We start from the raw sequence: 72089 nt of genomic DNA, 5'->3' as shown, positions 1-72089 counted from the left end.
GAAAATCTTTGGGTAACAATTTTTGTCTGCTAAGCTTTTCAGTTATATTACATTTTGTCTAACTATTCTCAGTAGGATGAGTTAATCTTTAGTATGCTTCCCCTAGCTAACCCCTGGTCTTGAGCATGAAGCATCATGTATCTCTTTCTATATAACCTAATGCAAGATGTTAGAGCCAAATCCTTTAAGTTAATGTTAATGGCAAATTTACCTTTGTTTGTTTAATTTTGAACTTGAATATAATGTAACTGAATAGAGATAATGATAGATTCAGTTTAACCCCCTATAAATTATAGAAAATGTAATGTTTGTAATGTTAACTCTGTGTGACAGTAGAATAGCACCAATTTGAAGTTTGACAGCTAGAAATAAACATGAACTGTTAGACAGATAGGCATTAAGGGCATATAGTATATACGTTTTCACACACGGGAGGCATGGGAGGCAGCTAAAGGGCTTGAGTGAAGGCAGTTCTGAGGCATGCCGGGATGTGGCAGAGTGCACTGACTCTTTTTCTCTAATTCCTGTAGACCATTCCCAGGAGATTCCATCTGGTTCTATTGACGTCACTTGCGGGACCGAGCCAATGGAAGGAGACCTTACCGGATCCGGCCCCTCTAACATCACGTCCGGGCTCGAACCAATGGCTAACGAACATGGGCCTGATCCTTATGACCTCACTTCCTGTCTTCCCCTTTAAAACCCTGCCCTTTTTCCCAATTCCTCAGCCTTGTTTTGGACTCAGTTGTATGCACATCAGTGCTGTTTATTTGCTAAAAAAAATGACTTTGCAGCCAGGATACCATATTATACAGGTGGCTGCCCCAAACCTTCATCTGAGTATGTCTCGTTTTTGTGACAACGTATATTTACAGTATGTTCATTATGTACATAGAAGTGGTTAATGAGATAACTTGTAGAAAAATTAAGAAATTTAACCTAGATACTTAATCCTCAAGCAGAACGCTATACGTTTTCCTTTTCCATCTTTTTTTCCTTATTTTTAATGTGAATTATTTGTTTGAATTTCACTAAAATCTTTAAAAAGAAGACAGGAGATTTTTATGTATAATGAGTCATACTATCACTGGAATACTTGTGTGGTAGCTGCATTTGAACTATTTGGAAACCTTCGACAAATGCAGATACAACATCGAATGATCCAATGTCCCATATATTGACCTGTTTGGAATAGATTAACATGCTATCAGCTATAGTCTAAATATTCTCTTATACTTTCTATTCACACTCTACAAAGCCTTTGTCTAACAAACGATTGTTAGCACAACCCAATTTGTAATACAAGAGTAACCTTGTATTGATGTGCTTCAAAGATATCTTTGTTTAAAAAAATTTCTTGTACTTATATATTGCTGATGTCTGAAAAAAGTTTCATGTATGATGATCCTGGGTCAAGAGATTTTTCCTGTCAACATCCAAAAGTTTTACATTAAGAAGCTGTTAAAGTAATAATAATAATAATGTCTTATTTATGTAGCACTTTTCCCATTAAATTCACCATGTAATTAAATCTTTGATTTAGGTGAATGAAAGCAGGATTGTGTTTTCTAATTAAGACTCCCCCTTTGGAACTTTAGGATTAAGCTTGTCTAGCCCTGATTTAAGGAATTAGTTCTGACTCTGTTTAATGTGTATGGTTAAAGAGTATATAAGATATTAAGAAATGTAACTTTCTGCAATGGAGCACTGATGAGTGAATACAAGTAATCTTAAAATTGCAAAAATGGCTATAACCCGAAAAAGCAAAAGAGGGACAGACATTTCCCCCAACAAAGCCCTCCTTGCATATTGTAGGAGGGTTTACAAGTGCACTGTGGGAAGGTTGTTTGTTATCTTCCCTGTGAACTGTTATGTCCCCGGGTGTACTCTCTGTCTTTTCTTTCTTCAGTGTAGTCAGAATGTCACTGGAATTTTTATGTTGCGCTCAACTGGTGCATCAGTGATCATTGTGAATTTGAAGGGTAACCTTCTTCTGGGGGTGAGAATATTATTGCTAATGATAAAGCAGAGAGAGTTATAATCTTTATGGCCTGAAGTTCAGTCTCTTCATGTGTCTCCTTTAAGACTTTTCATGTAAAGTTGTACAAATATTTTTAGCAATGGAAAAACACCAAGAGTGGGGCAAAAATATAAAAATATTAACTTACCAATAGAGTGAAAATTATATATATATATAAACTTTGCTTTGTTCATATACATCAAAATCTTAAAAGATCACATGCTCCTATATATTACTGTTGTATATAATAATCTAAAGAAATGCAAGTAAAAGATCAGTTCTGGTATCTTAAAAAAGATATGAAAGGATAGGTGTAACAAGGTCATAGCAACAGCAGATGATACAGACAAAATTTAAACCAGGGACTGTAATTAGTACAGGAGATGTAAGCAAAATGAAAGAGGAGGAGGAGTAGAATTGTACATTATTCAACATTCAGAAGTAAGAAGAAAGTCAGACAAGTATAGCTGGCAGTCAGAGTCTCTTCATCAAACAGACACAAAAATAATTGCCATTAGGGTTCAGAGGTCTAATGCAAAATCCAGAACAAAAAAAAGGAATGATGACAGTGTGGGAGTTCACTGTTAAAAAAAAGAAAAGAAAAGATGAAGCAGCAGCTGAGCCCCTGATCTCATTGTTTTGGTGTGTTTGCCTTAAAATGCTCCATATTAAAGAGATCTATTGCTTGAAAAAATAATGAAGTAATGGAAGTGGATCATTATGCAATGACTATATAGAACATAGTGAACAAACAGTAGCTTATTCTGCTAGGTTTTCGTGGCACACCAGGCCTGTTAAGAAAGCAGATTTAATAGGGATTCAGGCATCCAGCTGTGGCTTCCTCCACTTGCATTCCAAACTAACTTACTGAACTCTAGCTTGTACCAAGATTTGCCTGGACTTCATCTGATAAAAAATGTGTAAATCAGAGTTGCACTTACATGTCTCCTGAGGCCTCTCTGCAGACCTCTTGAGCCAGAAGGCGCAGAAAGGACTCAGGCAAGAACAAAGACCTATGATTCAAGGGATGACAACTAAGATGGACAGAAGAACTCGCCTATTAGAAGACACTGATTTTGTAACTGGAAGTGAGTAGGTTTAATCTTCCATTAAAACCACATGCACCCCATCACTCAAAGTAAGTGAGAAGAAAAGAGACAAGAGAATGGCAAGTTAAAAGATGTTCAGGGATTCTCTTGGGACACCCTCTCTGGGATTCTCTCAGGGAGGGGGGAATATGCAAAAATACCTTCTGAAACCTAAGAAGTTATGAGACATTCTTCCTTTCAGAGCCAAATGTGATAAACATTTCTCTTTGTGAACCTGACTCTGAGACCCAGTCTGTTAAGCCAAAGCTGTGTGCCAGTCGTCCAACAAGACTACTGAGCCAGTGCTTCAAGAACGGAATTTCAGCATCTAAAACCTTGGGCCAGAATGAGTAATGTATTTCCCTATAATGTGGCAAAAGACAGCAGCAGGCAAGCTGAGGAAGCATCTTCACAGCACTGACAAGAATCAGCAAAGAGAAAGAGTGCACTCCAACGCATGAAGAATCTTCCACTTGAACCTAGAGCAACAACAAAGCAACAATTCCACACAACATTGGACATCATCCATAAAGACAGTACTGTAAATCTATATCTGTGCCAAGATAAAGAATCCTAAATACCATTAAACAGCCAGCCTATGTGTTATGCATCCAGTCTTATATGTCAGTATATATATATATGCATTTATCATACTTCTATAACCCTTATGTTTATTAATTGCATTCTGTTTCTTAAAACAACGGTGCTTCAGTTACCTTATTATAAGTCTAAAGGTCAGAGACCAGCCTCCTACAACAGAGAAAGAAGATAAGGTAAATAAAGTAGGAGTCTTGCTGTATTATTTGATTAATTACCAGTATTACAAGGCAAAAAGGATAATTAATTAAACAAGTTAAAATGTATTTTTAAAGTCCCATATTGTTATGGCGTCATCCTGGATGGCCATCTTATTGATTATTAATCATCAAAATACTACATTATTATTGTGTCATGGGTGGACTTCTTATTGATTATTAATCATCAAAAATCCTACATTGCTGACACTCTCGCCTTTAAGTTTTTTGCTATGACATATTCAGTTGATGTTGCCTCTCTGTCGGTCATCCCCCTTTTTTTACATTGAATCCATCTAAGCCAAACAATAACATGTTTGACATCACTTTTGTTCATCATGTTGCTGTTAGTGGGTGCGCAAGTGAATGAAGGGGGAAAAACTGAGCACCAAAAAAAAGCTGCCAGCTGGTCTCATTTCCTCTATATGTAATGAGTTCTTTACTCCAACATCAGAAATTTGTAAAATATGTTAGTGGCTTGATTTTGAAGATTAATCTGCATTAAGCAGAAAGCCATATTTATCAAGTTAGTTGAAGAATGAAACATTTTATTTGAGTCAAGATCCTGGCCGCAACATTTTTAAACTATGAGTGTGCATGTGTGTAGTTGTATTTGTGGTTACCCGGTCATGGAGAAGCATTTATCTTGAGCTGCTCCTACCTTGTAACTGTTTTGCTGCCGGCATAGACTAATTACACTGGAAAAGGTACAACAATTATGAAAACAACTGAATAAATGAATAATTCATTGATTGATTGATTTGAACGATTGAAGTACAGCAACTTGTTTGTGACAGCATATGAGATGCAGTAAAAAATATTGTGGTGGGCAGACAGCTTTGCATGACAATGCCTTTTGGTGCCACATCCATGGCAATAACTAAAGGTCAGATGTTCTGATGTGGGATTTTAAATACCACTTGGATCCCTACTTCCTCTTTTCATATCCTTTTGGGAATGTCAGTGCAAAGAGATGAATATTTTATGAATGCTGGTGGCTCTATTCTGTGATTAGCTGCTGCAACCACCTGAGCACATTAACACTACTTTTTTAGTTTAACAGCCTTGTCTGCATATTGAACTTAGTCTGCACTTGACATTTGTTCAGAATTAATTATCAATTGGCTTCTATGCATCTTTTAAAAGGTCAGTCGAGGAGTCTTTTTGAGCAGTGCCTGCCAAGTTTAAACTTTTTTAAATTGAGAGTGACAGCCTTTTCTATTGACAATGACTGTCTTGAAATCGCAAATATTTACTTCATAGTGACCTCAGTCGTGAAAACATTTGCACACCAATAATACTGTTAGAAATAATAACATATTTCAAATAGCTTCAACAATAGTATCTGTTCCACTTCAGTGAATAAATACATATCTGATTTCTTGGATTCATAGTGTAAAAGGAAACACATTTATTGACAATGTTGTTGTGTTAATAAAATGTTTAGTAAAAGGGAAGAACCAAAAAGTACAAATCTGTTTAGTCCACAAAACATATGGATAATGTTCTAAAAAGGAAGGTCTACAATGTGATAAAGATTTTGTCCTGGAAGAATGACAGCACTTACAGGCCACATAATCAAATGCCACTTGTGATTTTCATTAAAAACTGGTTTTAATTAGGAAGCTGGATGGAAGGAAAACCTGTAGCCACTGAGACACCCCAGGACTGTAAATGAGGACTCCTGCTACAGCAATGGTGAAAATATTAAGATAAAAGGTTCCCTCTTCTCCACCCACCCTATTTTCAACACCTTCTCCATACTGCCTACTGACAATCAACTTGCACACTTCTGTTACCAGCATCCACTTTCTTATGTCAATTTAACTTCCCTTCCAAGAAGGACTTACTCCCTTTGGTCCATGGCTTATTGATACAATCAGCCTATGCATTACAAAGAGAAAATAAAGCAAATCTAAAGAACTCAATGACCCCTCCACTTAAAATGCTTAGTTAATTATTTGTTTTCAGAATCTGTATTCTTTGGTAAACTTATTTCTACAATGTAAAATCTGATCAACTTGCCTACAGTCTCCTCAGTCCCCAATCTCCCATCCCTTTTCCTTCACTGCATGTTACATCTCAAACTTATTTACATAGAAACAGACAATCAGTTCACCTAACAGTCTTTGCCTCCTAAAGGAGAGCACCTGTACCCAAAATCCCATGTATCCCCACTTTTTTTTAAGTATCTTCCCTGAGCCGCTTTCATTTAATGCAATATTGTTGTGGATTTACACCATGAAGCATCTCAGTTTGAAAATTTGTGCTGGAGTGAGCTACAATGTCTAGCACAAAAGCAGTCTACTTATGGTTTGAGTCAATAGAAGAACTCAGAGACTGATCTGAACACTGCAAGCGGAGCACTTTCTTGTGACATCATCTGAGATCTCTCTCAGCCCTCCCCTCTGTTAGTTCTAGTGCTCAAGGAAGAACTACAAATCTAACTTCTTTAGACTTAACTTATTCATTATTAATTCACTAGGTCTGGGATACTAGATCTAGTAGTATGGACTGTCATGGTTATGTTTTTTAGTTTTCATCTTAGCTTTTACTTTGTAGTAACTTGTGACTGTTATATTTTAACTTTATTTCAATTTTTTGTAGTCATTTATTGGCCTCAAAAAATCATTAAGTTTTCATTTTGGGAGATTTCTGAAGTCAACAAATTCAGAGGTTTCATTCCTTTTTTTGTTCTGATGCGTTTTTATGAATGTTTCTTTTTGAATTCTTTCTCCCGCATCGCATATTTTTTGTATAAATGCTGTCGTTGTTGTGCAGTTGCTAGGCTGTTTCTAGGCTTAACGATTATGGGTGTGAGTTGCATGATGTCATCACCATGACGAGGTAAAGCTTAGCAGCAAGCATTTTCAAATCCTCTGAGTATTCCGATTACTTCTAAGAATTTAGTACATGGCTTATTATATACGTTTGATCTCTTAGTTTTCGGCCTTTTTTTCTGATTTTGATTCTTGCCTCTCATATAAGTTAAAAAGTTCTCGACTTCCTGGCTTCTGTCCCTCTCACTACAGTATGCCCTTTTTGACAAAGATTTCTGCTTTATGATTTAGGCTCTGTTTAGAATATCAATTTTCTTACTCATTGGCATGACTTTAGCTTGCTTTTCTTTCTTCATCTCCTGAATCTTAATCTAAAAAGATCTGTAACTGTTTCTTCCTGTACAGCCATTACAGTGATGGCCAAAATAGGAAAGTTTTGATACTGTCACAGATGGCTGAAGTCCTTGCCTGGCCGGGACACCTCCTCGCTGACAGGACCGGGGGAGCAAGCGTTGGCAGAACATTACCTCCCCTGGGACACTAGATTGCAGCCCCCATGGGTGGCAGTGGTGCCTCGAACACCTGCAGGGCTTCATGGGAGATCGAGTTGTCTACAGCCCTGTTGGGATCTGGGGGTGCCGCCAGGTGGTACTGCAGCTGCTCCTGAGCCCGTATGGGCAATCTTTTCACCACACCCGGAAATGCTGCCGGAAATAGGTCATCAAGCACTGGGTAACATATAAAAGGAGCCAGCAGACAGTACTTAGTGAGCCAGAGTCAAGTGGAAGGTGGACAAAGCTTGCTGAAAATAAAAGTATTGTTTGCTATTATTGCTTTGGACAATGTTGTACTTGCGGGAAAGGGGAAGACGTTGCCCACAAGTGAAGAAACAAAATAAAAAACATTCGTGTTTTTATCAGTGTGCCTCCTGCATCTGTCTGTGTCAGGTTGGGTGGCTGGCACAGCCCCATAGAGTTGTCACAATACACAAACACTTTTGCGATTCTGACACTACACATTTTGATTTGTAGGTGATTTCGCAAGCTGCCAAACATTAAGCTCACTAAGGAGTTTTTGGGTTTTTTTTTTCATGAAAACATTGATTCCAAAAGCCTCTGTCACACTTTTGTATTTACCAGTGTTATTTTCTGCATCTCCACAAAGCATGTGATCCATACCACACAAGTAAAATCAACTTCATTTATGCCCCTCATTCACATTATGCGGAGAAGTACAGTCATATTTTTTATACATATGACAGGCTGCATGCTTCCCTCACATAGAAACACCAAAACACATCATCATGCACATTACAGTGTTTATTCCAGTATACATAGAGTCTCTGCAGCTAAAACCCACCTCACCCCTAGCAACCACTTTATCCTAGTTGAGGATATTGTGTTTGTCTAAGGGATTGACAGTCTAATACTTCAACAAATTTTTGCATGATGGCATTTACAGAGAAACAAAATATTTGCCACTGTAACACTTGGGCTAGCTTAGTCCTTTTGAATATAAATAGGATGTGGAGCTCTTCTTTAGTCACCTGGACAAGAAGTGATGCCTCCGTATGGGTGGTCTTGATATTATTGGTACAGGGACAAGAAGGGGTGGAGTCAGTTGCCCTCAATGGGCATTTCTCTGCACTGTAGAGGGAGAAGATAACAAGACAGTTAGCGGCAGCGCCACCTCTCTGTTCGGGGTCATAGCACATACCTGAAAAGAACTCAGAAGGTGACCCTCTGACGTGCAAGGGGGACAATATGCACACTTCTAGTGATTTTGTTTTTGCACTAGAGATTTTATTTAAATCCGGCATCTACAATTCCAGTCCTGGAGTGCTACTGTGGCTACATGTTTTTATTCTAACCCTTTCCTTAATTAGTAACCAGCTTTTGCTACTAATTAACTTCTTTTCCCTTCGTTTTAATTGACTTTTTTTTTTTAAGATTCATTCCTCTGAATTGTTTATTTTTTTCCTTAACTGGCACCCAGACAGAAAATTGATTGGAAGTGATTCTCCAACTAATTCCATTCTAACCAGTTTCTTAATTAGAAGCAAATTCTTCTTGTTGTTACATTTATTCCATGGCTTGTTAATGCCCTCATTCTGCCACAGAAGACATTTCCAAAACTGTTGATTTTCTTTAATTTAAGCACACCATCAAAATATTTTGTGGACCTGAGCACATCAACATTACTGAGACCTTCACCTTTCATTATATTCAGATTTTGTTAGCTAAACACAGGTTGCTGGTCATGTATTGGCTCATTTTGTATCTTATTATTGTCTGACTGCTAATTAAGGAAAAAAATGGCAATTGAGGGGTCTGAGGCTTAAAAAGCAATGAAATTAAGATTAAGGTAAAAGTGGTTAATTAGCAGCAAAAACTGGTCACTAATTAAGAATGAAAAGGTTGAATGACAACCTGAGGCTCTAGTAACACTCCAGGAGCCTCATGTATAAAAAGTGCATACACACAAAAATGTTACATATGCCCGTTTCGACAATCACATCACGATGTATACAGTAAAAAATAAACTTTGCATAAAGTCACACACTCTCTCAAGCCAGCTCAAACCACTACGTACACAAGATTTCAGTTCAGTTTTGCAAACTGGCGGCACCCAGCGTCAAAGCAGTGCTACTGTTCTTGTGTAGTTTCCCTTTCTTTTTTAGATCCACATCCCTGACGCGGCTTTATCAAATACGCTGAAATTAACCACATATCGTTTATTAGTTTAAGGTATCTGATTGTAATCAAACCGAAACTATATAATTGAGCACGAAGATGTTCTATCCCCCCATTTGTCTGAATAATGGCTGTTTGGAACTGGCTTGTATCAGAAGCCTTTAAGTACCTTGACGTCCTATTGGCTCTAGGGGTTGGACAGAAAACCTATAAATTTGGTCACTCCCTCACTCCCAAACTGATGAATGACCATCTCACACCATGAACTGAAAAGGACAACACAATGAAGAGCACAGCTTGGCAACCATATTGAGACAGGCATGCAGCCTGTTCTGAAGAAAGCTGACCACAAATGATGCCTTAACAAGAGACACTTTAAGTAACTAACAAGTCTGTGTGCCGCCTGAAACTACACATCAACATTTATCAGGTCGTATGGTTGCCAATATTCAAATGTACTTTGCATATTGTTATTATTTATGAATATTATCAATAATACATTGTTTAAACTGTAACTTAACTCCTGCTTGTCTTTTACTACACCTAATTGCATGAGGTTATAAATGTAGAAGGGAAGGTGGGGAGAAGTTATCCTCTTTAATAAAACCCCTATGTGCGTCCAGTGTCCGTGTGTGTGTGTCTTCTGGTGAAGTGCACATGCGCGGGGCATGGTGCGATGCTTCAAAGGCCGCCTGACGCGTCACACAAGACAGAGAGGGGGGACCTATAAAATATCGCGTGGAAGATCCAATCAGATTTCAGTAAATGAGGTAAGACCTAAAACAGAAAACACAAAAAATCCAGTCGGGTACTGAGACGTGGAGACCAGCTTCCCCATTGTTGTGCAAGTGTTCACTCTGAGGATGTCAGATTTGCGATGAAGAAGCTTAATCCGGTAAAGTGTACAGTAAAAGTAGATTTATTTTCGTGCACATTACATCAGTTGCTGGGGAGAATCTGCTGATTGCTCACTGTTGGGACAGAAAATTAAATGCATATTACGGACAGCAAAGCCAGTATTACTGTCAGAGAAAATTACAGGCATTTTATGGAAAAAATTTAATGAGGTAAAAGGTCCCTTGCCATTTAATATAGACTGTTCCTACTAATGTTTATGGACTACTGTTCTAGCACCTGTTATTGTAATGGGCTTAATGTCTGGTATACTATAATCTATACTAATAAAAGGCAAAGCCCTCACTGACTGACTCATCACTAATTCTCCAACTTGCCGTGTAGGTAGAAGGCTGAAATTTGGCAGGCTCATTCCTTACAGCTTACTTACAAAAGTTAAGCAGGTTTCATTTCGAAATTCTACACATAAGGGTCATAATGGTCGACAACATCCGCCATGTTAAACTTTCTTATTTATGGCGCCATCTTCACGAAATTTGGTAGGTGGCTTCCCTGTGCTAACCGATACCGATGTACGTACTTATTTCGGTGGTATGACGCCACTGTCGGCGGCCATATTGAACTTCCCAACGGTCCATAGCCTGCAGCTCGGTCCACACTCTGAATCCTCCAGGCACTCCTGAGCATAATCTAATTTTGAAGGTTGCGGCACCAATAGTGTTACTGAGAAACTTACAGCCACCGAAACTTTGTAATGGCACGAGACATCAGGTCACATGCCTGCAAAAGAACCTAATTGAAGCAACTATTTTTACTGGCGGTGGCTCAGGGGAGAGAGTTTTTATTCCTCACATCCCCGTTATACCCTCTGATCCCCCATTTCAGTTCAAACGCCTCCAATTTCCAGTAAGGCTCTGCTTTGCAATGACAATTAAGTCTCAGGGACAGACCCTACAAAAGGTTGGCATTGATTTGAGGCAAGATTGCTTTTCACATGGCCAACTATACGTTGCATGCTCAAGAGTAAGCTCAGCGCACAGCTTGGTCATATTACAACCGGAGGGGCGAACTGACAACATGGTATACCAAAGAGATCTTTAACAAATAATTATTGGTACATTTTCCCTCAGTTTATTATTTAAAATTTTAAAGCAGTACTTCGCCGCTGCGAAGCGCGGGTATTTTGCTAGTACCTTATAAACAGTGGTAAGTCTGTGAGATATGAGGTATTCTGACAAAGGCTACACATTAATAATACTATACTGTTCTCGTCTTTGGTGTTTGAACCAGAAACTAAACAGCAGCCAAACTCTACTTCACAAAAGATTCATAGAGTCAGGAAATAGCGCCTTGCTCCAATTTTACGAAATTAGAGTAAAACTGAAAAGAAGTAAAATACAAATAATTACTGATTTAAATAAACAATATAACTTTGCTCTATACTTATCAAATTAACTTAAAATAATACTTACAGGCTTTGCTTCGATGGGACTAACACTGGCTAATCGTGAAACATGCTGTCTAACTACTGACTTCCTGTAATTCTATTTCTACTTCCTTACAACTATGTACGTGAATATTCATAAGGTTATATTAATATTCCTTGAACATCAAACAGCTATTCTGTGAGGCAGAACAAATACAAAAGGGGAAAGTAGAGTAAAATATTACTCTACCAAGACAAAACAATTGGCGTAGTCGGCAGGATTTTGGGGTAACCATGTTTTGCACCCTGTTTGCAAATATTGTTGATGTATATTTGTGTGTTTATGTATGTGAATTTTAGGGCATCCAGTGCACAAATGCAGTGGAAGTAAAACATTGTTTGGTTGTTGAATGGAATATAACCAACAAAGTGTAGGGACTTCATGTGTGTCACGAGGACACCCGCATGTTTGTTAGTGCTGGTGGTAGTGAGTCCCTAATTAAAGTGCTAAGGAGTGGAGGGACATGCATGCGTCATTCATATAGCACTTAAGTGGTTAAAATGCTACAGAGTGGTGGGACATGCATGCATCATTCATACAGCACTTAAGTGGTTATAGTGCTAAGGAGTGGTGGGACATGCATGTGTCATTCATACGGCACTTAAGTGGTTATAGTGCTAATGGAGTGATGGGACATTCATGCATCATTCATACGGCACTTATTCATTTAGGATCTTTGTGTATGTACTTGTATGTTTGCTTGGTGACTCAGGCACCGCTGCGAGTGGCAGCCTTTCCAGCAGCTCCATTTACGACTTTATATTTATACCTTTTTCTCTATTTCTCTGATCACTCCTACCACTTTCTTTTATGTGGACTTTTTACTACTTTTTACTACTTGTGAATTTCCTCTTGTGATAAATAAAGGGATCTATCTATCTATCTATCTATCTATCTATCTATCTATCTATCTATCTATCTATCTATCTATCTATCTATCTATCTATCTATCTATCTATCTATCTATCTATCTATCTATCTATCTATCTATCTATCTACAGGGGCAAAAGTAGGCCAATCCATAACGAAGTTGGCAAATTGTATTAGAGTAGCATTGTAGACTCCGAAATGCCTAAATTCATATTAAAGTTGGCCATCTTCCAGTTGAGTGGCAGGGTCAAGCAGGCTAAAGCTAGGAAATGGAAACCTGTAGTGCAGGTAGAGAAAGCAGAAGCTGGGCTGAGCATGCCACAAAATGGAAGGGGCTGGAAGGATTAAAATCAGGAAAACGGAAATCTGGTATAAAGAGGACAGCTGCTGTTATAAGAGGTTTACTATCTTGTAATATTTGTAATAAGGAAGATCATTATGAGAAAGAAAATAGCAAAGTTAATAAAAGTGAAAATGGAAAGTTGTGTGAATGTCTAAGTTTTGAGAGATGTAACAGTTGGTGTGAAGAATGTGAAGTGTTAGTATGTAGAACACCCACTGCTAAAGTAGAAAGCAGTGAAAGCAGGGGAAACAAGGAGTGTAAACCTCCCGAGGTAAAAGTTAGGGCAGTAGTAACCGGATCTGACTGGAACCCTAAAAATGGGTGGGTGACTTACCTGAGACAGATGAGTGCTCAGAAAAAGAGTGGGAATGTGAGTGTGAGGAAAAGGAGAAGCATGAAAGTAAGGGAAAACAGAAAGGGTGTTTCCTTCCATTATTCTCCACTGCACCACAATCTCCAGATAATTCTGTGGTCTGTCCAGTATTTAAAGAACATGCTATACCTATAGATATTTCGCCACTGTTAGGAAAGGTAACCAGTGCTGCATTGAAATTTGATTTAGGATAAAGAAATCAGATAGAAGGCAGAGGAACTGGTGAGTTTGAATGGCAATTGTTGACTGAAGGGCATGAACTGGATAATGGAATAAGGATACTGTGTGAAGAAAGTGTGGAATTAAAACAAGGAAGAATGGAAATGAAAGGAATTCAAGTGCTTATGTGTGAAAGGTCTGAAAACGCTAGTGCAAGAATGACTGAGTTGGAAAGAAAGTTCACCAGTTTAGGAGTTGGTTTGAATGAAACAAGACAAGCCAAAGAACAAAGGATGGGTACGTGCAGCAGGAAGGTTTACAAGCTCAGGCAGCAAGTTAGGAACGCACAGGGGTGTGAGGGTCCTAACAGCTCTGCTAGGCCCAGCAGTAATTAAAAAGCACACACACTTAGGTTCAGTAATTCAAAACCTGATTGACCAGTTGTTTAACAAGACAGCCTATGAAACTCATATAATAAAATGGAGAAAAGTGAGCTGGTCTTGAGTAAAGAACAAAGGTTATGTTATGTTTTCTGATTGGTACTATTCGCGTCATAAAATGATTTCTTCAAAACGTCACATATATTTGTCTCTTTCTTTTTTTTAAAATGTGCGTTGATCACCACCAGCATGTTGTAGCACACAGCAACTGGAACTGCATGTTCTTGCACGCACTGAATAAGCGCACTGAATAAGACGTTCTATATGCAATCATCAGATTCAAATGTTAACGGTTCACAGTTCACACACACGCAAGGATCGTCTTTCTTACATTTACAATGTGTGTACCTGTTACAATGTACTCACTTCTCTCTATGCTGTGGTTTCTATTACACACCTGAAAGAAAGACAATATATGTGAAAACATCATCGCACTAATGCAATATTATTTGAAAACGAACAGCGTCAGATCGTTTGTGAATTTATGCTGGAACTGGAAATTCTATGATGTAGAATCAGTTCTGTATGGTTGTGGGTGTGGGTGTGAGTGGTGGACATTAACTGGGAATTACTGTGCATGTGCGTGGTGTTTTGAGATAATGAATAGAGCTGCAAATTATAAGTGCTTCTTCAGTGTAATAGGAACCACAGCACAGAGAGGTGTGTACACTGCAACAAGTACACATGTCGTAAATGTAGGAAGGGCGCTCCTTGGGTGAGCTATAGCGTGTCTTTATGTGAAAACAGCAGTGTCAGATGGGGTAGGAAGAATGAAAAATGAATAAAAAAACCAAAAACAAAGCTAACCTTTACAAATATCATAAATTACACCGGCTGTTACAGACTGAAATCAAATGTATCTTTTTATTCTAACATAGTAAAAATAAGGGCAGTTCACTTCTCAAAAGGGAGTCATGCAGAATCGAACTCGTGACCTGTTGATTCCCAGTCAGCAACTGATACTGTTGTACCACGGCAGTAGTCATTGTGAATATGTCAATGTCGCACACTAAGGTGGCTTTTTTCGTAAGAAAAGAATTCACACAATAGACTTAAATTTCAGTGGGCTAGTTTAGTAGAAGGTGTGGACTTGTCTCATTTTGAACCACCAGATCTGATGACATATGAAGACTGCAAGCCGGAGCAGATACAAGTTATCAGGAGTGCATCCAAGTTCTTCAGATTGTCTTTGAAATAAAGAAGATATATAATGGACAAATGGTCATACATATCTTATCAACACTGGGAGAGCAAACACTGCAAATCAAAGCACAAGTTATTCATCAGACTCTTCAAATAATTAACAGTGTTTAATTATAAAGTCATTGTACAAAAGATTTATCTGGGTGGAGTGATGTGATGTGAAATTTTGCATATATTTTGTATGTCTTTATTTGTAACTTAGGCAAAGCAATTTAATATTGATGTTATATTAGTGAGAAGCATTCATGTTCACCCCCCCCCCCTTTAGGAATGGGTCTCTTTGAATTTTATGACAGGGCTTTGGGGGTGATTGCCTCAAACAAATTTGGTGTTTCTCTGCTGAAGTCTCCCTGTCAACCCCCACACAGAGCCAGGCTGCCTAACTGCCAAGCTTTACCTTAACATATGGTTTGGGGGGCAGTTGTGAAGATGTTGATGAATGTCCATCTCATACCATGAACTGAAAATGACAACACAATGAAGAGCACAGCATGGCAGCCATATTGAGACAGGCATGCGGCCTGTTCTGAAGAAAGCTGACCACAAATGATGCCTTAACTAGAGACATTTTAAGGAACTAACAAGTTTGTGTACCACCTGAAACTACACATCAACATTTATCAGGTTGTATGGTTGCCATTATTCAAATGTACTTTGCATACTGTTATTATTTATGAATATTATCAATAATACATTGTTTAAGTTGTAACTTAACTCCTGCTTGTCTTTCACTACACCTAATTGCCTGAGGTTATAAATGTAGAAGGGAAGGTGGGGAGAAGTTATATACTATAATACCTTATAAACAGTGGTTCGTCTGTGAGATTTGAGGCATTCTGACAAAGGATACACATTAATAATACAAAAGGGGAAAGTAGAGTAAAATATTACTCTACCAAGAGAAAACACTCAGCCATGTGCACAGTTAACTCTCCCTTACAGTATGGCAAATGCTTCAGAGCTTTTCCTGTAGGAATCTTGCAGTTCAGAAACAGTTTCATCCCAAGAGTTCTAAATGCACTCAATCAGTCCATCAAGTGCTCCTGGTATAACTGTTTGCACTTATAAGTACAATCACCTCACTGTAAACTTGCACTACAGTTATAATATTGCACAACCTGAGCCAGTTTATAAAGTGCGTATTTACAAGCGCTATCTTCTTCGACCTCGACCTTTTGAAGATGAAATGAAGTAAAATATGTATATTACATTGCACAGATAAATTTTTAACTTCATTTAAATAATGTATATTGTTAATAATTGTTTTGTCTTGGTAGAGTAATATACATTGCTCTACTTTCCCCTATTGTATTATTAACGTAGACTTAGAATGCCTAATCTCACAGACTTACCACTGTTTATAAGGTACTATTGTATAACTTATCCCCACCTTCCCTTCTATATCTATAACCTCAGGCAATTAGATGTAGTAAAAAGACAAGCAGAAGTTAAGTTACAGTTTAAACAATGTATTATTGATAATATTCATAAATAATAACAAAATGCAAAGTACATTTGAATACTGGCAACCATACAACCTGATTAAATGATGATATGTAGTTAAGGTGGCACACAGTCTTCTAGTTACTTAAATGTCTCTAGTTAAGGCATCATTGGTGCTCAGCTTTCAGCCACATGTCTGTTCAAAATGGCTGCTGAGCAGTGCTCTTCATCACAGGATAGCAAGAGAGATGCTTCTTTCAGATGTTGGTTAGTAAGAGAGAGATACTGAGGTTAAACACATACATTTATAGATGTTCTGTCCAACCCCGAGAGCCAATAGCACATCATGGTACTTAAAGGCTTCTGAACCAAGCCAATTCCAAACAGCCATACTTCAGACCAATGGAGGAAATAGAACATCTTAACATCTGCCCCCAAACCATATGTTAAAGTACACCTTAGCCCATTTGCGGGGGTAGAAATGACTTTAGCAAAGAAACACTTGCCAAACTGGTTTAAAACACACATCCCCCAAATCCTGTCGTAAAATTCAAACAGACCCATTCCTAATGGGGGGGGGGGGGGGGGGATAAACACTAAATTACATTGCTTTGTCTAAATTACAAATAAAGATATACAGTACAAAATATTCATCAAGTTATATGTAAAATCTCACATCACAACAATAATTAAACATGTGAGGACACAGTGACACAGCAGTAGATATGAGCTAGCGCCCTGTTCAGGAACTGTTCCTGCCTTGTGCTGTATGCTTGCTGGGATTGGTGCGACCCTAGATGGATAGATGGATGGAATAATTAATGCCTAATTTTATTTTTATATTTTGGCTTTTTTCTCTTTCTTCATCCTGTAAAGCACTTTGAGCTACATCATTTGTATGAAAATGTTATATAAATAAATATTATTATTGTTGTTTTCTCTGTACCCTAATACTCTTCCATATGATACTCAGATGGTGGGCTACGACTCGCCTTTTCACATCGACTATTATTTCAGGCACTATGTGACTTTCTGAACTTGAACTTTCGAGTTTCTCTGCCACTCTGTCACTCGATCAACTTCCTTTTGTTGGTTATATCACTGCTTAAACCAACAAAAAGTATGTTGTTCCTTGCCTGTACTTGGTATTCACTAAAATTCTTCTTTTTCCCCTGTGCATTAACCATTGTCTTTTCACAGAATCTGGATTTTTTTGTGCATACGCACATTTTTGCTTTTGTCTGTGCGCCATGTGTTAGTGTGAATTCTACGCATGCTGTAATGCACGAGGCCCCAGGACTGGAATTGGACACACCACTTTTAGATACCAAATATCAAGAAGATGGATGCAGAATTAAGGCATGACTTTTGTCTTATGTGAATGGCACAAAATTTGTTGGAAGCAAAACATAATTTATTTCAGATTTTTTTTTATAAAGTGAAACACCGGCTTTATCTGAGTTTCCCTGGGAAGTCAATTTCGTGCCAATTATTTAGCTCATGATTAGTAGTACCTATCTGCAGTAGATACTAGTTTTGCTTACCGTTTTTATTAAGGTTTTCACCCTAACTTGATTAATTTTTGTCACTAAATTAGATCAGTGTGAGTGAGTGTGGTGGTGTCCTGCAATGGAATGGTATCATGTCAAGAGGTTTTGTTTGCTCTTGCATCCTGCAACTCTGAAATAGATACTGTATATTTAAAAAAGGGATGGATAGGAATAAGTGTAAGTAGGCTCATAAATTAATTAAATTTAATATTGAGTATTATTAATTGCTGATATCATGCCTGCTATGAAGTTAAGTAAGTGTGTTTATGTTTTCTGTTTTTCTTTGGTCCGTGTATTGTTTAACAGCGTTCGTGAATAAAGAGACTTTTTTTCTAACTTTAAAAAAAAACAGAAGAAATTAAATCAGCCTTTTCCTGGCATTCCCCTAGGTTTAAATTAATTATTATATTTGTCTATACAGTATGTGCATGGGCTGCTTTTAAAGTATATTTGATTAACAAGCTCCCAGAGTGTTCACAAGGAAAATACTAATTTTCTGAAATACCCAGGAAAAAAGACAGCATAAATTAAAATATTTTATGCAGAAATTGTATGGTCTTGCTGAAGAAAAAAGAACATCAATGCTAACTTATTAACTGCAAGTATAAGATTTGCAGATGCAATACTTGTTAACAGGAAATTGGTGCATTGCTGGGCCGTGACTCTACATTTGCTAATCTACAGCTTTAATTTTCCAAACCTCTTTTTATTAAATTTATGGACAAGACCCGCTTTTGTCAGTCAATCCATTGGCAACAATTCAAGAATATGTACATAGTAAGAGAACATAAACTCCACAAAGACAACGATGAAGCCGGGATTTGAGTCTAGAGCTGCAAGATAGCAACATTACCCACAGTCTAGCATCTTCACTGTTGCATAATAAATGTGTTTGCAATATATCACAAAGTATAATGATGATTTAGCAGGATAAAGCAAGCTTAGTAAATGGATTGATGGATTTATAAATAATTTAAAGGCACTTTATGGGCCTGGTGAATAAATAACAATGCCGATAAGATGGTCATTATAGGTTTTTAAAAAACACCCTGAAATTCCATTCGGATGAGATACTGTACCTTATGAACTGTACTGACTGCATATGGTGACAGCAGTAAGTCTTATTAAATTAGAACCAGGAGATGGTTCAGCATCACAAAACTAGCCTAGGTCATTACCAGAAAGTCAAAAAAGAAATCTTTTGAAAAAACCCAAGGATGTGAAATGGGAATCAAAGTCAAGGGCAAAAAGTGGTTGACACCACTAATATAGAAAGGTTATAACACCAATGCTGTGTTTCTTTTTGATATCCACAAACTTGGATGACCTGGAAGTGCATAATGTTGACCTTTACACTGTAGAGATGATGATTTCTTACACCGCACAGTCCCAGTCATCCTTTGTAGCAATCATTAGAATGCAAAAATATTGTCACTTGCATATAAATAGCAACAACCTAGCAAAAAGACCAAACAAAAAGCACAAAATGGCTATAATCAGAAAAAGTGCTGCTGAAAATGTATTTATTATTAAATTGTTATTATTTATTTTTATGTTAACACTATATCTAAATACAAACAAGTGCAAAAGGCAAATTCTTTGGCCTCCTAAATTCTCAAAATGATCCCATGATTTTTAAATGCAGAGGAATGACTTCAAAAAGTAAAAAAAATCCAAGTCACATCATAACATGGATGTTAACTTGTTTAACAGTCCGTCTTGAATCGTAAACTGAATCAAAGTGAGACGAATCATGTGTTGCTGTAAGTAATCAAATGAGGGGCTGCTTTTTATCATAATCAGAATGGATATAGAAAGCATTAAGTTCATTGGATATGAAAAAGGAAGATGAGATTGGATTAAACTTTACTTTGTAGTCCATAAGCATCTCTAATTCCTGCCCACATTTTCATGAATTGTTACAACCGATTTTGTTCCTGCTTTGACGCTTACCTACTTTGATTGCTTTGCTGAACTAATATCTACCTTTTTCATGTTTCACCCTAAAACAACTAGCCCACTACTAATAGGTGCAGGCTTCAACTTAAGCTGGACCCAAAAATTAAAAACTGGCTTTTATTGTTGAAAATATATATTAAAGTCTCAAAATATGACAAATGCCTCACAAGAAGGAGAAACAATGAAAAACCCTGGCCTATAGATATAAGCTGAAACAATGAATATGATGAATTTTAAAAAATTGACCCAAACTTCTCAAAGAAAAAGGGAGTTGTCTACAATGCAGTGGGCAACGAACATGTTCCAAAATATAATCCATAATCAGATACCAAAAACCAAAGCAAAAAATAATCAGAAAACTGGAGTATCCATGTCACTATTTCTGAAAGTATTGATGAGTGACATCAGTAAGTTCCTAATGTCAGTGGTGATCCACAATTTCTTTTTTAGGAAATATGCAGATTGTTTTTGTATTCACATAGTCCACACATTTTTTTGATGAATTCCTCTGTTACATTTGCATACTCATCCAGGTATGATGAGGAGTCCCTAAACTTGCCCCAGTTTACACAATCAATTCAGTCCTTTCATCTGTTTAACTTTTCCAGCACCATGCCTCTTTTTTGCCAGTGCCTAACATTTTAGTCTGTGCTTCTAAGATGGCAGCAGGGGTACTGAGACATGATTAGACTCTCAGAGATAAGGAAACAGTAAAGGATAGCAAGCTTCTCCTGTGTTCAAAAAACAGTCATCAATTACACATATCTGTTCCTGTGCTCCGCCTTTTTACATTTGAATACCTGAAGAGTTGCCTCGAAAGCTTGCATATTGTAATATTTCTAGTTAGCCAATAAAAGGTGTCATTTTGCTTAACTTCTCACTACATCCCTAATGGCTAACACGGTACAATACCCTAGTACTATAGACACTCAGTTTTTGAAACAGAAAACTAACTTGTCTTCAGCAACACATATATAAGCTAATTTGAAGCAATCACAGGTTAAAGTGTTAGTGACATGACACGGCTTTAGGATCCTTTTAATAATGAGGTCGGTGGATGGGTGAATCAATAAAAAGCACACATGCAAGTCATTATAAAAGGACAGCCTGGGCCTATGTTTACTTTGAAGAACTGTCATGACAGACTCACATACAGTATGAAAGTGATTCAGAATGAAATCAACACCTTCATTGCAGCTTGATACTCAGCACTGTACTGAGGCAACAGTTTTTCCAATGGCACTTCACTTGATTGAACTCTCAGGGTGCAGTCCAATGACAGGTCCACAATTTCTGCACAGTGATAGGAGGGTTTTCCTCAATGCTCTCAATGGATGGGTTTTTAGACCACAGGTAATCTGCTGTATTTTACTCTGCAGTCTCTGAGAAATGTATGTTTTCCTTCATCCCAAACAAATACACTGACACTTGATGTTTGATGATGCTATAATTCATATTTCTCTTTTGATGTGCAATCATATCACTGATTCTGAAAAAGGTACACATTCTCCCAAGTTTTAATTTTCTTCTGAACTTGTCATGGTTTTGTTCAGTTTGTCTGTGTCATTGATTCTGTCTAAAAATAGTTAAGTGATTAAGCCTAATAGCATATTTCAAGAACTCTGACGGATAACGTCGCCTGTCTGAAAGAAAAGTGCAGAACTCCTCCTTCTGATTCAACTGTGAATGAGTTGAATTTAAATGAAGTGAAAAATAAAATTAATTCTCAAGGGGGGAGAACCTTAAAATACATAGAAAACAGGGTAGAAAGCCCTGTCTTTAAGCTAATCATATTTTTATAGGATCATAATTGTGACATGTACAGAGTACAGTGAAATTCTTACTTGCATGTGCTAATAGGGTGACCAGATGGGTTCGGCTATAAAGGAGGACACCGACAGTCAAAAAGGAGGACAAAAATTACCAAATATATTTTCCAACTCCAACTACCAACTACCATACATGACATATAGTGGTTACAATTTAGTGAGTAACCTAAAAAACTGAAACTCGAATATTATCATTAGATAATAAACATAAAGTAAACAATGTCTATAGAAAAAAAACGTACGTTTACGCCTATGTCATGTCATACTTCTCAGATGATCCAACTTTCCGCAAGAGGTCATTGTTTCTAGCAATGTAGGTGTAGAATTCTTGACACAATGTGTTCTTGAAGTTGTACTTTGTCAGAATTATTCCCCGAACGGACTGGATTGAGAGCCTATTTCTCTCCTTTGTCCACTGAGAGGTGATGAGCGAGAATGCTTGTTCGACTTTGGTATTTGTGCCCTGGTATAGCGAAGAAAAACACGTACACTTTAAGCAGTTCGAATGGACAAGCAACAGTATCTTTGAAGTATGAGCTCCATTGTTGGGACAGGGGGTGCTTGAAAAACTCGACATCTTTCAGTTGTTCTGCGAAAGACTTAACGTTTTGGTACTGATCAAAAATGAAGCATCATCTAGATCAATTCCTTTCTCTTTCAGGTACTGTACACATGGCAGTAAAGCATCAAACGAAATATCTTTCATCCTGTAAAGAAACATCCATTGAAAGCACTGGAATTCACCAAAAGGTGCCTTCCATTTTTCCAAATAAGAAATGCATGCCTGGTATACTGACTGGACTGCTTGCGTGAACTTGTTGCGATCCGTGTCTCGACCATCTTGACACAATTTTGACAGAAGCTGTCTAATGGTTAGTGGAATAAAAGTCTCCTCCAGCCTTCCTCGAAGAGTTTTCATTGTTGATTGCAAGCTGTTGCAGACCTCCAACAAAGACGTTTCTTCTTTTTCGATCAACGCTATTTGGCACTGGAAAACTGACATCAGAGAAAGTATGAACCACAAGTACAGTTCCGAAAAATCGTTTTCAAAAAAAATCTTCAGCAACACTGGTGGCTGATCCATGTCTTGGAAGTAAGCCTTCAAAGCTGGAAAGATCTGCAAAAGTCTCTCTATTGCTGGAAACAAACTCAGCCATCTGGTCTTGCTGTGGTACAACAGCTGCTGGTACGTAACATCGACAAAATCGCAGAAATCTTTCGAAGCCTGCGTGCGAACGGTGTAAATGGAAAAATAATTGAACACTTTCAGTACAACTGTCTCAACGACAACTAGCAGCAAATCTGCCCCATGCTGAATGCAGTTGTGCAGTACATGGGCTGGACATCCTACTCCAACAAGTGGGCACTGCAGGGCTTTTTTCAGCTGCGAAAACACATTATTCCCATCCCTCCGACTGATACCTCCAAAGTTCACATTAGCATTGTCTCTGGAAAATGCAATACATTTTGAAGACAGATGGTACTTCGTAAGAGTATCTACAAGATACTTGGAAATAGTTTATGACATTTCGTTTGGCATGCTGTCCAGCTCGAGTAATCCTGTTTTAGTTATATCAGCTTTCCAGTCAAAATACTGCACAATAACTGGGAACAACTTCTCTGCTCCGTGATTGCTTGTGTCGGTTGCTACTCCAAAATAGCTAACGTCATTCAGTGTCTGAACTAGTTTGGTAACACTGTGAGGGCCAATGACACCATTGATAATGGCTTCTGATTTCGTCCTACCACACAAAATATTTTTTGCAGTGTCAGAGTCCGCAAACAATTTGTGCATTAAGCCAGCAGTACAGTCCATCGACCTATAAGACTGATGATGAGCAATAGTATGAAACGCTAATGTAGCTTCAGCTGCACGTGCCTTTTTTTCAGCAGTTGAATGTTTCGGCTCAAAAAATGTTGTCATCTTGGCATTTGAATTGTACATTCTTACTGTCTTTCGGTGTCTCTCGCTTTCAATATGTCGTTGTAAATCAAGCTTTCCTTTATTAGCGATGGATACGTAGGAATCGCACACCACGCATTTCGCTTCGGTGTCATTTTGTCCTGCCTCAAAACACGGATATTTAATCTTGTGACGATCAGAAAACTTGAATTTTCTCTTTTCGGTTTTAGACTTTTCTGTTTCTGTTGACATTTAATTTTTACAAAAACTTCTTAGTTATTACTTTTTTTAGACAATCAACTGCTGTCCGTTGTGCCGTTGGGTGGAAATAGAATATAAAACAGTGTTGCCGCTACTTGATGTTACAATTATTGATAACGTGATAACGTAATGTAATGTCACGCGGTGACGCGGATGAATGGAGAATGGCCGAAGGCTGCTGATTCTCGGTATATATCATATGTAATTAGTCAAAAACGGTCAACTCTGTTTGTGATTCTGTCAAAGGATGACATTTTAACGAATTTTTGGAATGCCTGGAGGACGGAGGAAACCATGTTAAAAAAGAGGACATGTCCTAATGTGCTAATCAGTGTGCAACATTTTGCCACTCTCCAGCACCATGGTTAGGTAGTAGAACTACCATACTTTGAAACTTGTATCTTCTTTACCAGAACAATCTCAGAACATACTTTACAACACTATCTACCATTTGGATTTGGCAGTGTAAACTATATTATTTCTATTCGATACTTTAGAATTGGAAAATTAACAAACAGGAGCAAAAAGAAGCAAGGGAATGATTTTTAATAGAAACAAAGCAAAACAAAGAACAAAAGGAGAAAATTTAAATCTGTAAATCATTACTTATCTCAGTTGTCTGAATCAAGTTTAATCTCTTTAGAAGGCTCTAACACTGTATACTTGTACCACTCATACTGTTGAGTATCTGCTATTTAAAACTCAAGACATTATCATCTCAATATGTTCTCAATGGCTGACATAATCACTCCAAAGTCCTACAAAATTTTAAATGTCTATATGGTGGATCCCTGTTTCTGTTGGTTTAAAAGCACGGACAACCCACAAGTGCTTTTAGTGAAATTGAATTAATTTACTATTTCACATTGAATTTCTGGGCAGCATGGTGGCGCATTGGGTAGCGCTGCTGTCTTACAGTTAGGAGACCAGGGTGTGTTTCCCGGGTGGAGTTTGCTTGGAGTTTGCATGTTCTCCCTGTATTGGTGTGGGTATCCTCCGGGTGCTCTGGTTTCCTCCCACAGTCCAAAGACATGCAGGTTAGGTGCATTGGCGATTCTAAATTGTCCCTAGTATGCGCTTGGTGTGTGTGTGTGCGCGCCCTGCAGTGGGCTGGCGCCCTGCCCAAGGTTTGTTTCCTGCCTTGCACCCTGTGTTGGCTGGGATTGGCTCCAGCAGACCCCCGTGACCCTGTAGTTAGAATATAGTGGGTTGGATAATGGATGGATGGACATTGAATTTCTTGCCATCTAAGCACTTCTGTATACATGAGCAAGGAAGAGTAATAGGCACATACTTCCTCACAGAAAGCATTGAACTTTCTGGCATTCGATTTCAATAAATATTTCAGAAAAGGAAGGGGATTGATTCGTAAAATACATTCTAGTTCAATATGCATCAACTAAAATGTGTTTGTCTTTCTCATCTATATTTCATCTAAAATTGTCTAAACTGTACCCAGGGGAAGATCCAACTTATGAGTAATGTCAGGAAGCACTCACATCACTAGGTGACATTCTGGGAATGTTTTACGCTCAGACCAGCAATATTTAGAGTAGGCTATACTGTACTAAACTGAAAGGACTTATTTTGCTAAAATAGAACAATCTTTTTTTTTTTTTAATTTTATTTATTAATTTTATTGTAATCATTCCATACAAATAGATTAATTTATAACAAAAAAAAAATTGAAAACAAATCAAACCCCACCCCTGAGAAGGAGAGCTTAGCCAAAGGAGAATTGCTTAGGGCTTTTTAATAAGGCATCAATAAACAAAAGAAAGGAAGAAATATATATCGGTAAATAAAAAATGGAGAAGGGAAATAAATGCGGTAATAGTTATTTCTCTTATTCTAAAATAATATTGATTAGATCCTGCCAGGTTTTGAAAAAAATCTGTTCAGATCCTCTAACTGAGAATTTTATTTTTTCCAATTTCAAATAATATAAAACATCAGTTTCCCACTGACTTATCAGAGGAGAGTTAGGATTCTTCCAATTTAACAAAATAAGTCTGCATGCCAAAAGTGTAGTGAATGCAATCACCGTTTGCTTGTCCTTCTCCACTTCAAGTCCATCTGGAAGAACACCGAACACAGCTGTTAATGGGTTAGGAGGGATTGTGACCCCAAGGCTGTCTGAAAGGCACTTAAAAATTTTGGTCCAAAATGATGTTAGTTTGGTGCATGCCCAAAACATGTGACCCAGTGAGGCAGGAGCTTGGTTGCAGCGTTCGCAGGTTGGATCTTGCCCTGGAAACATTTTGGACAGTTTTAAGCAAGACAGATGAGCTAGATATATAATTTTTAGCTGAATAATTCTATGCTTTGCGCATATGGAGCTCGAGTGAATTCTCTGCTTTACTGCCTTCCACTCCTTTTCTGATATATTGATTAAGAGATCTTCTTCCCAATGTCCTCTTGGGCCTTTGAAAGGTAGGGACTCTAATAAGATTTTATATAATGCGGAAATGGTGTTTAATTCCTCGAAATTGAGCAGTATTTTTTCCAGCATGGTGGAGGGTACGAGGTGAGGAAAATCGGGCAGTTTCTATTTAACAAAATTTCTAATTTGAAGATAGTGAAAGAAATGTGTAGCTGGGAGGTTGAATTTGGAACGTAATTGTTCAAAAGGTGCAAATATGTTGTCTATATAAAGATCCCTGAGCATTTTAATCCCAAAACTTTTCCAGGTATTAAAAACTGGATATGTTTGCAAGGGTTGAAAGAGGTGGTTCTCTTGCAGAGGTGCCACTGATAGAAGATTTTCCATCTTAAAATGCTTTCAAAGTTGGTTCCATATTCCGAGTGAGTAAAGCAGAATTGGGTTATTAGTATATTTGCGATACCTTGCATTTATTGGAGAGCAGGGAGTATAAAGAAGTACTACAGGATTTTACTTCTATTGCGAACCAAGCCTGTGTATGTTCATTTTTTTGTGTCCAGGTTTTTATGGCTTGTATGTTTGCTGCCCAGTAATAAAACTGAAAATTAGGTAAAGCCATGCCACCTTCTGCCTGAGGTCTTTGTAGGGTCGCTCTTCGGATACGTGGGTGTTTTGAGTTCCAAATGAATGAGGTTATTGTTGAATCTAATTGCTTAAAAAACGATTTATTGATATATATTGGAATGTTTTGAAATAAAAAAAGAAGTTTAGGAAGGATATTCATCTTAACAACGTTAATTCTTCTGGCTAGAGTGAGATGAAGGGTTGACCATCTAGGCAAGTCTTGCTTAATTTTTTCCATACAGACGGCAAAATTTTGTTGATAAAGAGCTTTATGTTTACTTGGGATATTTACCCCTAGGTATTTAAACTGATCTGCTATGGTAAAAGGTAGGGTGTCCAATCTAATATTATATGCTTGTGAATTCACTGGAAAGAGTATACTTTTATTCAGATTAATTCTAAGACCAGATATCTTTTGAAATTCTGTGAGTGCTGTTAAAACTGCAGGCACAGTGTTTTCTGGGTCTGATATATATATAAAACCATATCATCTGCATATAGAGAAATTTTCTGTTCCAGTCCTTCTCTCATAATCCCCTTTATCTGATAAGAATTTCGACAGTGAACCGCCAGTGGTTCAATGGCGATTGCAAACAGCAGTGGTGACAAGGGACATCCTTGTCTGGTACCACGTTCTAGCTTAAAGTAGTCTGAACAAATCTTGTTAATACAAAGGATTGGTATTAGTACTGGATTGGTATACAATAGTTTGATCCATGCACAAATATTCGGGCCAAACCCAAATTTCTCCAATGCAGTGAAAAGGTAGTTCCATTCAATCATATCAAATGCTTTTTCTGCGTCTAATGATAGTAATATCTCTGGGGTGTTTGATTTTGCTGGTGAATATATAACATTAAACAAGCGCCGGAGATTGGAAGATAGGTGTCAGCCTTTAATAAATCCAGTTTGATCCTGTGATATTATCAAGGGCAGCACTTTCACCATCCTTCTAGCTAGAATTTTTGAGAGTATCTTAACATCATTATTCAGGAGTGAAATTGGTCTGTATGATGCACATTGTAACAAGTCCTTATTTTGTTTAGGAAAGACGGTGATTAATGCTTGACGAAATGTTTGAGGTAGTATTTGGTTGTCTCTAGCTTCTGTAAATGTTGCCAATAAAAGGGGAGCTAGCTGAGTGGAGAATTTCTTATAAAATTCTACGGGGTAAACATCAGGGCCTGCTGATTTCCCGCTTTGAAGTGACTTTATAGCATCTAGTAATTCTATTAGCGTCAGAGGTTTATCCAGTTCCTCAGCACTTAAAGCATCTATTTGTGGTGTCTGCAATGTATCCATAAATGCATTAGATTGTGTGTTGTCTTCTTTGAACTCAGTAGAATATAAGGATTTATAATAATCTCTAAATGTGTGCATTATATTTTTATGGTCAATGATTTCTTCTCCATTCGTGTTGGTGATTACTGGTATTGCATTGTGAACTTCTTGTTTGTGAATTTGTTGAGCTAAAAGCTTATTAGCTTTTTCTCCATTTTCATAGTAATAATGTCTTGACTTATAAATAAGTTAAGATGTTGAGTTCTGTATGCAGGGCCTGCCTTTTCCTGTGAAGAGCGTCACTTGAATGCCTGGCTTGTTCTTCATCTATTCTAGTAATTTCGCTTCTTAGCTCTGACACTTTCTTGGTTTCTAATTATTTCTGTGGGAAATATATGAAATAATCTGTCCTCTTAAGAAGGCCTTTAGAGTTTCCCAGAGTGTTCCTGCAGAAACCTCTGTGGGCGTGTTTGTCTCTAGGAAGAAGCTGATTTGTTTGGATATAAATTCTGTGCAGTTCTCGTCTGCTAATAGAAGAGGGTTAAGACGCCATCTACGAGGTGAGTGTGAGGGGCTTAATGATTTTAGCTCCAAGACTAGAGGGGCATGGTTGGACATAACAATTGTGTCGTATTTGCACGATTTAATCGTAGGCAGGAAATTATTATCTATAAAAAAATAATCAATTCTTGAGTAGCTATGATGCACTGGTGAGTAGAACGAATATGATCTTGAGTTTGGGTTAAGAAACCTCCAGGGGTCTGATAAGTTGTGCTCAGTTAAAAACTGTGTAATTGTCTTTGCAGTGTTAGATGTCGTACCCCCTGTCACAGGAGTCCTATCTAAGAGTGGATTTAAAACACAATTAAAGTCCCTAGCCATTATAATTTTATGAGTGTTCACATTGGGAATGAATGCAAATAGATTTTGCATGAATTCCTTATCATCGACATTGGGTGCATAAACATTTGTCAAAATCATTTTACTGTTAAATATGTTGCCCATGACAATCACATATCTCCCTTCAGGGTCCGATACTACATCTGATACTACAAATAGAACTGTTCTGTGTATGAGAATTCCCACCCCTCTAGTTTTCTTTATAAAGCTAGAATGGAACATTTGGCCAGTCCAGTCTTTTTGTAGTCTGAACTGATCCTTGCTTAGTAAGTGGGTGTCCTGTAAAAATACAATTTTAGCGTTTAAGCCTGTTAGGTGAGAGCACACTTTCTTTCTCTTTAATTCGTGATTCAGGCCTTTAGCATTTCAGCTCACAAAGTTAACTGTCCCATCATGGAGACATTGATTGTAAGTTTTTAATGTCATTTTATAGTCTTAACTGGTAGTGAGGCAGTTTTAATCTTAATTTCAAAATTCCCCATGGGTTATTGCATTTTAGCCTATTGTTGCATTGATATTTATAGTTATAAGAATTAGAAGAATAGATTAGATATAGCCTGCTCTCCTTCTCTCCCCCCTTTATCCCCCCCCCCCCCCCCCATTTTGCCTCCCCACATATAATCATTAACAGTCTTTAAGCTTAAAATCTTCAGCAATTTTAAGATATTAAGATAATAAAAGAATGAACCCTGGGAATGAATGACAGTCTACTTTAAGGTAGTAAAAAAAAAAAAAAAAACATACTTTAATTACTTCCACACTTCCACACCCACATCTATAATTGTATACCAGTCTCTTTAAAAGTGGATCCGACGGCAGATGATAGGTTCTTCCCATGCCTTGACAGAATACGGCTCCTTATTAACTTTCAAAAGAGTGTCGGAAACAGCTTCTTTAGTTCCTTTTCAGCTTCCTCCTTGCTTGAAAATACATAATATTGGTCTTCAACTTCCACTTTCAGTTTGGCAGGATACAAGAGTCTGTATTTGATATTGGCTTCCTGTAGCAACTTTTTAATGTTAAAGTAGGCTGTGCGTTTTGCTGCTGTTAATGGTGAGAAGTCAGGGAAAATACGAATAAAATAGAACAATCCTAATCAACCTTCACCGATTTGTTGAGAAAGTAAGGTTCTATTTTATCTCATATTGGCAAAAATCTTATACTTTTAATGATAATCTGTTTTTTTCTAAAATTTGGCAATAATTAACTAACATCATTGCAGTCTAGCTGCATTTGTCCAAAATTACCTAAGTTCTGCAGCTTTTAGTTTGCTTCATAGGATGATTCAAGCACCAGTGTGATGTTTATTCAAATAATTCCACAGACAAAATATCTTTGTTAAAAGTTTTAGTAAAACATCAAAGCAAAACAGTTATGTTGCAAATATGCAATGGCATATAGTTTTCTGACCCTGTTTAACATGCTTACGTGCTTAGCATGCCTCAAGTGCGATTGTATTACAAAACTTAGAGAAATGAAACAAGATATATAAGCTTTAAATAGAACTTTCCTTTTCTTTAACATCAATCTTTTTTCTATTTTTGTGTGAACTAATAGCCCATGCTAGCAGTAGGACTACAGTATTTCCTAATGGGCTTAATTAACTCTATGTTCTACAGATATAGCTAAGAATGTTCCATCTCATGTTAACTTACAGGGGGGTAAAAGGCTGCACCAAATTCTAGGTAGCTACCAGACCCTGTTATTCTATTATTAAAATTTAACAAACATATGAATTTAACATCAAACTTTAGCTTTCTCAGATTGGCTCTTACAATAAGTAAGCTGAACCTGTGCCAAACCTTTCAATTTTATTTTCTGTTTTATTCCATATGAAAAACTATTTTGGATGGGGCTCTCTGAGTTGAGTGGAGGCAGAGTAGTGTATATATTATTGTATTTGCTATTTTATCTTGATTTGAATGTGCCTTTTTATTCTTTAAATAAATAAAAATACATAATGACCACCTTAGTGTCTACAATTTAGTGAAGCCCTGGCTTATTGTGCAAAAAACAACAGCTTGCAACAACATGAGAAGCAACAGCTTTTATTGTTTGCAGTGCATCAGAGTATCCATGCTTACTGTGCATGCTCCAATGGAGTTGGCTTTGTTCATTCAATTGGTACACATGAAATTATCAGTTATTTCTAAAATATCATTTGCCATTGTATTTCTTCTTAAGCTCTTTGAAAAACAAAAAAATCCTCTCTAATCTTGTGAATGTGAATTGAAGGAGCATTTTTGTAGACTCACCCAGTTGAACAGCAAAGTCATTCTCACACTCATGCTGTGCATTGAACTGTAATATCCTCAGTCATGGATGAGATGCAGCCTTTCACAGTGTCTTTAGAAATCAGTATGGTTTGCAGTTCTTTGGGTTTCTTCCCTTCTAATTCCGTTATATTCTTGGCAGCAAACGGCATAATCAAAGTTTCTCAGATTATATTAGCTTTTTCTGTGAAACTATTTTTTGAGCCAGAGTATGATATCTTTTTTTATTATGTTTTTTGGCTTTAGTTTCTTAATATATTGTGGGATATCCTGTCTCTCTCTCTCTCTCTCACCTGCAAGCCAGGGTGCCAGAACTATAAAGAGATATGCATTACAATTTATGGAACAACGTTTGTAAATTAGTGAGGGTGTATACAAATCAATCTTCACTTTCTCTGTGTGTGGTTTGGATGTGGCAGTAGACTATTTTTCAGTAAATAACTTTCTCTGTTATTATATAAAGGGGCATAAACTTATGAATTATACTCATCTCTTCTTAATTCATTGTCTAAAGAATTTCCCAAATAACCATTATTCTTTCTGGACTGGCTGTAAATGTTTTTGCAAAATTCTTGGTCTTTTGGCCACTTAAATAATAAACTTTTCTCCAGTTTATACGTTTTTCAGTACCTCCATGCTTGAACACAGTGATTTTGTTTTTCTTCGTAACTTACTGTATAGTATATGCACTTGCTCCATCCCTAAAAGCTCCTCTGTTAGTGTACTAGCAGAGGATCAGCAGGTGAAGAAAAGCCTTAAGAACAGGTAAGAGGTAGGTGGGAGTTCTGTTTTGTTAGGTTTTGTCTATTTTTGTTCCTGCTTTCTCTTTTAAGTTTCTTCATTTAATTAATTGGTTGTATAAGTTTGACTTGATCGTACGCAATGATATTTTCTTCAAATATAATTTAAAAAATAGGCAAGAGGTCAAAACTAGTAAGACTGAAATTCCAAATTATAATCCAAATTCATAATTCGGTCAAACCATTAGATTAAAGAAAACTTGTTTGGCAAAATCCCACAATGCTAAGCAAAACTCATAGTCTAATGTACTGTACATTGCTAGTTCATGTAAAAATCAATCAATGACCAAGGAAATTTGGTTCTTAAATTGCAATATCCACAATTTTGGACATTCTTAAATCATAACAAGCAAAATCTTGAAAAACCTAAAAATGCACAACATTGACCTTTATATTGTTTTGACGATGATGTGGCATGTCATTCATTTACATTTGTCCTGTGATAGCAGCGAGCATAAAAACTGTAAATAAAAATGGCAAACAAGACTCCCATTAAAAACAAAAACAGTGACACAAAATAATGTGAAATATTTTTAAGCTTAATAAAACAAAATCAAAGGAAAAATAAAAATGAAAAATAAAATGAATTCTCGAGATTAAGAAAACCCCTAAAATACATGGAAAACAGGGCAGAAATTAACTATAAACAATTAACTGAGATGATGTATATTTCACACGTTGTATGAAGTGGCTGCAAGACTGAGTGCCAGTAGTTGTTATGAATTAATACAAGGTTGATAGTTTTCATATTAAACTTAGGTGGAAAAAACCTTAGAAAAACCAAGGATTTACCTGTCACATGGGGTTTTACTTTTAACTTGGATATAACCCATAAATACATATGGTAATACATTCATTGGCTGTATCCTAACTACATAGTTACAAGCAATACTGATTTACAAAATGTAATTTATAAGGTAATGACACTCAGGTTTGTTTGGAAGCTGTTGTCTAATTGGATGGAGGAGATGCTTTGTTGTGTAGTTTTCACGCCTTAGAATAAGCAGAGAGGTTTTCCACTGGCACACACAGAAACATAAGGATGGGCACACTTTGTGTTTCTGTGTTTCTTTGTCCAAGTCGATCTCTGTTTGGTTGAATATTATGCTGTACTGCAGTTTAAGCCTTTGAAATTCTCTTTTGTGATCCTCTTTTACTAACAATAAACATGTCTGGTAAGATGATAAGTCGGCACTTTTCCTTCAGTGAGATGAATACATTGCTTTTAAGCATGGTTCCACCTGCTTGCACACTGTTTCAACAAAAAAAATAAGCCTAAGGGGCCAGTGCTGTTAGTTAATGTTAATCTCTCTGCTGGGCTGCTAATTATGCAAGTCACCTTATGGCTAATAAAAGGGCTGTGCCAACCCCCGCTTGTTGCTGAGGCATTTAGTTATTGCAGTTTATCTTCCCTCCGGCCCTTCTATTAATGTTTAATAACAAGAGATTTTAATTTGCCTCTTTACAGTTTTTGTGTTACATTGACTTCTGTTAATGGTGTGCTTATTCTTTATTAAATTTTTGAATATGGCATTTGCCCTTTAAGGACAAGTATATTTGTTGTTTCTTATGTAGTTTTTAAATTATATTTATTATTATTGTTGTAATTATTGGTATGCTAAATAAATCTGCTTAATTAAATAATTTGCATTTTGAGAGCTATTAACTTTTGTGTCGAATATTAACTGAGTGCAATAATATTGGAAAGCTGACAAGACTTTTTAAGGGCAAATCAGGGGAAAGAGGTGAAACAGAAAAGGATCAAAAACCGGAGATCGAAACTACAAAGCAATATGAAACATGAGGTCACAAGAGTCAGGAACCCAAGAGATTAATACCGAAAGTAAAGAATAATGGAGATAGGGTAAGCAAAGGGTTTTTTTTTTATCCACAGCTCGGATAAAGACATGGCAAAATGGGCAGCTGTTATGGGTTATGAACTTTGATGACACCCAAAACGATGGGTAACGTTACCCTGGTAAATGGAACAACCAACATACAAAATGGCCACCAGAAGGAACAAGATTTTAAAAAATAACAAGTGGGTGGTGGTTTCAAAGCTTGGCCCTGAATAGCTAGTTGTTCTCTTTACAGAAATACAGTATACACAATTATATAGGAAGACAAGGGGTGAAAGGCACAATACTAAAAGAAAAAAGTGAGATAGTATTAAAATATGTAGAGAAACTTTAATAACAAGTAAGAAATCATAATCGTAATTCAAGGCATTTGCCACATTGTGTAGTTATTTTGTGTATGGCAAGATCTAGTTATTTGGCTATGACTTTTCACAGGGCTTTCTTAAAAGCATCATAGGCCTCCAGGCAAAGTAGTGCTCTGGGGCCCCTGTTTTGATAGCAAACAGAAATGTACATAAGCATCAGAAACATCGTGGGCCCCAAACCAGTGCACTTTGTGCCCATACATTAAGACAGCCTTTTCATATTGCCTTGCAAACAAATTTGGGTCAGTTGAGTGTAAGTTCTTAAAACAGCAAAAGTCTGGGATAAATAATCAGAACAAAAAAAAATTCACAGGACTTTTTTCAATTGTATTTTATTGCCATGACCAGAAGGCACATAAAAACATCAACAAGCAAAAAATGCATTATTGAGTCATTTAGAATGCCTCTCGAGCTGCACCTGCTTTGAAAATCCTTCAAAAAAAACTTAATAACAGTAGTAGTTGATCTGATGGTCTCTGTTGAGGTGTGTGTAGTTGAGGTTGCTAAAAGAGTGGGCTGTAGGAATGTATGATCTGCCTCTAGGATGAACAGACAGTCATTTTCTTTATAGAAGAAACATTTGTCAATGAATTGGTTGCTGGTGGGGCTGATTTTGAATGGGACGCTTGTGTCAGTGTTGCGCTTTTTTAACTCCCACTAAAACAGGTATCATTTCAAACGTAACTTAATTTCTAAAAAAATAACAATTTTATAAATGAACTTCATAGGTATTTGTGTCTGAAATAATGATGATCCCATTAGGATGCAAGTCTCCTGAGCTGAAGCTTGTCATGTCGTTCAAGAGATAAGTGTTGTGGAAAGCGGCTGGCGTCGATGCCCAGCCAGGACGCCCCTGCACACTATATTCAGGGGGAGCAGCCCTGGAGACTGCAATACCTCCCCCTGGACGCTAGATGGCTGACCCCCTAGGGTGGAGCAGTGCCTCGGGTTCCCACAGGGCTCCCTGGGAATTGGAGTTGGGTGCAGCCCTGTTGGGTCCTGCAGGCACCGCCAGGGGGAGCTGTGTTTGGGACTCCTGAGACCGTGTGGGCAGCATATTCATCACACCCAAATGTGCAGCCGGAACTTGGTGATCAAGCACCTGGAGCACTTCTGGGTGAACTATAAAAGGAGCCACGGGGTCACGGGGAAGATGTGTGCCCACAGACGAAGAAAATAAAAAGTATTTGTTTATTTTACACGTGCCTCCTGTGTCCAGTCTGTGCCGAGTCAGCACAATATAGCGCTACTCTTACAGTATACATTTTATTGAACAAGTAAGCCCGCGATTCTCTAGAGAATCGTAATTCCAATAATGGCAATCAGTTTCTGTTCCGTCCGATATTTGGATGTATGACATATCATATATTACTGGCACAGTGGATTAGAGCAAGTGTAGTGTACAGGTTGTGTTATGTGGGCGCCACCTACTGACTCTGCGTTTGACTCTGGGGCGTGCGCCACGGTGCAGTACATATGCGCCTAGGTGGGAAGCCGCTGCGTGATGAAATATCATGGAGGGTGGGTGCGTCCTGGGACAGTTCATTTCAACGCGCTTGTTATTGTCTTTCTTCATGCAGTCTCGTTTTTGTTTTTTTATGACTGTGTCGTCGTATATGCGGTGGTGTGGGCGGTCGCGTCCGGGCGGCTGTAGAACCTGGCGTGCACGCTTTACCTCAGGTTTAGTTCACAGGTCGTAGGCATGGTAAAGTCCGCTATGTGATTCAAACATGCCACACAGACTGCTGGCACATACATACTACTGACTCTGGGAGGCCGCTGCATTTGACTGTGGGTTGTGGTGTTTGGGCGCCACCTACTGACTCTGGGGCGCCGCGGCGCAGTGCGTATGCGTTTCGATGCGTCCGTGCATAAATTAAAACTGTGGTTTAGTAATATAGATAATGTTCACTGAGAACTTTATGTTGCCCTAAGTTTTCAAGTAGACATGTGTGATTATGTAGTCTTTGTCTCTTCATAGTCAATTAAATGTTTTAAATGTGGCCAAGTAGGACATAAGCCCAGCAAATGTATGTGTGCTAAGTTGGCAGATAACACCAATGTACCGGTGGTATCTGGGGAGGATTGGGAGCTCTTAATGCAAGACATAGAGGATGTGGACAAGTCTATGCTTAGAGTTTCTGACATGGAGGAAGACTTAGAGGTGGATTCTAAACCACTGACTAATAACCAGGGATATATGGTAACAGATGGACATGTTTTAACAACATCTGAACATGAAACCAATGAGAAAGCCATGGTGGTTGCTGAACTTGTTGACAAAACAGTCCAGACTGTTAACCTTGAATTGGGTTAAAAAGCTACAGCTGGAAGAATGTCCAAGGACAGGTAAAATAAGAAAGATTTGGCGAAAGATGAAAAGGAGGATATGCTTCCAGTAATGTGGCAAGGGTTTAAAAAGTGCTGCTGCTCCTGATACAAGCACAATCGCACGTGATGGTGCATATCTGCAGAGGGGGGCTGAGGAGAGCCTCGACATGCAGTGGTTACATGAAAGCAAAACTGAAGGCACGAGTGATCGGGAGAAAGTGCTGATTCAAGAGTAAAGTAATGAACAGCCCAACAACTAGAAAACGAAAAGATAAACTTGTTAGCAGTGGAGTGGCTTTAAAAATGTAATAAGTCTGAAAGTTCAGTTACTGCTGCCACTGGTCTGCAGAGCACATTGGGCAGTGTGATGAAGATGAATATAAGAGTGAATCAGACTATTTGGTCAGGAGCGATTTTGGTATCTCACATGAGTTCCCATGGGGGTTATTGTACGGAAAGCATCCTCCACCTTCTGGAGTTTGTGGAGGGCAAACAGGGCATAGTGCTGCTGAACACTATCTTAGCAGTATCTTTTTCTATAGTTTTGTTGATTCTGACTGCTCCTATTCCTCCTTTTATAATTCCTTTTACTTTTCTTGGAACTTTAAATATTAATTGGTGGCAGAGATGATGTGAAAAGGGATTAACTGTTTCATCCATCCATCCATTTTCCAACCCACTGAATCCGAACACAGGGTCACGGGGGTCTGCTGGAGCCAATCCCAGCCAACACAGGGCGCAAGGCAGAGAACCAATCCTGGGCAGGGCGCAAACGCCCTTACTGATATTTGGAGAGTTCTGCATCTTGGTGCCAGGCAGTACAGAAGGGTGAACAGCTCTACAGGGCTCTTGTTAATGGCCCGGCTTGACAGGTTTTACATTTGTACGCATCACAGAAATCCCATTGCTTACTGTTGTATCTATCTGGCCAGTTTTTCTTTATTTACTGTATGTTCCTTAAAATCCTAAAGGCGCTTTAATGCCAGGCTGCTGAAAGATTTCCACTTTATTAAAGTCTTTGAGTATTTCTGGAGCCTGACAGGTCCAAACAAAACAGAATTTTTCATCAATACGTCAATGGAGGGACATTGTATCTAAAAATCAAATAAAAGTATTTTGGCAACCATATACTAAACAAATCAAGACTAGGGTGAACACAGTGGTGGAAGAGTTGGGAAGAGAAATTCCAGAACTCAATTAAGCCCTGAGCACAAAGTTTGACAGCAGACTTTATTTCTTTAAACAAAAATAAAATCTGATGGACCTGATTGACAGGTAAGTTACAGACACTTAGTTCTTTTTTGGATTGTAAAGGAAAGAAATGTTATAGCAAAGTCATTCACTTCATGAAAAATGGCAAAGGAAAGAAAGGAGAGTTTTAGCTATTTTATGCTACAGTATTTGACTTTTAGCTTTGTAATTCTAGCAATAGCTGTTTTTTATGGAAACCACTGAGGATTCCTCAGAGCAATCGTGCTTTCTTGAGGACTTACCACAAATTAATGCCAGTGATAAAGACCTTCTAGAAAGCAGCCTCACTATGGATTAGTTGATAGTAGCACTGAATGGTCTCAAGACTAGAAAATCATCTGGGATCAATGGCTTACTGGTGGAGTTTTCAAAGCCCTTTGGTCTCAAATTGGTGTCAATTTACTGGAAGTGTTTCGTGAAACCCTGCAAGTTAATGTACTTCCACTCTTATGTCATGGAGTTTTGACCACTCTTACTCTTAAAAAGGATAACCTCACAGAAATTAAAAACTGCCTTCCAGTGAGCCTTCTGTGCTGATTACAAAATTCTATATAAAGACCTGGCCTATCATTTAAGACACATCATAGGTCTTGTTGTGGAACAGGAGAAGACTTACTGTGTGACTAACTGCTCAGTTTTTGATAATTGTGCTTTTGGTTCATGATATGATCAAAGCTGCTGAAATATTATCTGGATTCAAGACTGGGTTGATATCATTAGACTAGGAAAAGGATTTTGACAGGTGTGAAAGGGTGCATCCCGGACACAGACAGGCCATCACCACACGTTTATTTTACAATTCCCTACTATATACAAAGTCCTTAAGTGCACCACACCAAATCCCCCACAGTCTCTTCATAATCCTGGCTCCTTTAGCCTTCTCTTCCTCTCCACACAACACACAGGGCCTCTCCTTGCCCCTCTGCACCGGCCTTGTCCACCTCCTACCCGACTCCAGCCTTGATTGCAGGGCGGCGGCTCCTTAAATAGGTGGCTGATTGCGGGCCGCACCCAGCCATCTGCGACGTGATTCCCCCGCTAGCTGAGACCTCCAGGGACCAGCGGACCGTTCCGCGAGGATGAGAACCCCTCAGCGGCAAGCCGACACTGTAGCCTAGGGCCCGATCCTGCAAAGAAAACAGAAAAACAAGGGGCAGGGACGTTGCCCTGACGCAGCCCCTCGGCTCGTCTTCTCAGTTGGGCCAACGCTCTCCGCTCCGATCGGCACCCCAATGCTCTCTTTTTCAGCCTCCCAGCCCGAGCAGTCCGTGCTTCCCGCCACGGGACCACCAGTGGGATCATGCTCCGTTTCCACCTCTCCAGCTACGGGTTTCTCCTCTGCATCCGCAGAGGACGGCCCTTTGAAGCACGTGCGCACTCCGCAGCACGTCCTCCCATATTGGAGGAACTGGCTTCCCCAAGCCGCTTCCTCCGTTTACTTTGGGACGCTGCGACGGTTCGGATCTGCCCATTGTAAGAGGGCAAGACCCAGCCCCGCTGGCATCCGGAGCTTCACGGGGTCAGTCTCCCTTACCTTCCCCGCTGTGCCTTTCCGTCCAGGAGCTCCTGCAGCGCACCGATCCTCTCTTGCCTGCGGCTCTCGATCTGACGCCACTGCCATCCCTCCTGACTCCAGCGTCTCCGCCCGGAGGGCACATCGCTCGGCCGGCAGCGACAGCACAAGGCGCAGCTGTTTTTGCAGCTCCTGTAAAATCGCCGCCAAGGAGAGAGAAGCAGCCGGCAGTGGGCTTACCTTGCCAGTAGTTCCACTTACCGACTACTCTCTATGGGCGCTTCCCTGCAGCCCACTCGGGTTTCTTTGAAGCACGGGACGGACATTCCCTGCTCTCGCCTCCGACCAATAACTGGCGAGAGAACAGGACACGCTGTCCAATCCCGTGCCTGTTAGGAGGAGGGACTTCTGGTCGGCCATCTCGCTCTCCTCTCTCACTGAAGAGCGATTCTCCGGGCAGCTCTGCTGCTGCTGCGGCTTCCCCAGCTGAGCTGCAGCCTCTCCTTCTCGGCAGCCTCCTTCTTGGCCACCGCGTCAGTAAGCCGACCCTGAAACACAAAGTCCCACCACAGACCTCCACTGGTCCGCGATACAGCGTTTCCCTGCGGGGTTGGGTGCACGCCGCCCCTGCGGCACGTGGGTGAGCTTGCCTGCTGTGCCGGGCCTTTCACAAACTTTTCCATGAATGCAGGTCCCTACCTTGACCCAGGTGGAGCACCCTGCCGACTATGCCACTGTGAAAGGGTGCGTCCCGGACACAGACAGGCAGACACGTTCACAGCCATCACCACACGTTTATTTTACAATTCCCTACTATATACAAAGTCCTTAAGTGCACCACACCAAATCCCCCACAGTCTCTTCACAATCCTGGCTCCTTCAGCCTTCTCTTCCTCTCCACACAACACACAGGGCCTCTCCTCGCCCCTCTGCACCGGCCTTGTCCACCTCCTACCCAACTCCAGCCTTGATTGCAGGGCGGCAGCTCTTTAACACTAGAATTACCAGAGCCTACGAAAAAACTCGTAAATCCGTCCCACCTTAAATCGCGTCTTAAATCCGTTTGCACCTCTCCGCCAGAGTCCTTTGTCATCTAAATGTGCTGATAAACAAAAACTACTAGCAGCCAGCTATTCCATTCCCCCACCGACTTAGAATGAATTTCTCTCCTAGCTCAAGCCTTGCCTTGATTTGATTACCTGGGATTGAAGTGAAGTTTTACAGTGGAAATAATTCTAGCGTTATTTGGAATACACGCATTTCATGTGTGTTCCATTTCTATAGTAGGCTGTGCAAACACATTTTTAAAACAGAAACGTTTTTCATATTCTAATAGTAAATGACAAAATGTAGGCATAAACTATATAACGTATGAAGCCTGAAGTCCATATATCAAAGAAACACTTTCACAAAAGGTACAAATAAGAGAACACGTGCACTTTTCTTCAAAAATATAACTGCACAAAAAAAAAAGCCGCGTTAGCATGCCACATTGACACTCTTACTACTACTGCCGCGGTGGCGTAATGGTATCAGCTCCTAACTGGGAATCAGAGGGTGGCGAGTTCGATCCCGCACGGCTCCACTTCGAGAAGTAACCTGCTCTTATTCTTACAATTTTAGAATAACAACATAAATTTCATTTCAGTCTGTAACAGCTGGTGTAACTTATGATACTGGTAAAGGTTAGCTTTTTTTTTTTTTTTTTAATTCACTTTTCATTCTCGCAGTCAATGCATACTAACGCCACCCCCCCCCAAAAGGGTTCTGACACATAAACGCTGGCGAAGCTGCCTTCCTTCGTATCTCACCGTCACTTGATTTTCTTTTTATTCCGTGTTGTTGAGTGTTCCTGCCAGTCCCCACATGTTGCTGTATGCTGTTTCTTTTGTACTCCAGGACATGCAGAGGAGAGAATGATTTCACATTATTTATGCTGTTTTCACATAAAGACTGCAGAATACTCGTGACTGCATTCTCGTACCAATGCACTTTTTCCATCACCTTTTCCTGTAAGAAGCAATGTACTCACTTCTCTCTATGCTGTGGTTTCTATTACACACCTGAAAGAGACAATATATGTGAAAACTTCATCGCACTAATGCAATATTATTTGAAAACGAACAGCGTCAGATCAGGTGTGAAAATTTTATGTGAGCTATGAAGAAGGCAGCTTCACCAGCGTTTATGTGTCAGAACCCTTTTGGGGGGGGGGGGGGGGGCGGTGTTAGTATGCATCGACTGCGAGAATGAAAAGTGAATTAAAAAAAAAAAAAAAAAAGCTAACCTTTACCAGTATCATAAGTTACACCAGCTGTTACAGACTGAAATGAAATTTATGTTGTTATTCTAAAATTGTAAGAATAAGAGCAGGTTACTTCTCGAAGTGGAGCTGTGCGGGATCGAACTCGCCACCCTCTGATTCCCAGTCAGGAGTTGATACCATTACGCCACCGCGGCAGTAGTAGTAAGAGTGTCAATGTGGCATGCTAACGCGGCTTTTTTTTTTGTGCAGTTATATTTTTGAAGAAAAGCGCACGTGTTCTCTTATTTGTACCTTTTGTGAAAGTGTTTCTTTGATATATGGACTTCAGGCTTCATACGTTATATAGTTTATGCCTACATTTTGTCATTTACTATTAGAATATGAAAAACGTTTCTGTTTTAAAAATGTGTTTGCACAGCCTACTATAGAAATGGAACACACATGAAATGCGTGTATTCCAAATAACGCTAGAATTATTTCCACTGTAAAACTCCACTTCAATCCCAGGTAATCAAATCAAGGCAAGGCTTGAGCTAGGAGAGAAGTTCATTCTAAGTCGGTGGGGGGATGGAATAGCTGGCTGCTAGTAGTTTTTGTTTATCAGCACATTTAGATGACAAAGGACTCTGTCGGAGAGGTGCAAACGGATTTAAGACGCGATTTAAGGTGGGATGGATTTACGAGTTTTTTCGTAGGCTCTGGTAATTCTAGTGTTAAATAGGTGGCTGATTGCAGGGCCGCACCCAGCCACCTGCGACACAGGGTAGATCATAAGTACCTTTTAACATTGTCTGTATAATTTTGAGTAGATTTCATCTGCAAAAGTAAACTAGACAAAAAACGATGCATTCCTGGTTGGTAACTGGAAGACTACCAACACTACTGATTTTCCTGGAGGCCTTAAATGGTACAGGAAGCTCTTTAGTAATTTAGGAGTTTATTTAGGGTAGGATAGGATAGCTGAGGAATTGGGCTGAGTGGGTTGACAGGGTTCAAGTCAGATTAAACTGGTGGAGATACGTTAAAAGGGAAATCTCATTTCAAGGCTGGTGCTAATCATCAAAAGCTTAGTGGCCTCCATGTTCTGGCATAGGTTAAGGGGTGCTGGTCTTCTAGTTTTAATTATTAAGACTGTTCAAAAATCATTTTAGCTTGTTTTATGAGATGGGTTATATTGGGTGATGCAGTGTTTTATATTTGCTTTTAAATGAAGGTTCTCAGGGTCTCATTGTATGGTAGGAGAAGGAGGAGGAGGAGGTTAGGAACTTGTGCTGATACAGCACGTTACCACACCCACCACATGACAAAGCACCTCAGGATCCCATATTAGGACCAAAGTGTAGCCAGGCAACGGGTGAAACCTCAGCACCACACTAGATCAGATGGAATGGAACAGTATGAGGTTTTTTATGATGGCTGCTATAGCAATCCTGCCACCAACCCCTAAGTTTTCCCTGCAGGTTGGAGGGCCTACTTGCAGGGCTGAAATAAAGAACAAAAACAAATAACAGTGATGGTATAAATTATATAGTTAAGAGAAACAGACACGACACTCTGAAATGGATAAATGGGTCGATGAATGGCAAAGGTCTGGCCATATCATAGACACAGTAAATAAATAAATAAACAGATAGCCACAAAGGCACAATATGAAATAGATAGAGAGATAAGTAGACAGGTAAGGAGATGCTAATTATATGTAGATAGATAATGATGTTATATAATGTATGTGTGTGTATAATATAAAAAAGAAGCTGATACACTGTAAAAAATGCACATGCGAAAACAAGACAAAAAACTTTTAATGGGGGTTGTTTTGCTTTTATTTAGCAAAAGAATCTGCCAATGGAGCAAGCAAAATTTACATAAAGTTAGCTAAATAATCGTAAATGCAAATTTTTAGATCAGTCAATAATTCTTACAATAAGGAAAACAAGATTTAATGTCATATCAATACTTTTCACTTGCTTATATATAATATAAGCTCAATAGGACCAAACTAAATCTTGATTGCACTTTTTGGACAAGTGTTGTATTCTATTGAAAGGGATGAGCTGATATTTAAACTGGCAACATTTTAAGAATGTAGGTGCAATAAAGGACATAGTGGAAGGGGGCATCTTCTCTTTATATAGGAAAATTATTAATGTTTTTTGAATATATGTGTGAAGTAATGGCATGTACTGGTAAAGTAACTAATATATGGGTTGAATATTATCTGAATTTATGTGCGGAGTGGGAGGCATGTTCTGAGGTAGAAGTGGTAATGATTAGTTATATATGTAGGGATATGATATGAGGTTTATGAAATTCAGTTGAAGAAAAGGGAAAAAATGTATATGTAAATACTGCCGTGCGCATGGGAGACAGCTTAAAAGTTTTGGTCACAGTAATTACCGCCAAATCAGGGTTGGCGCTGTTTCTAATGAAGATTGATGGCTGTTCCAGCACTGACGTCACTTCCATTATTTGCCCTCCTGGACCTGCCACAAATTCAGCCATTTTTAGTCAGTTCAATTCGGAGTTCCCATCTGAAAGACATTATCTGTAACTTGTTGCATGTTTTTCCTTGTTTTCTTATTTCAATTATATGGGATCACCAGGTTGGTGCCCCAACATTTTGTCTTTGTCTCCTCTTTACAGTACATTTATATATTTAAGTATGTGTATATGTGGAATGTATAGGTTTATTTTGTTAGGAAAACAGTTTTCTTTATAATATATAGTTATATATCAAGTGAAGATAGTGAAGTTTAATATTTGTCATGTTATTTGATTGAGTAAAGAGTATTTCAAAAATAAGATATAAAAATATCTGTCTATTATACTGAGACAGTCATTTTTATCTGTCTATGCAAATTATTTATTCAAAGGTGCAATAATCTGCCAATTCCATGATAGTTGACAATTTTACTATTATGCAGGTCATGTTTTATAGGGGAAGAAAATGGCTCCCATGGCCAAGGCTAATGAGAAATTAAAAAATTGAACTTTAAAAACAAAAAAAACAAAAAAACAGTGCAAAAATGCACTCATCTGGCAGTAAAGCCTGACAGCTGCATTTAGAAAATGTGTGATTTACTCTATAAGACAGCCCCTACAGTATATTATTATCTGAGGTCTGCACAAGTAAATTAACACATCCTAACCCTGACAATGTGCTGTATCCAGATCATTGTAATTAATCTTTTTTTCCCCACAAACAAATCTGAGCTGGGATATTAGACTGTAAATGGCAGACTTTTCAAAGTCAATTCCTTATGATGTCAAACACCCCTATACTGTCCTCTTTGGCAGGCAGAGAATTAAACATATGCATACAGTAATGTACACAAAAAATCTTTTTGTGAAATGAGAATGTAATAGTCATATGGAAAACTGAAATCTCTCCTGCCTTAAATCTAACTATAAGATGCAGCAGTCACAGTAATATATGCAGCAGCTGTTTGTCACTTGAAACATGGCCATTTTAATGTAACTCCTTTGTGAATGTTACCCACTTTGCTTCCGTCTCTTAAGAGTGCAGAGGATTTTGAAGATAGATGGCTCTGACATATTTTGCAAAATTATAGGACACTTAAAAAAACAAAAATCATAGTTTCTTATTCAGTGTTTTGCGAAAAACAACACTGACCTCTGCATAGCACCAGACAGCTGGTATGCAAATCTCCTAAACAGGCCTTATAAAGCACATTATCTGTCAGTAAGATAATGACATCACCCAGACTCACCGAAAGGTTGTTTGCAAGGAATGGGTTGCCTGTCCCGATAAATCTGTCAAAAAGGTAATTACTCAGACAATCAGTTGTATTATTTGTTCTGGAATTGTGAACTTGAAAAGAGTGCGACTCCTGGGAGTCCCAGCTGCGATATGGATGACATCCCCCATTTAACTGCAGATAAAACTGGCAAATTGCCCTGACTTTTAACTTTGTATAAGTCATTATTCTCTTTGGTGTACTTATTATGCAAAAGACTCCTTTCTTTGCGGGTTTAATGGTGGTTGCAATTCCAGTGCTAAAATGGATCTTGACAGGTCATTCTCTTTTTATTAGATAGGGAAGTGGTTTGTTGTCAAAATGTGTTTGTGTGAAGAAGGAAGCTAAACATTAGAGACAAGAGAATAATAAAAGCTGCATGTGGTGTGAGCCGAGACATCCCATCACATGTTTGAAGGAAAAATTAAAAGCTCTCTTTTGAGGGTTAGAATAAGTCATGTACAGCCAATTTCTCTTTGAATTTTTCATTTACATTTACAGCTAAATATAAATATTTCACATTTATATAGAGATGTGATGCAAGTTTGAATGAATATTTAAATATTAAAAATCTACCTTTTACTTTAAAGGTTCTGTCAGTCTTAACACTGAGAAAAAGAAGAATGGATTTTCCTATTTGGGTCCCTATTTTTTACTCATTAGTTTTATTTAATTTACATTTTTCCTTCAATAGAGCCTTCTTGGGTGGATAGGTTGCATATATTAAAAAATGCAGTGTGGGATATGGCTGGTATGTCATATATGGAGCCCTTCCTGCAGCATGGAGGTGCCCCGAATGCCAGCAGGGAATACTGGACAATGTAGTTTTTATTCTCAGCCCTGTTGGATACCTTGGTGCCCGCTAGAGGACGCTGCAGGGAGGCACAGAGACTATTTGCCTTACGCCCAGGAAGTACATCAGAGTCACGTGGACAAAGGGAACTTCCTGGGTGAAGAAAAGAAGGATTTTTTAATTGACCCGGAAGTGTTCCAGGTCACATGGACAGAGAGGGTGAAATGCTTCCAGGTCAAGGACTATAAAAAGGACAGTGAAACACCAGAGCGTTGAGCTGAGCTGGGTGGAAGGGTGGCAATGCATCTGGGAGTGGAGGATTGATTATTGTATTGGTTTATTGTGTATTATATGAGTATAGTGGAGTGTAGAGTGCTTGGTGCACATTATTATTATAAAATAAAGTCATATTGGACTTTTATCTGGTGTCTGACGTATGGTCTGAGGGTTCAAGGGGTCAACAGGGCCTCTATCTTTCACAGCAGTTACACTAAAATGCAAAAACCATGCAATATACTCATTTTTTTCTGGATAGCTTGCAACAGTACTGCAGTCAAGCACAATTTTTATCTGATTATGAAACTACTTCCTTATCTTTAATAAGACACCAAAATGTACAGCACTTCAATCAATCAACTTTATTTAAAGTGCAGAATCACCATGTAGTATGGTTTCAATACACTATACAAATAAGAAGAATACATGTTACAAGATATCAGTCATCATTAGTCAGTCATTGTCCAACCCGCTATATCCTTACACAGGGTCACGGGGATCTGCTGGAGCCAATCCAGCCAGCACAGGGCGCATGGCAGGAACAAATCCCGGGCAGGGCACCAGCCCACTGCAGGGCACACACACACACACACCAAGCACACACTAGGGACAATTTAGGATCGCCAATGCACCTAACCTGCATGTCCTTGGACTGTGGGAGGAAACCCACACAGACATGGGGAGAACATGCAAACTCCGGGACAAGATATAAAGTAAGCAAATAAAAACAGAAAATAAAAGAAAACAATAATAACAATTTTGAAGGAATAAAACATAATAAAATTTTAAATAAAATGGCATTAATACATTAAACATTAAGGTATATCAACAATTAGTAAAAAAAAATAATTTAAGGAATATTTCAGAGATGACAGACCTGGCTAAATTCTAAGGAAGGTTGTAATGAAGTGAGTAAAGGTACATTTTTAGTCTTGATTTAAAAATATCGACTGAGTGTGCTTCTCTTACACATTATGGATGGCCATTCAAAAGATAAGGTGTAAGGCAGGCAAATGCTCTGTGACCAACTGATTTTTTTCTTAACTGGTGGAAAGACCAGCATTAAGAGAGTGTGTGGTATGTAAGGTGGTGCAAGGCTTATACATTAAAAGAAGAACTTTAAAATCAGCTCTTGCTTATAATGGTAACCAGTAAAGAGAAGCTAAAATGGGTGTTATGTGCTCAATTATTTTTTGTTTTTGTCAAGATGCAGTATTCTGAACAAGTGGAAGACTTCTAGTAACACAACTAGGAAGATTGGAGTAAAGGGCATTACAAAAATCAGGTCTAGAAGAAACAAATGCATGTATTAATGTTCCAGCATCACGCAAAGATGGAATAGATTGGTTTCTTCCAATATTACTTGATGAAAAAATGCTGTCTTGGTAATAATCTTGATATGAGACTGGAATTCAAGACAAGTATCAAAGTTCACTCGAAGATTTTTGATGGCTGAACTTTCAGAAATACTACAGCCATCAATATTAACACAAGTGTCCATTTGGACGGCTTAACAACAAATAACTCTGTATTATCAGCATTTAAGAGCAGAAAGTTTATAGATATTCAGTCATTTTTTAATGTCTGACAGGCATGCCTCTAAATTTAGGAGTTGAAAAAGGTCATTTGGCTTTACAGGTTTATATTTGTACATTGTCAGTATAAGAGTGAAAATTAAATCCATATTTACAAAGCATATGGATCAAAAAAAGCATAGGGCCAAGGACTGATCCCTAGGGTACACCACACTTCACTTCAGAAAATTCAGAGATTGTGTTGTTGTAACTTATACATCGAGTTCTATTTGATAAATAAAAATGAAACCATGAAAATACTGTCCCATGAAATACAATATTCTTCTCCAAGTGTCTTAAAAGTATGCCATGGTGGGGGTGGGGTTTGATTTGTTTCATACCTTTTTCTTTTTTCTTTTCTTTTTCTTTTTGTAAAACTCGAGTTATGTGTATGGAGTGTTATTTGATTTTTAAAAATTCAATAAAATTAAAAAAAAAAAAAAAGTATGCCATGGTCTACGTTGTCAAAAGCTGCACTTCAGTCAAGAAGCAGCAACACTGACATCAAATTAGAATCAACAGTGATCAGAGGATCATTAATTACTCTGATCAAAGCAGTTTCTGTGGAATGATGGGACCAAAAGCTGGATTGAAATTTGGCAAAAAAATTATTGTTAGACAAGTACGCATTAAGTTGATCAGCAACAGCGCTTTCAAGTAATTTCGAGATAAAAGAAAGATTACTTGCTAATTACTCAGAATCAGTCTAATTTGTCTCTGTAATAATAATGCTCCAAAACAGACATTGTCACAAGTGTGACTCTAGTTCTAGTCGGAATACTGAAGTTTGTGTTGCTCCAATCCAGTTTCTAAATTAAAAGGAAATTATTGCTTCTGAAGCAAATATTCCTTAGTCATATTTTTGTGCTTCATTTTAGTTACTTCACCACACTTAATTGCTTCTTTTAGTCTTAGGGCTGTTTCTTGTTTCTTCTTGTTTATACTTCTTGCTTTCATAAACCAGCTACCAATTAACAATGAGAAGTAGGCTCACCATCTAACTTGGTCTTATTTCCCATTGTGTGTGCTCATCATGAAATATCGGTTTTAATAATAGAAAAAAATGTTTAACGTTTCTCAGGCAAGTAGGTTGGAAGGTACAAAATAATTACAAATAATACATCACCAAAATGTATTATTTTTTAATTACATAACTATTATAATACTGTTGGTATTAGAAAGCTTCATTGATTCCTTTCCTTCTGGTGCGCTTTGCTGTATATTTCAGGTGGGTAAAAGATGTTATGTTTAGACTAAATTCAATTTGATGTTAGATTTGAGTCAGATGTGTGATTATGATTTATCACTCTGACCTTGAGCAAGGCTAAATTTTATATGTCAAAAGCCTGACTGTAAGAGCCATTTGTTACTTAGTAAGGTTATGTTAAATTGATAGAAGTATTTTTTTAGTTATGTTAACATATTTGCCTATACATTAATTCATAGTCTATAAGAGATTCTATTATATCTCCCACAAGCTAAACTTATGAAATTGAATATTCTAATTATTTCTTGTCCCTCTGACTACAGATTAGTCCCAGTTTATGATATGCCTTGTGGTTGGTAAAGCATGGAGGGCAAAAAGTCTTCAAACCATATCCTGTAACATATTGTACTAACATATTGTACTAACTAAAATTGTACAAACCATATTGAATGTGCAGCACATATAGGACGTACTGAATATGTAAAATATATGTAAATTTGTCATAGATAAATAATGCAACCTTTAAGTATAGAAAGTAACTGAAGTTAACAAGAAGTTTGTAGAAGAAACTTTTTTCCTTTATTTTGTCATTTATCCTCTCAACCAGAAATCTATACAGAAGCTACAGTATATTCAGAACTCTGCAGCTAGAGTCCTCACCCACACAAAGCGTTTTGCTCACATCTTCCCTGTTCTTTCCCAGCTTCACTGGTTACCGGTTCCATCAAGGATTAAATTCAAAATTCTGCTTCTCACCTTCAAAGCCCTACATAACCTTGCCCCCCTCTACCTCACTCAGCTACTAGCTCCTTACACTCCTTGTCGCTCTCTCAGGTTCTCGAGCAGTAATCTTCTTACTGTCCTATGCACCAGACTCTCCATCTTGGGAGGCAGGTCCTTCAGTGTTATAGCCCCTTAATTCTGGAACTCTCTTCCTCAGTCTCTCCGAGATTGCTCCTGTTTCTGCACTTTTAAATCGCAACTGAAAACTTTCCTCTTCTACAAACTTTTTTTTTTTTACTCTGTAAGTAAAGAGACCTTGGGTTTGTGAAAGGCGCTCAATAAGTGTAACTTATTATTATTATTTATTATTATGTGTAATACTTTTTTTCTCTGTTTTTGTGTGAACTGTTTTGCTCTGAATTTTCACTAAACCTTTTTTAAAACGAACCTTATTGGACTAAGAAATTTCTTTTGTTATGTATTTGACTCATGCTGGATCCTGCCTTGCCAATTCAGTAGCAGCTCAATTTTAGGAAATTGCAAAAGACACACCTACACTGACTGTGTGTCACATTTAAAAGCAATACAGACAGGTATTGTTCTGTACAGATACAAAAATAATGGAATGAAATGCCATGGAGAAAAGTGAAGAACAGAGAATTACCTTTGAAATCATTTGGATGATATCCTTTGGAAAAGAAAAATCTGTAATATACAGTACCAATTATCTGACATATCAAAATTAAAACTCTAACAAGCTTTAATATTGATTAAATTCAGTTACAAACCTTAGTACAAAACATGTAAAAGACATTCGTGTTGACGTTCAATCTCATGACTATAGTGGCAGATCTCTTCAGCAAGAAGGGGCAATCACTCTCTCTCTTGAGGAATCACTGCAAGGGAGGAGGGATGGGTTCCTTGGTGAATCACTGCCGAACATCATCCTTGAAGGTTACTATTAGAGAACAGCCATGGGTTTGTTTCAACCATGCAAGCGTGACCAATCACATGACTTTCCTCAAACCGTTCGAGAACCTTTGTCATTTACTGTAATTTTAATTCAAAACTCAATGCAACCCAATTACAGACATTGTGTTAAGAAACACTGACTTAAGGTATCTCCTATAGTATTCAAATTGCTTTAATTTCTTGTAGATGTTTTTAATGTTTCTAATGATATTTGATTCATCCTGGAGCAGATTTTGCTATGGATTGAGAATTCCACCAACTATACCAAAAAGTCATCTTTTATGTTTTTGTGCAAGCAGTTTGTTTGAAATACCAGCAAATTATTTACAAAGTACTTACTTTCCAGTATAAAGTTTTCTTTTGAATTCCTAAACAATATAAACTTTGTTAGTAACCTTATGACTCACTTATTAACATCATCTGTGTAAAAGTGTCTGAGAAAACATTTATGTAAGTTAGTTGAAGACTATCTTACAGTATGTGAACATTTACAGGCCAGATCTTCTGTTTATGCTTTTTCTTGTTTAAGGGCTGCTAACAGTGTTTATGACCAAAGAAGCAAAAGAAGGACTAAAAAACCTGCAAGGAGAGCAAGGAATCAAAAGGCAAGAATCACAGTACAACATCAAGTATACAACTGAGGGGTGAAGAAAAGTTCAAGTTAATGTACGTGATACTATGGAACATCACCTAAGAACCAGCAGAAAACCGATTTAAAGAGGTCTTTCTTTAAACAATCATTTTTGTTTTTCTTTCCTAGCACTGACAAATGTTGATTTAAGGATTCCTTATGGGGGATAGACTATAGCATGATTTGCCTGCAAGGGATCTAGTGAGATTAAAAAGTTTATTCTTATTTATGAGGCTGTTCACGGTTACCTTTGAACCACTTCTATAAATGGCCACAATTTTTTACATCACACGCAAAGGAGAGAGTTGTACACACACGCACACACACATATATATATATACTGCGGTGGGTTGGCACCCTGCCCGGGTTTGGTTCCTGCCTTGTGCCCTGTGTTGGCTGGGATTGGCTCCAGCAGACCCCCGTGACCCTGTGTTCGGGTTCAGCGGGTTGGAAAATGGATGGATGGATGGATATATATATATATATATATATATATATATATATATATATATATATATATATATATATATATATATACTGTATATATTAAGGATGTACATATATTGAATCCTAACTCATTTTATGATTTTAAGATCTAAATAAAGATGAGATGTTGAAAGTATATACAGTATTTAAATTTCCTGTTAAAATGATTTTGGGGAAGTGAAAAATGTTTTAACTGGAGATTTACTATTGGTCATGCAGTGACCAGGAAATAACTTTTAGATTTATTATTATAGATAACCTTGAAATGGATAGAAAGACACCTCAAGTGGAAAGTGAAAAGTGCACTTAGTCAGCCCACATAGCCAGAGAAAAACTATTAGGAGGAAAGCTGCCTAGCAAAAAAAAGCTAAGAAATGGCATTTGGAAAAAATAATTAACTTTCCAGTGTGGTTGAAAAAAAATAATAATTGATGAGTTATGCTGACTGGACAGCTAAGGCTGAAGGACAAACTTAAGTGACATGTAATGGGCAGCACAACATTGCAGAACTAAATATGTTCCTGCTTTTGGCGAGCATTGCAGTAAGTGAGGTGTATTTTCTGAACATCATACATGGATAGAAATGACCAAAGCTCCATGTTTAATGTTAAACCTTAGGGATGATATGATGAACAATCCAATCTTCACCTGCCTGCAGATAATTCAAAACATGATCAGATTGGAAACTGCAACAAGTACAAATAAATTTAGTAAGCCATCTATTTATTTTCCCAGATATATTAATAGGCTTATACATGACACATGGCATTAGTAATCATAACATAATCCCTTAAAGATAGGGTGAGAAGCTCAGTCATCCGGGAGGGGCTCAGAATAGAGCCGCTGCTCCTCCGCATCGAGAGGAGTCAGATGAGGTGGCTCGGGCATCTGATCAGGATGCCTCCTGGACGCCTCCCTGGTGAGGTGTTCCGGGCACGTCCAACCGGGAGGAGGCCCCGGGGAAGACCCAGGACACGCTGGAGGTACTATATCTCTCGGCTGGCCTGGGAACGCCTTGGGATTCTCCCGGAAGAGCTAGAAGAAGTGGCCGGGGAGAGGGAAGTCTGGGCATCTCTGCTCAAGCTGCTGCCCCCGCGACCCGACCTCGGATAAGCGGGAGACAATGGATGGATGGATGGATGGACATAATCCCTTTGTCACAGACAGCATGGGATTTAAACACAAAGGCGTAAGTAAATGAGTTGGAAAAACAACATATCACATGTCATTTTTTATGGTTAGCATATATACAGTGTATTTTTTGACAACAACAGGTTAGCAAGTTGATTCCATAAACAGCCACTGAAGTCTTACTCCTCCTGGGCTTGGGTTATGTACTGTAGTCTAGTACATTCCTTGACCTCTTCTTTAAAAGACCACCATTGTCACAAGTTACCCAGTTCAGGACAATGTGCTGCTCCTTACAGACTTGTGAATACTGTGTTTATCACATTTTGCAATCACATATATAAATGTATTTAAATGATTATCACATTTTTGTAAGGAAATATACACAGCATACAGTGGATCCAGAAAAAAATCAGACCAATTCCCTTTTTTTACATACTATTCTGTTGTAGGTTTAATTTTAAAGAATAAATTTGCCTTTTTTGCCCAGCAATCTATACTCAATGACCCATAATGAGAAAGTGAAAACATTTTCAGAAAGGTTTGTAAATTTGTTAAAAATCAAAAACTGAAATCTCTCATTCTTATTAGTATTCAGACCTTTACTCATTTCAACATATAAAACCTTAAACAGCCAATGCCCTGCTTACTTATCTGAACTTATTATTACATACAAACCAGCGTGCACATGAGGTTTTAATTACAGAGCTCTGAATCTGTGGAATGGTCTGCCAACTACTATAAGAGATGCCAATTCAGTCTCAACTGAACTCATACTTCTTTAGTCTAGCATACCCTGACTAGAGCTGTTTAGTTGTGCATACTGAATCTCTATCTATTAGTCATCTTTGCAAAAAACATAAGTAATACAATATTTCTAAACCTTTACTAACCCTCCACTTTTCTGATTCTCTTCTTGATAACCATCCGTGGCATTTTGTGCCACTGCTCTACAACCAAGCTACGCTCATGTGTATGTAAAAGCCATCTATGATAAAGGAGCATTGGAATCATCTGATGGAAAGATTTTTTCATCAGATTGAATGGCCATCACAGACTCAATTGTAGAATGCTCAGGAAGTGGTAGGAGATTAGTTGGGTGAGGTCTTCAGAACTGTGATTGTCTGACTTTTTCTTTGATTTTCTCTTTTACAATTTTCATCTCCTCCATTGTCAACTGGCCACAGATCATGAACTAATTTTTGGATAGATGTTGTTGGTTTCCATTTATAGTAATCATTTTCTACTTTGTTTTTTGTGTGTTTTAACAAATCTGTATCTTTATATGTACTAATTCTGCATTTAGTAGTTAGTGCTGTATAATCTATAATTGCGTTTTACCTGAAAATTTTTTCACAGCATTTTGTGACTGCACTCCTTGAAGAGCGCTATAGGAAAATAAATTGTATTGTATTGTATTTCACTTTGTACAAGCCCCTTTGGTAGCCAGTCTTCGTGGTAAGTTTTTGCACACCTAGACTTGGGTAGTCTATCCCATTTTTATTTAGGATTACATTCCTTACAGTTGAAACTGACAGTTTAGACCTCTGAGATAGCGTTTTGTAGCTTTCCCCTAAACCATGATACTGAACAATCTTTGTTTTCAGTTCTTTTGAGAGTTGCTTTGAGGATCCCATGCTGTCACTCTTCAGAGGAGAGTCAAAGGGAAGCACAACTTGCAATTGAACACCTTAAATACCTTTTCTCATGATTGGATACACCTGTCTATGAAGTTCAAGGCTCAATGAGCTAATCCAACCAATTTGGTGTTGCAAGTAATCAGTATTGAGCAGTTACATGCATTCAAATCAGCAAAATTACAAGGGTACCCAAATTTTTGCACAGCCAGTTTTTCACATTTGATTTAATTTCATACAACTAAATACTGCTTCACTAAAAATCTTTGTTCGGAAAACACCCCAGTACTCAGATGTTCCTAGGAAATGAAAGACATACCACTGTTATCTTTTTTGTTGAAAGTACAGTAAATTATTATGTAGGCTGAGAGGGGTTCCCATATGACTGTAGATGAACCGTTACTCCTCAACAGGGTTAACAAGGACTTTTCACTTTCTTCTGCTACGTTTTTCACAGAAACCTGGCTAAATGAATGACACTGCATTACACAGGCCTCGTTTTCAATTTCATAGAGCAGACCTCATAATGGAGTCTTCCAGGAACAGAAGGAGATGCAGAATCTGCTTTTATATCAATGAAGGTTGGTGTTAACAGGGGTCACAGTGTCAACTATGTGCAGCCTTGAATTAGAAATGTTTTTAGCTAATTTCAAGACTTTTTACTCACTGCAGGAGTTTCCTCATTTATTCTGGTTGGTGTTTACATTCCACCTAAGCCTGTATGAGTGAGACTCTGCAGCAACTAGTTGATTAGATAACAAGCATGCTGCAAAATTACCCACACTCCCTTCTGGTTATTCTTGGGAAATTTAACACAGCAAATTTCAGCAATGAACTACATAAATTTCCATAGCACATTAAGTGTCCTACCAGAAACAGAAACACACTGGGACTCCTCTTAAACAGTGTTAAGGAATGCATATCACACTGTCCCCTGAGCAGCTTTGGTACTGTCTGATAACTGTTTAATTCACCTTCTTCCGACCTTATGCAATAAGTTGAAGTCATTTAAGCCTGTGATTAAGTCTGTGAGAAGATGGACTAATAAGGCAAAGTTGAAGCTGCAGGGACTGGCTTTCATTGAATAGACTGGTGTTCTTGAAGATGTAACCGCTGATCTGAATGAGCTGACAGACACAGTCACACTACATATCTGCTTTTGTTATTTCAAAATATTTAATTTTCTTAAGAGCTGCGTCATACCATGTCTGCAGATTCTAATAGGGGAATTGATAGATGTAATTTCAGCTTATTTTTTTCTGCCAATTAAAAGTAAAACATACTGCACACACTACTCTCAAAAACATCTCAGTTATGGATTTTGGTTTTAGAATGCCCTGACTGAATATTTTAACTTCCTCAAATAACAGCAAGTTGCAAAGTGAATAGGGTTGTGTTTTTTCTTTTATTGTTGAACTTGGTAGCATAATTGTTCGTTTGGTGCCTTTCAGAAGACTAATTCATTTTTCTTCTGTTGTAGCTAAACAGAAAAAAGCTGCATAATGCTGTTTTGTTTTCTCTGGAATTCATGGTGACAAATGACTGCACAACTAACATTTGACTCAGCAAATTGTAAAGTGTTTAGTGAGCAGGCTTACTTCTTGGTATATGCTTACTTGTGTCATCATGTCAGTCTGGCATCTTGAACAATAGACATCAAAAACAATACCAATATTTTTTTTTAATCCCATTACCAGATACAATGCCCAATTCATCATACATCACTGCTTGGCACCATACATGAACATACAGTGCCATGAAGAAAGTGCTTGTCCCTTTCCTGGTTTCCTATATTCCTGCAAAGTTTTCACAGTGAATGTTTTCAGCCCTTCAACCAAGAATCTAATACTAGATAAAGGACTCTAGAATAAATATACAACACATTTTATTACTTATGTTATTTATGGAATGAAGAAGGTTATTCAACGTCAACTAGGACTGTGCAAAAAAAAAAAAAAAATTGCACCATACTGTTACATTTGCACCACCTTATGACTGCAATGGAAACGTCCCAAAATTCAGTGTCAGTCTTTTATATTGCTATGGAGGAGTTTTAGTGAACTATTCCTTGCAAAACCTATTTCATTAAGTACAATTTGTAGGCTTTTGAGCATGGACTGCTTGTTTCAGGTTCTGCTATACCATTTCCATTGGGTTTATATGTGGGTATGGATTAGATAAATCCAAAGTATAATTTTCATTTTTATTCAGGCAATCTGATCTGGACTTGCTTTAGTGTTTTTGGCCTTTGTTTTCCAGTATGATGTTACAGTTTCAGGACAGACACCTGGACATTTTTCTGGAGAGTTTTCTGTTACAATTCATGGCTCCTTCAGTTTTTACAAGTCAATCAGGTCCTGAGGCAGCAAATCCTCTCCATAGTATCCCACTAGCTAGGATTTCCACTTTGATTGCTTTCCAACATCTTTTGGATTGTGAGATTATGAACACTGACATTTTACCTGGCCAAGGGAAGCCTGCAGTTCGTTGCATGTATTAATATGATCCTTTGTGGCTTCCTGGATGATTTTAAGCAGCACTTTGGAGTCATTTTAACAAGCCAGCCATTATTGAAAACATGTATTATTGTTCCAAGTAGATTCTGTTTGGAGACCGTGATTTCTATTGTGGTTCTATAGAGTTCCATAGCTTTAGAAATGGCTACATTGCTGTTTTCTGAACATTCAGGAATTTCCTATATTTGTGGGATTATTTGCTGAAATCATTGGACTGACAACTTGACTCTGGTGTTAATGGACAAAATGAGGAAGGTTTATATTGAGCAGGGCTGGCATGGCCATAATCAAGCCTGACTCAGATTATACCAGTTAGTTTGTTCATTAGATAAAATAAATTAGTTAAAACAAATGCTGTTTGTTCAGTCAAGTGCACTTCATCAATTACTGGATTTTGGATGAAGACCTGAAAACATTTAGTTGCAAAACATTGCAATGAAAGAGGCAATCAGGGAGGTAACAAATTTTCACATCACCGTGCATAGAAGCAATGCAGTCTTTTCAAAAGAGAAGCCCACGTCCTCAGGTTGAACCTAAAACTCACATTACAAGCTACTTGAATATTCCACACCCCTCTAAGCAGAAATGGCTGCCTAATCCCTCACTTGAAGAAAGTTGGGAGAAGGTTATGTAATATAAATATTTTACCTCTACAAATATTTTGCAAGAACTTTTACTTGAAATTTGTCTTAACGTATTTTTTTAATAAACCTTTGCTGTTTCAAACGTGGAGTCTGCAGAACTGAAAACACATTTTATGGTTATCAAAATGATGGTAGAAGCCAAATTTTTTTGTCATGGTCTTTTTCATCCGTGTCTGTGTCTGAGCTGTACATCATTTTTTTGTAATTCCAGGATTTTCGTACTATTTATACTCATGTTATGATGAGTATCTGTGAAGCTCCTGTATGGATCCTGCTCTGTGCAACAATATAATATTCTGGAGTTACGTATCATTAACTTTTCAGTTGGCTGTACAAATGAAAAAAGAGAAACTCGGTCAAATATTACATTGTAAAATGAATTCATTTTATGATTTATTATAATTTTGTTGTTAGATTATCTGTAAATATTGGCTTCATGAAGCAAACAATGGGATTTTAATATTATCTGGTTAATAAAACCAGGATTGGTTCAAGCAAAAGCTTTAGGCAAAAGATCTCAAACCAAAAACCTGCTGGTTCAGTTGCTGGTGAAGACTGCCTGTGTTAACCAAAGAAATTCACTTAATGTGTTTTATCATGAAAAATAATAATTAGGAAAACAGACTGCATTAAAATTCTGCTGTATTTTCACTTTGTTATATATTAGGCTAACACCTCGGCATACATTTTATAAGTGTATTTAACTCTATAGGCTTTAATTGTGAGAAGTGTGAGAATGTTAACCTTTGTTGAAAAAAAGTTTACCTGTCTAGCACTTATCACAAGTTTTAATAATAGATATGCAAAGATAAGATCATGTGGCCAATGGTAATTTTGGCAAGAAATTTCTGGTGGGAGCACACAATATTGACAGAACATGTTTTGATGTCTTGTTGGGTTAACTGGTATTGGTATTGACAAATGTGTTTTGAGATTTTTTGGGTAAGGATGACCGGCCTGATGAAGTAGTGGTAGCTGTACTCAGTAATCATGGCACCAGAGAGTGGTAACTTTTTATATGTGAATTATTACATATGAGTACGAGTTTCGCTGTACTCTGTACTAATGATAAGTAAACCCGGGTGAATTTGCTTTGCCTCGAGTTCAGGAAAAACACAGAAATATTTGGGAATTGTACCAAACTCGGCAAAATGCTTTGAAGTCATTTGGGAAGGAGAAACTGAACCAGTTTTAAGTGGATTATAATGGTGCAGTGATCTTTTAAGTATCCCTGAGTGCTAGGGAAGCATCTGCCAACTATGCTGGATCAATTATTGTGGTCAAAAAATTGACCTAAACTGTGAGGCAGCAGTGCTAACTGCTGTACCACCATGCATCCCTGAGATAAAATATACCCCAAGTCTTACCTCTCTCTGCATCTCCCAAGATCATTACGACTTATTAACACCCACTGAGCCTGTGATACAAGGGATCAGCGTTATATACTCAGGGAGGCTGTCTCTGTCACTACCAAGTATAGTGAGAAACATAATATACTTAATCCAGCAGTATAGACACAGTTTACAATGAATGAATTTAGAACAATGAGGTATTCTCATTATGGTCAGCTAATGTACACCTTAAATGAAACATAAATGAAAAGTTTTTTTTTTTTTTTTTTTTTGAAAAGCTTGTGGGGTGCAAATCTGACTGGGGTACCAGGTAGTGACATCATGCATACATGTATACAGTAATCCCTCGCTACTTCGCGGTTCACTTTTCACGGATTCACGACTTCGCGGATTTTATATGTAAGCATATCTAAATACATAACGCAGATTTTTCGCTGCTTCGCGGGTTTCTGCGGACAATGGGTCTTTTTACTTGCTTCCTCAGTTGGTTTGCCCAGTTGATTTCATACAAGAGATGCTATTGGCGGATGGCTGAGAAGCTACCCAATCAGAGCACGCAGTTAAGTTCCTGTGTGCTGCTGATTGGCTCAGCGACGGAGTGTTGCATTAACCAGGAAGTCTCATCTCACTCATTCATCATTAACGTGCTAATGCTTCAGGGGCCGTGTCCAAGCACCAATAGAAGATGCAAATGATTGCAGAAAAGGTAAAAGTTTTGGATATGTTGAAGGAAGGGAACAGCTACACCGCTGCAGGACATCAATTCTTTTTATTTAAAAAGGAGGAAAAGCATATAAGATCTACGGCCGCAGTGTCCTTTAACCAGGGTGCAAAACGAGTTGCAAGTGGACGTGATAAGGCAGTAGTCTGGATGGAATCTGCTTTAGGAATCTTTGCAACAAGGTCGACGACGTCATGACCGCCTACAAGCTGCTACATGTACTTCGCTATACAGTAAGTGTAAACTTATCTACCGATTTCATATTGCTTAGCAGCTGTCCCTGTTTTTAATACAGTAAATGGTGGGTTGTAAACAATACAGGGAGGGTTTAAAAACGTCCAAATACACGTTAAATAATTAAATAAATATAGTGTCCCTAGGCGGCACGGTGGCGCAGTGGGTAGCGCTGCTGCCTCGCAGTTGGGTGATCTGGGGACCTGGGTTCGATTCCCGGGTCCTCCCTGCGTGGAGTTTGCATGTTCTCCCCGTGTCTGCATGGGTTTCCTCCGGGCGCTCCGGTTTCCTCCCACATTCCAAAGACATGCAGGTTAGGTGGATTGGCGATTCTAAATTGGCCCTAGTGTGTGGGTGTGTTTGTGTGTGTCCTGCGGTGGGTTGGCACCCTGCCCAGGATTGTTTCCTGCCTTGTGCCCTGTGTTGGCTGGGATTGGCTCCAGCAGACCCCCGTGACCCTGTGTTCGGATTCAGCGGGTTGGAAAATGGATGGATGGATGGATAGTGTCCCTACTTCGCGGAAATTCAGTTATTGCGGTCGGCCTTGGAACCTATCTCCCGCGATAAGTGAGGGATTACTGTACACCATAAATTGTTTACTCATGTGCAAAGATGATCAGGCAGTGCTGTAGAGTTTGAGGTGGAGTTCGCTTACAGTACAGTACGCATGCATGAACGTTCTGTGTGTTCGCATCGCAAATCCAACACTAGTTACTACGGCTCTGTGATTTCATGCTAGCTTTGCAAAGCATCATGGAGATCTGGGGAAAAAAAAATTATTACATGTTAGCATGCAACTTTAATGTGAGAGAAAGAATGGGAACAACTGGAAAAAACACAAACATTAAATGCATCTCAAATATCTGTCTTCCATAATCAACTGTAGTATCTTTTTGACCCATCAGAGTGGGGTAAGGGAGTGCCCCTAGATGAATTAAGTGCAATTGTTAGGGGAGTGTTCCTAGTGAATCATGCTTGATCGCCATAGTTGGAGGGGGGTTGGGAGAGGGGTTGGTGGGAATGGGATTGAGTATTATTGATCCAATCCATGGCACATTTCTTGACCCACTTCCATTAACAACAATAGAACCACTTCTGGGTCATGACACAGTGGTTGAGAAACACTGGTTGAGTATGTAGTTTACTCTGCACTTCTTTAGTTAATCAATCAACAATAACTGGCAGCACAAGCATTATTCATTCAATTATAATCTTTTGGAAACTCCGCAGGGTGGAGTGGTGGCTCTGAGGCTAGGGATCTGCTCTGGCAATCGGAAGGTTGCCAGTTCAAATCCCGTAAATGCCAGAAGTGACTCCATTGGGCCCTTAACCTGCAATTGCTCTGTCCTGGGTATGACATTAACCTGCATCGAGCCCTGCAAGTAGGTCCTTCAACTGTTCCATTCCATTCAAACTAGTATGGTGTTGAACTATCACCCATTGGACGGTTGCACTCAGGACCTAATTTGGGATCCTGAGGTGGTTCATTGTGTGGTGGTTGTGGTAACACGCTGTATCAGTACATGTTTCTCACCCCTTAGAACATCTGTAGTGTATTTTTATTGCTTCTGTAAAGAATCAGCCTATTCATCATCCACTATTTGTAGCCACACTGTAGACTACCATGTTCATCATGAGAAAAAAAAATAAAAAACAGAATGAGGTGTTGGTCCACCACAGGGCACATTCAAGCACAGACCCACATTTTCTCATTTAGAACCTGTCATAGACGACTGGGGTCCTTGCCTGGCTGGGATGCCTCTTCACTGAGAGAACTGGGGGAGCAAGTGTAGGCAGAACATTACCTCCCTGCTAGATGCTAGATGGCAGCCCCCATGGGTTGCAGTGGTGCCTTAGACTCCCACAGGGCGTCATGGGAGATGGAGTTGTCTAAAGCCCTGTTGGGATCTGGGGGTGCGGCAGCTGCTCCTGAGCCCACATGGATGATCCTTTCACCACACCAGGAAGTGCTGCCAGATGTAGGTCATCAAGCAGCTGGAGCACTTCTGGGTAACATATAAAAGAAGCCAGCAGACAGTACTCGGTGAGCCAGAGTCAGGAGGAGGGAGACAAAGCTTGCCAAGGAGCAGTGGAGGAGAACAAAAAGAGAAAGAAAAGAATAGAGAAAAAGAGTATTGTGGTGTGATTGTGCTTAGTGGAGCTGTGTTGTGGCTTGTGGGAATGGGGAAGATGTTGCCTACAAGTGAAGAAACAAAATAAAAGGCATTTCTCTTTTTATAAGTACCTCCTGCATCTGTCTGTGTCGGGATGGGTGGCTGGCACACCCTCTACACTTGTCACAGACCCCACTCTCATAAAATGCATTTCCAAAGGAAACAAGAAAAAATTGTGTTAGAGAAGATTTGAATTGTTAACCAATAAATTTGAATTTATTTTACATTGGATATTTTAGGAATAATCTATAATTGGCGTGCTTATATGCATGTTGCACTTTATTGTAGGCTGACAGAGTGCTGCTATATTGCTCCAGGGACATGGGTTTGATTCTCTGTCCAGTTCACTGTACATTTGAAGTTTGCATATTCTCTTAATGCCCATGTAAGTTTTCTCTGGGTACTCCACCACTATGTTATGTTAATCTGCAACTCAAAACTGAGCAGCAGTGTGTGCAAATTCCTGGCACTCCATTGATGCTACCAGGACATACTCCAGCTCCCTTTGGCTCTGTAAAGGAATATGTGGGTGGAGAAACAGGATGGGCAGACCATTGAACAAAAGTGAAATTGGCAGGTTGGGTAACTTTGGTGACACAGTATTAGAACTGGAACTAACATACTAATGTACATTTGTAGTGCCATTATTGTGTGGTCTTTCCAAAATAAAAGATGACTTATTCAAAGAAAAAAATATAGTTAAAATTAAGAGGACTAATAATTAGTTCTCTTCAATACCCGGACTGGTAAAGGTTTCAGTCCTTATAATGCCATTGTGTTATAGACAATAACATAAAAACAGTTTCATGTCATTACCCATCATAACTAGCAAGATTGTTTGTTCTGTTGAATTTATTTTCAGGACTGATCTGCTTTCATAAAAGAAATCGGAAAACCTCACAATGGATGATAGAGGAAGTTTATTTTAAGTGAGCTATGAAGGGTCCCTAAAGGACGAGATTACATAATTAAAGTGGATATGCCTCCATCTATTTTTCAAAAATGATGCTTGCTTGATAATATGACAGATAAAAAGGAGCCTGCTTTATGTGAATGCCGAGCAAGGCGAACAAATACCTCCTCCCCAACAATCCGCTTTCCCAGTATAATGCCTTTGCCATTATCTGTAATCCTTCTACAATTACAATATACACTGTCAATTCTAATAACGCACAAGACAACCATTAGTCGCCTTTCGCAGGCTGCTGATAATGATGAGGTACAGACTGCAAATTCACACTTGTATGGAGGAGCTGCAAATTAAAATGCCACACCAAGCAGAATGAGCGGCAGAAGCAGCTAGAAATGTTTTCGTTTTTTTTTTTTGCTTCCCAATCAGACAAAATCCTCGCCTCTAAAGCTGTAATCTGATCCCTGCCAAGCCTTCAGTTGAATTTGAAATTATGACTGACTGGAACAGAATGCTGCTGACATTTTGAGCCCACTTAAGTCCGTACATCAAACAACTCAAACCAAATGCTGCAATTCTTTTCAGTTCTACAAGAAAAAAAATAATTGCATGGAAAAAAGTTACAGATTACATGGTATAAGCCGAACACCTGATACCCAAACAGTTTCTAATTAAATCAGTCCAAGAAGGAGATTTCCTAAACTACTTTGGGTCATTCTGTCAATGGTGGGAACATAAATGAAGGTGGTAAAATGAGTAGCTGCAAAATAACAGCACCTAACTCCCAATGTCATAGCCCCCAAGTCAGATACATCCCACCTCTCTGACAACCTCCAACATGAAATGGAAGCTTTTTGCGCTAAGTTCTGGGAAGAATTAGACTTTGAACTTCTAGAAGAAAATGGGTGACCTGCCAGTTAATACTCCCCCAATGTAGTATGCTGTTGTTTGTAATACGCTGAATGAGAGCAGTGTGGAATTTGCATATTTTTCTGCTTGAACTCTCACATCATATAGACATGCATGATAGGTTAACCAATGACTAAATGAACTAAATGAATGTGGGGATGTGCATTAGGTTGCCAAGGGTTGGTTCCTGTTGTAAAACCACTGCGGCTGAAATATGATCAGCCTACCTGCTTAAGCCAGAACTAATAATATATGAATTAAATGGTGTGTGGGTGTGTTTGTGTGTGTCCTGCGGTGGGTTGGCACCCTGCCCGGGATTGGTTCCCTGCCTTGTGCCCTGTGTTGGCTGGGATTGGCTCCAGCAGACCCCCGTGACCCTGTGTTCGGATTCAGCGGGATGGAAAATGGATGGATGGATGATGTACAAGCTTAACTGCCACTACTGACATGCATTTCGTTTAACCTTCAGATGCTCTAACTGGCAATCTCTGTAAAGGAGATGGATTTGATAAGTTTGAAGGTTTATAGGTCTTTTTTGTCATGTGTTCAGAGTGCAGTGAAATTCTTATTTTCAAGTTCAGCATGCAACATGTCATCATTCCCAGCAACCTTAGACAATAGCAGCTTTACCTCTGTAGAGGAGAAGGAGCATCCCAGGTGAGATGGGGAAATATACATTACTCAAACGGGAGGCCAGAGGGCCGGAGAAATAAATTTGTGTTCAACTGGTAGGAAATAATGGACAATCCAGCAATAGTTGGGAATCAAGAGTTGTTCCATCTTCCATATACTAGGTGGCAGTGATCCTCATATGGGAACCCAGTTGGGACACCCACAGGAATTTTGAGGAATTGGAGTGCTGAAGTGCAGCCCTTCTGGGGGTTCCTACATGTCAATAGAAGGCGCTGTTGGGGAAGGACCTCCCTACTTTTCTTATGACCTGGAAGTGTTTCCCGGAAAATAAGGCATGGCACCAGAAACATTCCCAGGTCTGGCATAAAAGGGAATCTACTGCCACACATGGAAGAGTCAGAGTTGGGAGGCAATAAGCAACACACAACTGGAGGATGGAAACAGGAAGACTTGTGTACTTATTGTGTATTTTGGGTGATTGCTGGAAAGTACTTTGGAGTGAATAAATATCCATCCATCCATCCATTTTCCAACCCGCTGAATCCGAACACAGGGTCACGGGGGTCTGCTGGAGCCAATCCCAGCCAACACAGGGCACAAGGCAGGGAACCAATCCTGGGCAGGGTGCCAACCCACCGCAGGACACACACAAACACACCCACACACCAAGCATACACTAGGGCCAATTTAGAATCGCCAATCCACCTAACCTGCATGTCTTAGGACTGTGGGAGGAAACCGGAGCGCCCGGAGGAAACCCACGCAGACACGGGGAGAACATGCAAACTCCACGCAGGGCGGACCCGGGAAGCGAACCCGGGTCCCCAGATCTCCCAACTGCGAGGCAGCAGCACTACCCACTGCGCCACCGTGCCGCCGTGAATAAATATCCTTTATTTTATTCATTTAACATGAGGTGTATTGCTATGTCTGTGGTTTGGAGCTCTCTGTTGCCCCCTTGTGGTTACACTCAAAACACCTGTCTTCCTTATCTGCTAAACCTCAGAACACATTAGTCATAACATAGCCTCGAAGGGCCAGACCTGATACTCAAACTCGGGGAGAACTCATTATAAAGGTTGTAGTGAATAGTGGAGAAATCCACCAATGCAAAGCTCACATTCACAGGGCGTCTCCTTAAAACACCCTCCCTCAATAACTCCAGTCCGTGCACTTTAAACTTCTGAGGTTACAGGAAGAGAGCAAAAGAAACTGAATGATAAAGTTCACACTGAGAGAAAATAAAAAGCTAAAATTGCTGTTATTTCAGGAGGTCAGTAGCACAAAGTAATTGAAGCTTAATGCTACATTTGTATGTTGTAATGAGTGGAACGACAGAAGAGCACAGACCCACACATATGTAGATGACTGCAGCTACTTGGCTCCCACTGTTTGAAATGTATTTCTGTCTGCTATGATATCTTTTGTCATTTTGACTGTTGCATCACTATATGACATAACAACAGCAAACACAGTTTAGATGGTCTATGTATATTGTGACTGCTGCCGCTGGGGGATGCGCCAGCCCTTCAAAACCCCACCCTTAAACATTTTTTCAATGTAAAAGAAACACACTCTTTCACTACCACTTTGCGGGATCAACTGTTGGCTTGCTGCGTGACTTGCTCCTCGCGCAGGGCTACAAACATTTAAAATATCGAGCTATGGCCATCCTAAGGTTTCTCACTCTCCTGTCTCTTTTCCCCCAGACTTTCACTGCTCCGGCTGTTGCCACAGGCCAGCTGGATCCCCTTGATGAAGAATACAAGACTTTGTGTTCTTTTGAGCAGGAGTCGTGGCCAGTGTGTCACACTTGACAACTGTTCGCTGTGAGGCCGGGTCACCTATGTGAGAGACTTGTGTTTGTAACTGGCAGAACAGCAATAAAGTTTCTACTCCTTGAACTCTCCTGTGCAACTTTGTGACCCAAGCTTGACAATATACCACGTGCTAAAGCATTGCAGCTATATTCTCGTAGGGCACATTAGCATTTCAAATTAGACAGTTTTGTTAGCTTACTTTAGTTATTTGTTTAGATGTGCCATCAGATGGTGGATGCTGTGTAGCCTCCTCCATGCTTCTACTAGTGTCTTTAGGCAGATTTACTGATCTGGTTGTTTTGAGTGCTGAAATTTGCATCTCCTGTAGCTCTTTGTTATCAACTCTCTTAACAGTAGTCCTTTTCACCTCTTTGACAGTGTGTGACACATCATGTAGCCTACTTCGGACACATATTTTGCAGTTCATATTTTCACAACATAGATGCCAATTGTTTCAACCTAACATCAAAAATAGAGAGCTCATACAGCATCTGCAACAATGTATTGTTCCCTTTTATCACTAGCCCATTTATGTCTTTGAATGCCAATGCAAACTCTTTTATTACAGAAAGGTTTTTCTCTTGCAACAGGTTGTGTTATTTGTAACACATGCAGTGTACTCCCTGCACAAATGACTCATACTTATATGAGTCTTTTTAGGAGGATATTTGGCAGTACACAGTTTATCGTAGTCAGAAGCTTGCTCTTTGTCATCTCAAGTTAACTCTTGCAATTTGCAGTTCATATTCATCACCCCTACTTTGAGTGCCACCTTCGCGAGGTGTTGAATTGGTTTTGAAATGTGACACTCAGTGAGCCACTTAATTGTTCCCAACCAGTCTTAAGCAAAATTCTCTTATGTTTGTCAACAGATGTATAAAGTGTATAATACGTCTGGCTTATAAGATAGCAAAAAGCAGACAAATATCTTAAACAATAAAAAGATGTGTTAAAAAGTGGTAGTCTCCATTTACCTAGCACTGAATTTCAAACAAACAGATAGTAAAAAAAAAATGAAAATCTATTCATTATGACAACCATGAAGTTAAATTCTCATTGTAAAATTATAAACATGCTTTTCAGATTAAATTGAAGTAGTTATGAATTATAGTGGATCTCAGCTGGCCAGCATGAAATTGTTTTGCATGTTTGTATGGAGTAATGAATGATATATAGTACGTTGAGCTTGAGTGACTGAATGAAAAAGTGCTGCCCACTGGATATTTTTCTTAACTGCCAATAAACAAAAACAAAAAATGACATGAGCTGGTGTTGACCCTTTAGTTCTTTATGATTTGCTAGGTTTTGAGGAAATTCTGGACAGTTCTACTGGTACCTCCATTTTTCCCATTGAGTGAAAGCCAAAAAATGTTGCAAAGATAGAGCTGAGCCCATCTTTTATTGTTATACTCAAACTTTTTAATTATTTACAAATTGAATATAACCATATCTAATGATGCCAGAGCCCTTATTCTGCAAGGTGGACTGCTACAAATTGGTTTTTATGGCCTATAACATATGAATTTTTTTCTGAATATCTGTGATGATAACCACTGTAGATGAAAGACCCAATGGATGGATGTCCCAACCAAGACAGATGATATTTCCTTTCCCAGATGGGATTACAAAATAGGAGGACAGGGAGAGGGTGCCTATCAGGGCTCTATACTCCATCCATACATTAGGTGGAGGCAACTCTTATTTGGATTACTCAAGTGCAAATTCACAGGACAGCCTGGGAATTGTACTCCTGTTGGGCAGCCTTGCTGGGTGGATAGGTGCTGACAAAAATGGATTTCCTTATTCCAAAGAGCTTCCATCTGACCCAGAAGTGCTGGTCCAGGGTCCATCATAAAAGGAGCTGCCTCATCTTCCCTAGGTCAGTCAGAGTCAGGAGTGGTATTGGACAAAATGCACCAGGAAATTTTGGAAAGAGGAAATAAAATAAATAGTAACTGTCTTGAAAAAGAAGCCTGTATAAGGTGTTTATCAAAATACACATATTTATTTGCACTATGTATTTGTAGTCACATTATGTTGAGGGTTTTGGGGCTTGGAGTCACCCAGTAGTGTTAACACCATCCATTTAGAAGGATGCATGCATTCTAGCATTTATTATGTTGAATATCTTTCTGAATCTCTTTTCTTCTGATACTAAATTTCTGCTTTCCTTTACCTCTTACATAGGTGCTCTCTTTAAGAGGACCAGTTCACCTGAGCTCCATTTTACTTTTAACACCAGCCATCATGTGTTTAGCACATGGTAGTTTGTCTTTTATGTGAGCAGTTTATATGAAGAATTGCCATGTTACAAAGCAGGCACAGGCTGTCCTCTGCATGAAACACAAGTCAAATTCCTGCACAATGTGTTATGGTCAGTGTTTTTCTTAATTTTTTTGTCAGTTTTCTTGAATGAATATTTACATAGTATGTGTCTATTTAGGACTTTGGTGACCTATTGATCCTGAATTTAATGTTAGTTTCTGGTTTCATAACAAACTGAAGAAGCTGAAAACATTATCTGTTATACCGCAACTCCATTTACAGCAATGGAGTCGGGTGTTTTCTAGGGGATCATGAATGTGAGACACATGTTATGTCATCAAACCAATGGGATAAAACACTGCCCCTGACATCCCATCACAACCTAAGATTGGGTTCATCTTGCAAAATTGAATTCTTGACCATTGTCTTCCTGGTTTAAGATTTGATTTTGATTAGATAAGATTTTGATTTTGCAAAATGATTGGTTTGACTTTCTGCATTTACCGCGGCTTGTTTCTGATTATGTTCATCTCCTGGGGCCTCATGTATAACGCCGTGAGTAGAACTCACACTATAACAGGGCGTAAGCACAAAAGCGGGATTGTGCGTACGCATAGAAAAATCCAGATGCAGGAATCTGTGCGCACGCAAACTTTCAAGTTCTTCCACTACATAAATACAGATCAGCGTGAAAAGTAACGCACATGCACGCGCCTTCTGTCCCGCCCCAACTCCTCCCAGAATTACGCCTCTTTTAATATGCAAATCAATATAAATAGCCTTCTGAGAAAAGACAATGGGAAAAGCACAGGGGAAAATATAAGAATTTCAGCAAATACCAAGTGGAGGCAAAGGAAAAACGTACTATTTGTTGGTTTAAACAGTGGTATAATCAACAAAAGAAAGTTGATCGAGTGACAGAGTGTCGGAGAAACTCGAAAGATCGAGTTCACAAAGTCGCGCAGTGCCTGAAAAAAAAAAGAAATCACATATCAAAGTCGCCGTGAAAAGGCAAGTCGTAGCCCACCGTCTGAGTGTCATATGAAAGCTTATTAGGGTACAGACAAAAAAATAGGCACACAGTGGGGAAAAAAGCACGAAATGTCAACTTTAATCTCGAAATTTCCACTTTAATCACGTAGTGTATTTTGCCATTAAAGTAGAACATCATAAACTTCATCTTAAAATTATTTATTTTACTAGTTTCTCAAGTAGCACGTTAAATGCTTTGTTCTGTGTTTGATCTTCTATGTGCTCTATGTGTGTGAATCACTACGTGCTTCCGTTCTTTCTCTTTCTCCGACAGGACACAGAATCCATTACATTCGAGATATTACAGCTCTCTGAATAATTAAAATACTAAGATGTATACGTGATATCATTTTCATGATGTTAGGAATGAAAGCATGTTATTAAACATGGGAACACGGTGGCGCAGTGATTGTTCATATCTCACGCAAGAGGCTTGCTGCGCCATGTGCGACCTTCGATGAAATAATTTATTACAGAAGTACTGTCTCTTTCAAAAGTACTAACCTCCAATTCCTGTCCTTACTTTTCTTTCTCCAAAAACCCAATCGCCACACATTCAGCTCTGTAATAGATGTTAAGCCATTTGTAAGCTTAGAACGCCGATTCTTCAAAAGTTTTAAGGAACATTGAAATATCTTCGTAGTACATGTTTAATTATTCTATCCGTCTATCCTTCCAGTGTCCCGTCAGCACCAGCAAGAATACAGCGCAAGGCAGGAGCTATCTGTGAACTAGCTAGCGCTGCGGCACCGTGTCCTCACATGTTTAATTATTAACAATACAGATTATTTAAATGAAGTTAAAGTTTTATCTGTATACTATAATCAACATATTTTGCTGCATTTCATCTTAAAAATGATATTGTCATCATACGCGCTTTATAAAGTAGCGCAGGTTGTGCAATATTATAACTGTAGTGTAAGTTTACGGTGAGGTGATTGTACTTATAAGTACAAACAGTTCTACAAGGAGCACTTGATGGACTGATTGAGTGCGTTTATAGTTCTTGGGATGAAACTGTTTCTGAAACGCGAGGTCCGTACAGGAAAGGCTTTGACGCTTTTTGCCGTGGTTGAGGTAGTGTGTACTTGAAACTGTATACCGATACAGTGATGTGATTCACACTCAGATACAGTGATATAAATACTCCGAGTGGTGCAGTGAGAGTAATATGGAAAAAGATGATCCGCAGTTGCAACCCTTAACGGGAGCAGCAAAAAGAAGAACAAGATGCAGTGAGCGTAACAACGCTAAAGCAGTTATGGTATTTGGAATACTATGGCTATTCCCTGGACCATTATATTGCTACAGGTTAAATACAATCAGATGCATTACACTAATAAACAATATGCAGTTAATTTCAGTGTATTTATAAAGCTGCGTCAGGAATGTGGAGCTAAGAAAGAAAGGATGAGCACACAGGAACAGTAGCACTGCTTTGATGCTGGGTGCCGCCAGTCTGCAAAACCGAGCGGAGAAATTGCGTACGCCAAGGTATGAGTTACCGTGGAAATGTGCGTGGCTTTACGCCAAGTTTAGGTTTTATATATCGCGATTTGAGCATGGAAACGGGAGTACGCAACATTTCTGTGCGTACGCACCGTTTATACATGAGGCCCCTGGTCCTTATCGTTCAAAAAACATACTGTGTCACTCAAGTCAGTATACCATGCTGCTGTTTTCAGCACTGTAGGTTTATTTTGCTTTTTAGCAGGGATCTAGTTTCACATAAGAATGTACTGTATTCATGTGTTTTAATGTTTTTTTAATTATTTAATGTATACATTTAGCTTATGTA

Source organism: Erpetoichthys calabaricus, chromosome 1 (assembly GCF_900747795.2).
Source record: "Erpetoichthys calabaricus chromosome 1, fErpCal1.3, whole genome shotgun sequence".
Classification (NCBI taxonomy): Eukaryota; Metazoa; Chordata; class Cladistia; order Polypteriformes; family Polypteridae; genus Erpetoichthys; species Erpetoichthys calabaricus.
This window is presented reverse-complemented; position numbering follows the sequence as displayed.